Genomic DNA, 72089 nt, shown 5'->3' with positions numbered 1-72089 from the left:
GTGGCTCCCATTATTAATTCAGACAAAGGAGTCTAACAAAGGCAGGAGCATCGGAACACTCCCCTGGCTACAGTGCTTGACTCAAGATGACCAGTATCCAAATTTGGCTTAATCAGAGTGAAGTTCTGTTTGGTGGCTGGAGGAACACACTTCCTCCCTTTAAGTGAATGAGGAAGCATATGTCTCCAGGAGTCTAAGCTCCCAAAGTTTATATTATCTAAACAAAATTTTTTTAATTGATTCCAGATCTAAAAATCATGACCATATACTTCAACAACATGCATGCTTCTACCATTTATTAAGTGACACTGAGTAAACTCCTTAAACTTTCTAAGCCTTTTACCTTGCCTGTAAAATATGACTAAGACTCCTACCTTCATAGGAATATTATTACTATTGTCACACAGAAATCACTGTGCTAGATGGTATGGAAAAGAAATAAATAAAGTGTGGTTCCCAATCTTTAGAAACAGAAAATTTAGTGTGGCAGCAGCAGTAGGTCTTGTTCTTGCCCATGTGCCTTCAGATCTGGCCCGGACTCTTCTGGGGGGTCTAGGAGCAATTTAATAAGCAGATTTTCTACTTAAAAATATGTATAACAGGGAGACAGACAAGTAGGTATACACGTAAGCAAGAGGAGTGATGGTCCCAGGAAGCGGGCTAAAAACAGGGAAGTAACCAATTGAAATGCTTTTGCCATGGGGTGGAGGGGCAGTTTTTAATTCTAGCAGCAACATTAATAGAGATCACTTCCCGGATCTGGAGGCGAGGAAACAGTTGAATGGAGATAAACTGACATAAAAACCTGCTCACTTGACTGAGAGGAGATCCTACCCTAATCTAGGGACAGGAAAACATGCTGAATTGAGATATTTTCACTTAATTTCCCTGATTCTTACTTTCATTCATATTAACCAACAATACAGTTTCCAAAGTTTTGTTAGAACCTTCCTCACTTCTATTGGAGATGACTCCGCATGACAAAGTAGAACAGGAAGGGATGAAATAAGTCTATGCCAAGGGAGGGAATAAAATTTCACTGAGAGCAAAGGAAAATAACATTTTATGGATTTTTGGGGGTTATTTTTGTTTCTTGTTTTTTAAAGAAAATTTTTCAATGTGTGATACATTCAATGTCAGATATCCCCAAACATCTATCAACACAAAGCTCCAAATCACAAGTCACACAAGTTACATACAAGTGATGATGAGTGATGTCAAGTTTTGTAGTCAGGTACTTGGCAGAAGGACATGTTAAGGAATAGATAACACATTTTCAAATTACTTCATGTCTAAAGCTATCAAAAGAAAAAATAAAACCCTTTAAAAAGCAATGTGAGAACATAATTTCTCACTCACAAAGAGGAGTGTTAAGGGCCCATTTCTAACATAAAAACACAACACAAAACAATAGAGAAAAATCCATTTAGTTCATTTCACTAGCAGTTGCCTTAAGGCCTTAGAAGCAATGACCCTGGTGTTTCTAATTCTCTGCCAGTGGCTCAATTACATAGAGGAGGTTCTCAGAAAATAAGGCAATCACATTTTTCGATCTAATCTGACTCACAGCTGAGTACAGATCCAGCTTTATATTGTAGCACACTTAAGATTAAAAACCCAATAATGAGAAAGTCACAAGAGACAATGGGTCTTCTACATTTCTATTTCAATAGGAAGTCAGCTATTCCAATCAAGCAAGGGATTCTCAATCAGGAGAGCCAGGTTCTAAGCCCGAGTCTGTCACAACTTTTACCAGGTAGTCTTTACAAGACATGTTCCTATATGACCAGACAGCTTGTATCACTGGCTGTACAAGAAAATTAACTTGCCATCCCTATATCCAAAATTTCCCAAAAAGAATTAACAGATTATCTCAAACGTACTTGTTAAATACTACACAGTGTTGTATATATCGTTTCTAGTTTATTAAATAAATGCAAATAAAAAAACTATGGAGCTCAATAACATATAATATTTATTAACTGTAAAACACACATACACACAACAAGCCCATTTTCCCCACCAGTACATATACATATTTCCTTTTAGTATGTGACTTAATCATATCCTTGTAAGGAAAGACAAAGTAACCTTAAACTGCAAAAAAGAGGATTATTTTAGTTCAGTGTCTATAACCCCAATTTGCAAAATCTCTTTTTCCAGGTAGTTCTGCCAAGGTTCTAACCAGATATGAGTCTCAAGACTCAACTTGGACTTATAGTAAATAATTTTTAGTTCCTTAATTCTAAAGTGCACAAATGTTTTAATAGATAAAAGATGCCAGAAGCAAACACAGAATGAAAAGGTAACTGACCCCTGACCCTCAGACATTGAGGTGACCCTCAGACAAAGGTCATTTGCACACTGACCTTTAAATAGAACAAACACTGAAATAAGCTGGACAGCCGTTTGGCTTTTAAGTAGTGTCTGTTTTTTATGCTGTGGTGGCTGTTGACAACATTCTTCAAAGTAGAAGTAATGTTTTAATGTGAGGCCTATTAATGCCTATACACTAATTTTGTTCAGCATGTTAGCCATACCTGGTCTAGTCAAACACCTGGTCAGAGGTTAAAGATAAAGCTTCGAAATCAAGAGCAAACTTTAATTGAGCCACTTAAGGCTTTTAAATTGCAGCCCCTTATTTTGCCTCCTGAATGTCCTACTCTTTTGAGGCTCAAGTAGCTATGGTTAGAATTTTGATAGTAAGCTCCACAGCATAGGTAATAGAGAAAAGTGCTAGTTAAATTGTTGGGCTAAGTTCTAGTTGATGTCTTTTGGGAAAAAAACAACACATTATTAATTGGTTAAGGCAAAAAAACCCCACAAAAATTCTGGTCCCCTTAACAACCATTCTCTAAAATGATAAATGCAGAGCATGACTGGAAACCCAGAAACCAAAAACCTAGGGCCAAACTGGTTTAACTCTTCCACCTAAAAGTTGTGGACCAGTGCATTAGAAAAGATGTGTGTGCTGTAGGTTAATAATTTTGCACCTTGGTTAAAAGCTTTTGGGAAGGCCTAAGTGTTTGAGGAGACAGGAATATCTCTAGGATTTTAGACAGATATTCTGTCTAATATCACCTTCAAACTATCAGTGGATAGGAGTGAAGTCCGGAACAATGGACATTCCCTGCCCAAAGCTGTTGGACTTCAGTAGCAATAGGCCCAGAGAAGAGTAACCAGTCCTAGCCAATTGGTAACCTGCTTGCCATCTCCTAATTCTGTATATATACCTCTTTTGTCACTGAAAAGTTTCAACTCCAAGGTACACCCACAAAATTCTCCTTTCACACTCTTGTTCCAATCACGTTCCTGCTCACAGAAACATTAGCACAAGAATCATACAGCACAGAGGACTATCCAGGACCAGCCGTACCAAACCATTAGAAGTGAAAGGTTTCTTTGCGAAATTTGCATTTAGTGTGGCTCTTAGAAGATCAGCAGAGGCAGATTCCCATGATACACTGATCAAACATCACCTATAATCACAGAAACCAAAGAAATACGTCTATCCATAGAGAGCAGTTACATATCTTCTTAAAGCCTAAACACAAGTAAGATTCTTAAATGTGTTTTTATAGTTAAGTTAGAACAAAGGAAACATTTTCTTTGATCCTAGTTTTTTCATTTTCTTCAACTGATTCTAGTTTTAAGCACCCACATCCACCAAACACACTCCTAAATAAATATACACATTAATGCAGGTAATACACAAAGTTCGATGCATAAGTAACATGAACTTTTATAATGTCTCTTTCTCCCTTTTTTTACTTACTTTTAATCTTGGGTAACTTTAAATACACAACCTACCAACAGTAAATATACACTCATGTGACAAGAACCGTGTCACTAGTCTTTCATTGGGTGTATCTTGAAATAGCATCAGTGGATTTGAAAGGCGATGGGATAACAGTTGGAGAGGGAAACTTGTTCAGTCTTCCTTTGAAACACCTGGAAGTCTTTCTCTTTCCTTCTGCAAGACCTTTCTCAGAAAATGCAGGCAGTTCAAAACCACGTGTATCTCCTCCTAGGATATCAGCACTTTTGTTCCAAGAGGATGTCATCTCAAGTGCAAAGCAGCACCTAAAAGCACAGGGGGAATACATGCCACCAAACAGTTTACATAAAATCTTTCTAGGTGTCTATCTCACTTGTTTCCTCACACTGTATATGCAAACACACAAAGTATTTCCCATGAAAGGCTATAGACCTACCCAGTTCAGAACTGAACTGGCATTCAGTGCTGGTGTTCCACCCGAGGTAAATCAGCCTCCGAGTCCTCTGACAAGGGAGATCCTGGTACCTGGAAGTCAATAATCCAGCATTACAGATACTCAGTCACTGTAAAAGGCCCACTCCCTGAAAGCCCCAATTCTTGTTGTTCCAATACCAGATGTTTAAAATTAACTATCCATAGTTCAAGTTGCTTGCACAGAAGAAGACGAAGTAAGCAGACATGCTTTGGCCTCTTTGTTGATGCATACTTTTGATGTGCCAGGGCAGTGCAAACACACTACAACCCCTCTCCTACTTATTATCAAACAAACGAACAAAACCCTTTGGGGGGAAAAACACAAAACACCTGAGGATTAAGGAGAGGAGTCAAAACTTGAAGATGTGCCCCTTCACGTGGGGGTGGTTTTCCAATTTTGTTTTTTATTCCTGTGGCTTTGCCCTAGTCCCAGAGTAGTGAGGAAGTGAAGCAGGATAAAAGTCTGAAGGAAACCCCATCTTTATAGAGAAACCCGGAAAAGGGGTCCCTGTGGGCCAAAAGGGACAGTGGAATTCTGAAGGGAAGAGAGCTAGAGAAAGGGGCCCTCTAATTCTATATATAAACCCACAGAAGTCTCAGTCCACCTCCTGAGATGTGCACATGGATAGCTTCAGACCAGCACAGCAAAGGCTTGGAGAACTAAGCAGAGATTTGACTCACCTATGCAAGCATCCTGAACCACACAAGTATAGGACAGGTGCAAACTAGGACCAGGACTTAACTGAGACTTGCATGGCCTCTCACAGAAGCTAAGGCAGAATTTACAATGTCAAACTTGGGTGACTTCCTGCTAAATAAAAAAGTCAACATTTTCCAGAGTATTTTAACAGGACCCAAAGGCTACACAACATAATTTCCACAATGTCTTAGATAAAATTCAAAATTACTGGACATAAAAATATCCAGAAAGTGTGATCAATTTAATCAACAAATATCAATACTGAAGTAGCCCAGATGTTGGAACTTACATATATACTTTAAAGTACCCATTATAACTATGGTACCTGAGATGAAAGAAAATATACTTGAAATGAAGGGACAGGAATTCTTAGCAGAAAACTGGGAGCTCTAAAAAATAACTAAGTGGATACACTGTTTAGGACTAAAAAATCACAGTACTGAAATCTTAAAACCTCACAGGATGGGCTTAATAGCAGAATGCAAACAACAAAGTAGAGAGTCAAAGAACCTGAAGATAACTTTCAACAATAAAAATAAGTTAAAACCAAAAAAAGAGAGAGAACTTAAAGATAAATCATAGAAATGACCCAAGTCTTAAAAATAGAGAGAAAAAAGATTGAAGAGCATGAACAGAGTTTCAGGAACCTGTGAGGAAATACCAAAAGGTCTAACATGTATGGCACTGGAATCTCAGAAGCAGAAAAGAGACTGTGGCAGAAAGAAAATTTTGAAGAAATAATGACTAAAAACTTCCCCGATTTGCTGTAAGTTTACAGATTCCCCAAACAGGATACAATAAAAACAAAACAAAAACTATGCCTAGACACATCATATTCAAACTAATGAACACGAGAAATAAAGATTAAATCCTGAAGGCAGAGAGAAAATGAAATATTACATACAGGAGAATAACACTTCAAATGCCTGAGAATTTCCCCCCAGAAATCACAGAGACCAGAAAACAGAGAAACAACGTCTTTATAGTCCTGAGAGAAAAAAGGTTTAAGACAACCTACCAACTCATATTTTACATACAGTAAAATTCATTTCAGGAATGAGAGCAAAATAAAGTCATTCTCAAATGAAGGAAAACTAAAAGAGTTTATCACCATCAGAACTACTCTGCAAGAAACGCAAGAAGGAAGTTTTTCAGGTGGAAGGAAAATACCAGAAAATAAAACTGTACTCTTTAAGAAAAAAGGAAGATGGAACAGACGGATGTATTTCTGAGGGAAGGGGGGTGGGAGGGCTGGAAAAAAATTTACCAAAGAGCTTGCATGCACAACCCATGGACACAGACAACAGTGTGGTGAAGGCCTGGGGAGGGGGCAGGGGCACAGAGGAGGGGGTCCACGGGGGGAGGAAGGGGCATCTGTAATACCTTCAACGGTAAAGATAAATTTTTTTTAAAAGAAAGAACAAAATTGGTAAGTAGCCAGATAAATATAGACTACTTTTTCTCATAAATTAAGATATTTATGACTGTTTAAAGCAAAAAGTATGACATATTGTGGTGGAGTTTTCAATGTATGTAACAAAGTTCAGGTTGGTGGGAAGGGAAATATGTTTGTAAGGTTTCTACATTTTATAGGGGCCTAATATTTACTCTAAGTAGGCTGTGACAGATTAGTTATACACACACACATATATATGTCACAATATAGAGCAATGGATAAAAATATAATACAAAGAGATATCCACCAAAAACTAACACTAAAAATATTCAACTACTAAAGGAGACTGGAAAGGGAAAACAGAGGAACAAATAATAAGAAACGAATAATGAAAATAATAAAACAGAGCTAGACCCAAACATATGATAATCACCTTAAATGTTAATGGCCTAAATATTCAGTGCTAGTCAGAATTCTAAAGATATCCCCCTAAGATGCCTATCCCTGCTTGGTCAATTAAACTAATTTAGTTTCTGTGTGAAGGGACTTTGCACATGAAATTAATGTCACTAATCACCTGACCCTACGATGGAGAGATTTTCCAGGTGGCCCAATGTAATCACATCGCCCTTAAAAGCAGAAGAGTGAGCGAGAGAGACAAGGCAGAAGAGGAGGTAAGAGGTAAGAAAGAGTCAAAGAAGGAAAACGATCCAGCCACTGCTGCTGTCTTTGAAGACGGTAGAACTAAGCCATGAGCCAAAGAATGTGGGTGCCCTCTAGAAGCTGAGAACAATCCCCCAGGGTCAGTCAGCAAGGAAACAGGGATCTCAGTCTCACAACCACATGGAACTAAATTCTGCCAACAACCTGAATGAGCCTGGAAACGGATTCTCCCCTAGAGCCTCCAGAAAGAAATGCAGCCCTGCTGACATCTTGATTTCGGCCTGTGAGACTCTTAAGGAGAGAAGCAGCTTGGCCCAGGCTTCTGACCCATGGAAACTGTGAAATAATAAATGGATATTGGTTTAAGTTGGTAGTAATTTGTTAGCGGCAATAGAAAACTGATACACATTCCAATGAAAAGAATTGGAATTGATAGAATGAATACAAAGACAAGACCCTACTTATATGCTGTTGGCAAAAGGAACACTTTAAATATAAAAACCAGATAGGTTGAAAGTAAATGAAAAATAAAAAATACACCATGGAAACATAAGTATAAGTAGGCTGGAGTGTTTATTTTAATCTCAGATAAAATAGACTTCAAGGCCCAGAGCACTGTGAGAGAGAGAGAGAGAGAGACATCTCATAATGATAAAAGGGACATGTATCAGGAAGACAAAACAATTTAAGTGTGTATGTAACTAAAAATAGAGATTTAAATATGTGAAGCAAAAATAAACAGATGTAAGAGAAAAAAAGAAAATTCCACAGTCATCGTAAAAGATTCTGACAGCACTGTTTCAGTAACTGATAAAACTGTAAACAACAAAAAAAATCATTAAGGACATAGAAGACCTGAAGAGCACCACCAATCACCTTAATCTAATTTCACATTTATAGAACATTATATCCAACAACTAAAGAATATACATAATTTTCAAGGGAACAAGTTTAATTTACCAATATAGATGGGCTATAAAACACATCTCGATGAACCTAAAAGAATCAAAATCATACAGAGTATATTCTCTGACGACATGGAATTAAATTAGAAATCAATAATAATAAAATATCTAGGGAAACTTGCAAATATCTAACCATTGAACAAACATTTCTAAGTAACTCATGGGTTAAAGAAGAAATTACAAGGGAAATAAAAAAAATGTTTGGACTGAACAATAATGAAACTACAACATATCAGAATTTGTGGGGAAAAGCTAAAACAGCGCTTACAGGAAAACATGCAGCTATGTATGTAAGTACATAATGTGTGTAGGTGTGTAGGGGGTGGGGGCGTGAAGACATTCCATGGATTATGCAACACTTTACCTAAAATCGACCTTACAGATTTTTCCAGAAGGTACGTAATAGATTTTTATAAATGTGAAAATTTTTGTTATGTACAGAAATGAAACAGTTCAATGTATTATGAATACATAAAGTAAGAGTGCAAGGCAAGTCACAGTGCCTGTCAGGTCTTTTGCTTTCAGTCTCCTGGTGTTTCTCTTTCCATTCAGATTTTCCATGCATAAGCTCATGTTATTTTGGTGTTAATTTGTGTCTTTTGATAAACCTACTTTCTCCTTTATTGTAGTTTAAATACAACTGGAAATTAAACAAGTAAATTGAGAGTAAAAGTGCAGAACCAGTTTATATGTATAAAAGGATTAGTTCAAAACAACAAATAAAAATACTGAAGAAGTGTGAAGACAGCCAAAGCCTTTTCTTCCATTGACTGGGACTAGATTTGGTTATATCACAGCTGAAAAGTGGTTTTGAACAGTAGTGCATTCTCAAAGAGCAAGTGAAAAATTCTGCACCTTTAAAATCCACATTAAATTTAAGTTTAGAAGTATACAAGGAATTTGTTGAGACTCTGTAGATCCTAAATGTAAAATTTGTGACAGTGGTTAATCTTCAAACACAGGAATTTGTTTAGTTTTTATTACGTTGCTACAGGAATTGTCGGCAAGAGATAAGCCAAAGCAACAGCAGTCAATAAACCTTTTTCTCAGTATCATGGGTAAATGCCTCTTAATCCATCCTCAGCAATATTATTCCCCTTGTTTAGAGAGCTCTACAAAATTATTTTAGGAGTAACAATAGAAAAGAGCATCCCCACAGATAAAGAGGCAACACACAGTCACTCTCTATGAAATGGAAATGCTTAAGTAATGAGGATGGGGAATTTAATTCCAAAAGTTTCCAGCCATCAAGCAAAGGTAAGAAATCTGAAAAAGTAAAGGGAAAGTACAATGATACATATCCAAAGTTTGTAGTGAGTTATGGTTGGCTCAGGAGATTTAAAAATTTGCTGGTTTTCATAATGTAAAAATGAGTGATATTATTGTTGTTGACATAGAAGTAGCAGAAGCATAAATATTCTTAAGAGTTAAGAGAAAAAAAAAGAAAAAAAAAAAGAGTTAAGAGAAAGAGAAATTATAGAAAAAGATGACTATAGAGAATAGCAAATCTTTAACATGGATGAAGTGGATCATCTTGGGGCCAAGTATCGAACAGACAATACATTTTAAAAGAATAAAAACAATTTCAGAGTTTTACTCTTTGAAAGGTAGATTATAACTCTGAGGCTAATGCAGTGAAATACTATAAGCTACTACAAAACCTGTAGTTATATGAAAGCCATAGCTAGGCGCCACACACACACACACACACACACACACACACAGACACACACAAACACACAGACACACACACACACACACACACACACACACACGCACGCAAGTGTGCACAAACATTTTTAATTATAAAAAATCGATTACTACCAAGCTGTGAAATGTTAATATAAATATATATGTCATAAAGGTACCAAGTTCAATGAACCATAATACAAAATTTAACAAGCAAAATTTTACAGGTCCCACCTAAGGTGCTTGAACAGGAAGTGTAAGAGTCCCAAGTTCCATGTGACCTAGAGTATTTCTGTACCTGATGCAGCGCAACACTGGCGGCATGCGAGTCAATAGCAGCCAGAGAAGGAATTCGAGATTCTGAAAGATTTTTGTTCTCTTTCCTCACTAGCCTGGAATTCCGAGCTGCATAAAAACAACCATAAGCACAGTGGGAAATTAGACATTTTTGTTAGTGCTTCACGTTCTACATCTGTCCCCTGTGTGTACCTACTGAACATTAAGTCTGTACATATTTACATCCTTAAATATGTAAAGTTACTATGAATTTTTAATATTCTGTTCATTCAATGTACATTTTAAATAATGTAAACAAAAGGGCTGCAAAAATAAAAGCATCGTACACATACCTGTGCCTTCCAAGGCTCTCAGTTCAGGGAGATGGTTATAGTTTAATTCAGGCAAATGGACATCTGTCTTCGAGTACTCTCTTCTTTTCTTATTTGCCTGAAGGAGGCTCTTCTCACTAGTGACCTAATAGCATCAGAATGGTTGACACAAATGAATTAGCTCCCAGGTAAGCTGGGCTTGCCCCTTTTCTAACTACTATATTCATATCCTAAAATTTACCGAATTGAAGGTCCAGAATAACACAAAATTTGAAGGACAGCAATAACACAAAACAGTTTATCTAATTATTTCAAACTTCCTCCTCAGTAAATTTATTTAAGTTGCTGACAAGTGGATTACTAGCTGATATGAGTTTCTCCTTCTCTGTCTCCATCTCCCAACCTTCAGTTAGGTCCTGGCAGTCAGCAAAAGGTTAGCAGATGGGCATCGGGCCAGCAAGGTCAGGCCTTCTGACAAACACTTGTGAGCTTTTCAGCATATAGCTGCTTAATTTTGAACAGTTCGTCTTGCCATGTAGGTCACATGTCCGAGCTTGTTTTTGGCTTTCCCAATGTAATCTTCTTACTCATTTAAAAAATATTTGTCCTTGTTGTGCTCCTCAGAGTTAGCACATGATACTGTCTCCTAGGAACAGTTTATTAAGAATTACAACTTCAATTATTTTCCTAATCTTAGTATTATTACTTCTTAGTTGATAAAGTCTGAAAAGATAATAAAGTGAAGAATAGGAGGGGCACTTCAACTCTGCTCCTTTATGAATTTGACATGTTTCCAATCTGTTTCACTTGAGAAACAGAGTCTATTATCTTTTCCACATTTTCAAAACAGATGATATATAGAGTGTGTGATTTGCTTAAAACAAACAAAAAAACCCTATATATAATAAAATCATACATGTATGTGTATATACATATGTATGTATGTACAATGAAATACACACACAAACACATGTAATGACAGTGTTAAGCCACTGAGGTTCCTTGATGTCTTAGTAACATCCTGTGAATTATGCCACTCTGCCTCCCACAAAGTCCTCAGAAGTCCTGAAGTTAGCTTTTGAGTTTTTTTCTTTTGGATGTTTCTGTTTGTTTTTTTAATAGAATAAGCGCTAAGGTTCTTGGTTCAAATCGGCTACAAAATAAAATAATTAGTTCAAAAAACCCTATCAGCAAATGCAAATAAAACAAAAATAAAATAAAATAAAAAATGAGTCCAAACTACTAGATTTACAAATTCAAAGAGTGGCAATTAAAATGCATAAGAGATGTTTATAATAATATTTATTCACATCTCAGAATTAGGGGATGAAGCAAGGGAAAGGGGTATTGATCTTCAACCTGGAAGCTGAAGAAAGTTTAGGCTCAGCTGTGTCTCCCTTAATTTCCCAGTTGGGTTTTCCCCCACTCATCTTTACCTCCTGTTTTGATCGCCTCTCCCAAAGAAGGGTAAACAGAAACAAGATCTAAAATTACTAGCTAGTGATGATTACGCAGAGCCTGAAAGAAGGCTGATATTAATTCCAGAAAAATGGTATTGAGCCGGCTATTTGGAAAAGCCTCACTGAGCAAAATAATCTTCGAAAGCAGACCAGGAATGGAAAACACAAAATATCCACAAAGAAATCAAAAAGTAGGGTATGTCAAAAGGAAAGTACTATGGGAACAGACAGTGTAGGCTAAGAAAAATTAAAAGACAAGCAAATACAATGTCCAAATCCTGAGAGATGAAAAGAAAAGCTATATTTTTCAGCCCCGAGGATAATGAAAAAAGTAGAGAGAAAAATTGTGAGAAAAATATTCTATTGGGAATACGTCCATACCTCTTTCCCTGGCAGAATTCATCAGCATTTCTTAAGCAGTTTCAAAGGGCTAGACACTGATGTCGGTGTGGGGGAGAGCAGTGAGGGAACAAAGCACAAACCCCTGCCTTGGAAGCTTACATTTTAGCTGGGGGAACAGGCAATGTATAAATAAGAGAATACAGAGGATGTCAAGTATATATGCTGGAAAAAAATTAAGCAAGGTGAGAGGAGAGAAAGTAATAGGAGACAAAAGGAGTAATAATATTAGGGAAGACCTCATAATAAGGTTTCATGTAACCCAAGGAAGAGAAAAAGCAACATTTTTTTGATTATCTGGAGGATGTTTTCTAAAGCAGAGAAAACAAGTACAAAAACCTAAATGTGGGAGCATGTCTGGCCATGTTCCAGGAATAACAAGGAAATCAGTGTGGTTGGAACAGATTGATCAAGAACGAGAGGAGCTACGAATGGGATACATGGATGGGGAGTGTCATTGGGGGACCTAACGACTCTACAAGGACTTGGGTCTTTACCCAGAGATGGAGGCTTTTGAGTGGAAGAGTGATGATGATTTAACTTAACTTTCAAAAGAAGCTATCTTGAGCATGCATAATAACGCTCCTTGGAAGCTTCAGAAGACATATGAACCTTGTACATGCTTCTATTACAATCTGACACTACGATTTAATCAGATGATCCTCTACTAGACCATGAGCTCCTTGAAGAGAAAGATTGACTCATTAATCTCCAGTGTCTTATACATAATAGATAATCAATAAATATTTATTGAATGAATAAATATACTTTCACCAAAAATCCAGTGTGGGTAAGATAAGACAATTTACCTTCCCCCTACTCTAAAAAAGAACTGATCGCCGACCATTAGGTTAAGAAAAGTTACTGTTGCCTAAAGAATTAAAACAGATGTCATTTTAATGATATCTTATATTTTAACTTCCAGATTTATAATACTTTATAAAACTTACTTAAACTTTAAGAGTTTCACGTTTATGATTATGGCAGGCTGGGAAGATATATGCATAATTAAGATTCCATTTTATGATCTGTCCCCAAAAAAATTCTCAGTTCTTCAGTATTATATTTAATATTAATGAAAGTCTAGAAATGGCTTTGCTTGCTCTGCTACCACTGAGAACCGTTCACTTACTGGTGTGGTCACATTAATATTACAGATGCCTGACGGAGCATGTTTATTTGGTTTAACAAATGGAATACAATACTTCTTGGTTTTCTCATCCACTCTGTAACAACGACAAAAAATTTAAGTTAGAACCAGCAGTAATTATTTTTCAAGCACAAAACAAATTACATAGCACCAAGTGACATGCAGTTTAATCAGCATTTAATGCCTGTTCTTAAATATACTAAGCACACAGGTCTGGTAAAGACATTCTGTCCTTTACTGTTATACTCATGCCTCCCACCAGTTCCCAACTCCAACCAAATAAATTACCTTCCTTTCAGCAAAATTCCCAAAAGGAGCTTCTTTGTACCACTAAGTGCCCATAGCCATAACATGCAGCAACAGACCTTCAAAACCAACTATCTCTTTTATTATGACAACCTCCTTTCATGTCATTAGACTAAACAGCTGTAGATTCTCTTCACCTTAAACAATGCAACCCTACTTTCTTAGGACTCGGGTTAATTTTTTGACCAAATGCTAATAATTTTCATTACATAGGCCAAAAAGTCTTTTGAAACAGCAGCCTGACAAGAATGAAGAGTACCCAGAAGCCTGAGAGCAATACAACAGTGACGACCACTTACAATTTGCAAATATATCCTTAACAACCTTTTGTTCTTATTTTCTTAATTCATACCTGTAACTCTGAACTCCTGGGATAGTCCCCATTCCAGAATTACTACTGGGAGCTACGGCAGAAAGACTGTGCGTCAGTGGGGGAATGGCCGTGCCTGGATTCCTTGTGTGGTCCACACTGCCATTGCTGCAATCTCTGAGGCTTGTTGAAGGCACTGTTTTGATGTGGCTAGTCCCGTTGTCATGGAGACAGCTAGCATTTGAAGCTCGACTGATTTTTTCAACTTTTTCTCCATCAATTTTTGACCCTTTTATTTTAAATACTCTAGCATCCTTAATTTTGGGATCAGCGTTGGAATCCTGACCAATAATAAAAATGTTAATAACATTAATGATCTGAGGAGAATGAAAAAATCACCTCTGCCTGATAAAGTACTTGTCAACTAAACTAGAATTCCATAGATATCACCCTTCTGTGCCCGTTTTCTTTATTCTCCCTATGGAATTAAAATTAAACCCAAGATTCTGGGTTTAATCAGACATTTATTTATTTTGAATGGAAATGTAATTCACACTAGCTCTGATGTGCACAGGGTGGGGCAAAAGTAGTTTTACAGTTGTTTGTATGGAAAATAATACAGTAATTAATAAATAATAAAACAAGAATAAACTCTGAGTTTCACGTACTCATACCTATAAGCCTACTATTGCCCCACCCTGTGCACATCAGATTTATACTATGTATATAATTTATATTTCAGTGGGAAAAACCTGGAAGAGGTATCAAGCATGCCCACTTTTGTTCTTACATATTTAGTCAGGAAACACAAAACCAACAAGTTTCTTCTTTTGGTTCACTTGAGAAAACGGGAGTGGGTTGGTTGTGGATTTGAATTACCTTACCAAGAACTAATTCATACCAGGAAAAGTAAACTTCAAATAAATTCAATATCCAAATCTCAATTTTAAAATGTTCTACTTAATATATAAAATTCTAAAAATGACATTTTCTTTCCGATCGTTTAAGGGGAAAAAATGGTGTGCATGTGTGTTTGTGTCCACGTATTTGTATGTGGGTACACACATAAGGTTCTATCAGGGATGAGGAACCCTTTTTCTGCCACGGGCGATTTGGATATTTATAACATCATTTGTGGGCCATACAAAATTATTAATTTTGTATAAACTTAAAAATTAGCTAACTTAAAAATTAGGTATGAAAAAAGCTCCTAGATTTGTTGAATTTCGAGTCCCACCTGCGGTTGCCTTGGCAGGGCCAGACCAAATGATTTCATGGGCTGAATAGGGCCCACAGGCTGGACATTCCCCATCCCTGGCAACGTTCTTGGACAAGCCCTATTGCAAAGTCTGGTACACAGCAGGCACTCACTCCATGATACATTAAGATTTTTTAAACATAGAATGTCTACAGAGAAGATACATTTTTAAAAAAGCTAAAAATTCATTTGTACCCCACTCAGAAATTTTTTTATTCTTCATTTTTTTCCCCCTCCAAAAACTGAAGGGCATATTAAATTTAAAATTTAATACACATAAGCCTTGGCCAGTGTTGCTCAGTGGTTAGAGTGTCAGGGTATGGGTTCAATTCCCCGTCAAGGGCAGGTACCTGGGTTGCAGGCTCAACCCCCAACCCTGGTCTGGGTGTGTTTGGGAGGTAACCAATCAATGTGTCTTTCTTACACGGATGTTTCTCTCTCTCCCCTTTCCCTTCCACTCTCTAAAAATCAATGGAAAAAATATCCTTGGGTGAGAATTAACAACAACAAAAACTTAATACACATGAAAACATGGACATTTACCTGCACCACAAGTGTGTTTCTCTCCTCGCCTAAGAAGTCATCTTTTTCTTTTTCCTTCTTTCTGTTTTGGGATTTTTTAGTTAAAGAAATATTTCTAGCATCTTTCTGTATTTTTAACTGTAGTTCCTGAGAAAACCTGCATAAAAATACATTTGCCAATAAAATAAGATTGTGTGAGAAAGATAAATCAAGGTAAAAATTGGTTTGCAAGATACTGATTGTTAAAGATGGAGTATTAAACTAGGCTGTGTTGTTTAAAATGAGAAAAATTATGCCCTAGATTAGCAGTTCTCAAGAGGTAGTGCGTATACCCCTGGGAATCACTAAGAACCTTTCAGGAGGTTCAAAAGGTGAAAGCTGTTCTTATCTCAATGCGAAGATGGCTTCCTTTCCATCCCGTTAACATCTGTGCGGATGGTCTAAAAGCAACGGTGGGTAAAACCGCTGGCGCCTCAACAAGAGCGAAGCAGTGGTGCTGAGCTGCACCAGCAGTCACTGTATCCTTCATAGCCACACATTCTCAGTTAAAAAAAACCAAAAAGGCAGTTTGTTAAAGGATGTCCCTGATAAAGTATTAATTTTATTAAATCTAAATCCTTGAACACATGTCTTTTTTCATAGTCTGTGTGACAACATGGGAATATGCAAAAAGCACTTCTGCTGCAAACTGAAGGGCAATGGTTGTCTTAAGAAAAGCGCTGCCCTAGCCTGGCCGGCATGGCTCAGCAGTTGAGCATCGACCTAGGATCCAGTAGAGATCGGGGTTGATTCCCGGTCAGGGCATATGCCCGGGTTGCGGGCTCGACGCCCCCACCTCCCCGGCCCCCCGGTTGGGGGCGTGTAGGAGGCAGATGATCAATGATTCTCTCATCATTGATGTTTCTATCTCTCTCTCCCCCTCCCTTCCTTTCTCTGAAATCAATAAAAATTTTTTTTTTTTTTTTTAAAAAGAAGAGCTGCCCTAACCAGTTTGGCTCAGTGGTTAGAGTGTCAGCCTGAAAACTAACGGGCCCCGGATTTGATTCCAGCCAAGAGCACATAACTCCTGTGCAGGCTCGATGGGCCATGCAGGAGGCAACCAATCAATGTGTCTCTCTCACATTGATGTTTCCCTCTCCCTCTCTCCCTTCCACTCTCTCTGAAAAGCAATGGAAAAAAATATCCTTGGGTGAGGATTAAAATAAAAAAGAAGAAAAGCACTGTGTGATTGCCTGAGACACAAAGTACACTAGCCACTTTTTTCATAGAACATTTTTAGTTGAAAGAAAGACTGACAGAAAAACTATTGTTATTCAGATGGTGTATTTGGCAGACGGTTTCTTTTAACAAATGAACAAAAGAGACTGTCACTTCAAGGAAAACAATTGTTAATATTTGTGTCAATAAAATTCAAATTTTTATGCAAAATCAGAATTCTGGTAAACTTGTATCCACTACTGTGAGCTTAGCAGATTCCCAATACTTAAAGACTTTCCTGATGAGATAGAATGTGACTTTTTTGTATTATATAATGAAATATGTCAACATTTTAAAGATCTGCGTAACAGCAAAGCAGTATTTTCCAAATGACTAATGTATGACGTTACAAAAGTATATGTGGGTAAAAGATCTATTCGAAGCTCAAGATGGATTTTCACGTAACAGGGTAAAAAAAGCTAATTGATGTAGTTTCAGATTCCACAACCAACATTTAAGAAACTACCACTGTCGAGTTTTGGTATAGCATCAAAGTTTTTGGTATAGAATCAAAGAAGAATGCCCACAATTATCTAAAAAACTATTAAAATACTCTTCCATTTTCCAACAACATAGTTGTATGAGATCAGAGTTGTTTCATATATTTCAAACAACACAACAAATCACAACTAATTGAATGTAGAAACAAATGGGAGAACCCAGGTATCTTTTACTAAGCTACATATCAATTAGACTTGTAAAAGTATAAAGCAATGTCATTACCACTCATCTCACTTTTTTTTTTTTTTTGCTTTCTCAGCTACAATGATGCCAGGAGCTCAAACAGCACGAGAGAACATGCCAACAGCTCTGGCACACCAAGGTCTCCAGCACATCAGCAGTGTCAGCAGGGTCATACGACTGAGTGTGGGATGAGTTTGGCAGGAACAGGAGATGGCACTTTTGCAAATGCATCAGCACTCAAGATGATGGCATCACACAGCTGGTAGCAACATAGAAATCAGTGGCCTGAGTGGGACATGTCACCACAGGAAGACAGAAAGAAAAGCAGGAAGTGACTGCTTTGTGAAAACCTAGAGCCCTAAGTTAGTGAGTACAGAGCCACTCCTACAAATTCCATGGCTGCTAAAGGTGAATGGAGGTAGGGTGGTAAATATTTGAGATCCTATAAAAGTAGGTGGGTAGAGAAATACTGTCTGTTACTGTTACGGAGACCTTACTTCAACTCTAGGTTGGGGTGACCTCAAAAACTTGAGTCAGTACTATACCTCTCAGCAAATCCATCCATATTAAAGAAATCATGGTGCAGGAGCTCAGCACAGAAGGGCCTTTTGTCTGGATCAATATGTAAGCATTTCTGGAAAACAAAAAAATACAGCTCATATTAAAAAAAAAACTGCCTACAGTTAAATTTCTAAATATAGGAAATACATCTTTATAGTCCATAAACTTTAAACATCTATAATAAATGAAAAAGAATAAAGCACACATCTAGACAATGACCACCAACAGTTGCTAATATCACAAAAAGAAAGACCACCGGATATTGTAATCAAGCTCTAGCTCTACTTTAAATTTATAAGAAATACAGGACACAGAGGAACAAGTTATAAGGAATAAACCACCTAGTTTCTTCAACAAATAAATGGCAAGGTTTAAACAAACAAAAAGAAGAGATGAAGATGAGCTCATAAATTAAGAATCTCAATAACTAATTGCTCAATATGTAGACTTTATGTGAACCCTAATTTAAACTATAAGAAGGAATTATGAGAAAATCAATGAAACTTTGAGCATTAGATGTTTTATGATATTAAGAAATTATGGTGAAATTTTAAAATGTAAAGCCCTTGCAGAGTGGAAGGGAAGGACCTGCTCTGTGCTGATTATTGCACTAGATACTCTGCACAGATGATTTTATTATGATGCAGGTCTTGTTTTGATTAACTGAAACCACTCAGTGCCAGTAAAAATAAAAGGGACTCAAGTGCCAGTAAAAATAAAAGGGACTCAAGAAGTAGCTTTAAGTGAACAAGAAAAGTTCTACATATAATTAAGGTATCTATAAGTGAGAAATATAATATCTGGGATTTGCTTCAAATGCTCCAGAAAAGGGTAAGGAGGATATAGACAGATGACAAAAGACTGTCGAGAGGTTGCTAATTGTTGAAGCCAGATGACAGGTATATGAGGGTTCACTGTATTGCTATTCTTTCTACTTTCTTTTCTGTTTGAAAATTTCTATAATAAAATGTTTTAGAAGTTATATGATTCTGCTATAAGGGACATAAGCTAAACAATAATTTTATTTTTATTTCCTATAAATCACTTTATAGATAGATCATAAAGCGGGTCTCAATGAAAAATATTTGCATGTGTAGAGAATCATGTAGAGAAGTAGAAATGTATTACTCTGAGAGCTTATTAAAATTAGTTATAAGTTCACTAAACTTTTTTAATGAGCTATATAGAAAACTTAAAAAGCAAAAAAAGATCCTGGATAAATATTATGTGATCCTGGTGTGTTAGAGGTACTTATTTTATCAATACTGTAGGACAATTCTAACTAATAAGAATTCTTTGAGCTAATAATTCCAAAATGTCCACTTTTAGAGACAATTTGATCCACTGAGACTCCTCCTAATATCTTCCTCAATCAAACACAAGGCAAAGGTAATGATAATATGTAAATTAGCTTCAGCAAATCCAGTGGCTAAGCAAAAGCCCCTCTAACTATACACCACAGATCGCTTCTTGGCCTTCTGGCTAACATCAAGTGTAATAATACACCTTAGGACATAATCCTATGCCCTATACTTTAATTTTCCTGCTACTCTACCTTCTTTTTATTTTCTTATCCTACTTTTCTCCTCTTTTCCACTTAAACAGGCTTGGATTTTAAATGTTAAATATTTTAAAAATCATTATGAGGATGTCATCACACTTAAAACATGCTAGATAGCACTAAATGATTTCTTACGTGAAATTTTCAAGTCTTTATCTCTGAAGTCCACCCCCACCCCTCAACACACACATACAGATACATGAAATTGTTAACCTGAAGGATCAACTAAACAAGAACAAAAAGAATAGAAAGCCAAGTCTCAATAATATAAATTCCCTGTCAGAAAGTGAAAGAAAAAGTATGGTTACCTTTGCTAAATCGATCACAACTTCGGAGAGCTTGGGGTAGCGTCTTTCAAGTGGTTCCATTTCCTTAATTTCAGGCAATCTTACTCCAGCAAACACGGGGTTTTTATAAAACAGCTCCTGATGCCTTGGAATGAGATTACCTGGAGGGGAGAACAGCACCCATCTCTGTCATTATGCATTGTGAGAGAAATGGCAGAGAGACAGGTGATGTGGATTAGAGAAAAGCAGAACACAGCTTGTGGAACTGGGGCTCTCTGCAAAATCAACCAAAGACAGCGCTCTTAACGTGGTGGCACCAGCAGTCTTTATAGCAGTTTTGACCTAAGTCAACCCAAGGAAATGAACATTCTTATTTCAACATACCCATTTAGAAAAGTTCACATGGTAGTAAACATAGAACTAAAGACATGAGGAGCATAGGAAAAGGAGAAGTAAAGCATTTTATAATTTTTTAAATATAACTACCAGCACTTCATCTCTAACACCAAAGCATAAAAGTGCTGACTAAAGCAACGAAAATATTAAGAGTCATATGGTTAGAATCTAATCTAGATATATCAATCTTACCGTTTAGGAATTTAATTTTTGGTCAACTGAATTTGTAACTATGTCTAAGGTCTGATTTGAACACTTTTATCTTTTTTCTCAACTTCATACCTATTCAAGCATAAAATACATATGAAACCATTATATTGTTTGTTGAATTTCTAACCTACAGACTTAAAATCCAATAATTAAATAGGCCCCAAGTATTTTACCATTGTTTCGATTTTCCAAGCTCTGTCTCCCAACATGAAGTTGATTTCAACAAATGTAAGAATGCTGTGACAGTCTAGCTTTGACATTTCATCCAAAGCACTAACAACAAAAGTCATGTCTGCAGCAAGATTAAGCTACCTTGGAAGTCTCTGTGTCTATCAATTTGAAGGTGAGGATGAGGGTATAGTCATATTACACCCAATGCTTGGTGACCCACAGGTAATAAGTGATCATTTGCATCCTGTCTGTGGGTGACTTATTGAATGCAAAAGTGCAGAGAAATATGTATAACTTTTGTTCTTTAGTTCAGGGGGAAGTGGGGCTCTCTCTGCAAAATCAACCAAAGACAGTGTTCTTAACGTGGTGGTACCCCGCAGTCTTTACAGGTGGGTGAAAGTATGATTAAGGCCATATATCACACAGACCAAGGCCAGACTGAAAATGAAGTTTTCCTATTTGCTTCCTACCTTGCTAAATCAATGCAAACAAGCAAAAAACATAGGAGGAAACCTCTAAAATTTAAAATGCAGGCGTATAATCTTACCTAAACACATCATAATATGATATAGCTGATCAATATCAGAATCTCCAGGAAAGAGGGGTTCCCCCATGAGCATTTCAGTTACCAGACAGCCGATGGCCCACACATCGACAGCCCTGGAAGAAAAGCAATATGGGTAAAATCTGGGGTCCTAATGTGTTTACTGTGACTGAATCTGCTCTGCATATTACTACCGAGTATTCTAGGTATTGAGAAGAGTAGTAGCAAGCTTTATCTTACCTATAAAAACACATTTCTCTATAAAATTAAAAGTACTAATTCCCCATTTTATGTAAGTCAGGTTTCCAGAAACTTCAATCATGTGACAAAGGAAAAGGGCTTCTAAAAAATCAAAACATGTGTACTTTATTCTGAAAATAAGCCTTCTGAGTTTCCATTTAGAGCCTACTCATTCTTTGTTTACACATAATTCTAACAGGTTAATCAGTTTATCCTACCCTACACTGAAAACTACCAGGAGGAGTCATTAGGGACACATACAGTAATAAGAAGGAGAACTGAAAGCTAATAGGGAAAAAGAATAGAAAAACTGTCTTTAAAATCAGTTTAGAATAAACTGTCTTTAAAATCAGCATAAGAATATGCTGGCATTGTTAGCATAGGGACAACTATCTTGAAATTGCTCAAGGTCATAGCTGTATTATAAAATGATATAAGCCCAGCCGGGGTGTGGCTCAGCAGTTGAGCATCAGCCTAGGATCCACGAGATCTCGGTTCAGTTCCAGTTAGGGCACACGCTTGGGTTTCGGGCTTGATCCCCAGCAGGGGAAGTGCAGGAGGCAGCCAATCAATGACTCTCTCATCATTGATGTTTCTATCTCTCTCTCCCCCTCTCCCTTCCTCTCTCTGAAATCAATAAAGATATATAAATAAAAAAATAAAATGATATAAAAGTTACAGTATGGCAGTAAAATGAGAACTTGAAGTAACCAAAAAAATATTAAATGATATATACTCTGAAAACAGAAATTATAAAAAATATTTTTTAAAGATTTCTGTAAAAGCAGTAAAAGTTACAACCCCCTCTTCTTTGAAGAATTTACTTATGGAAATAATTTATGTTTTAAAAACATTTCTCAATTATTTCTACCCTGACCATTGCCCACTCCACCTCACCTCATTCCAACAATGTCAGGCTTATCCAATCAATGATACCTCTCTTTACAAGTGAAAAATAGTATACCTATTTCCGAACCACTATAAAAAAAAGACCACTTGCTCACCTTGATTTCCCTACCTTTAAAAAAAGTATACTTACCCCAAGTTGTTTCACAAGAATATTTAAAGGGGAAGCACCAAAAATTACAAATCAATTTATAAAGTTCCCTAAATTCAAAACTCCCTTTCAGTGTTAGAGGAATTTTTATTATATTAGAAACATATTAACCCCACCACCACCACCACCATGTCTTACTTGCCATACTTGACATCACCAACCAATAGTTCTGGAGCTCTGTACCATCGGGTTGCCACATAATCAGTATAAACCTCCCCAGGAGCTGCCAAAGTCCGTGCAAATCCAAAATCACATAACTTAACAACGCCAGACTGGGACACTAATATATTCTCTGGCTTGATATCTCTGTGTATGATCTAATACAAAAACAAAATAAAAAACAGAGAATAACATATTAGCACATCAAGTTAAACAAATTTATTATTTTTTGAGCACCTGCCATGTGTAAGGCAGTGTTTTTGTCCCTATAATGAAAAGAAATAAAAGCATATGAAATTCTTCCTGGCTTTAAAGAACCGGAAATCTAGTTGGGCAAGCAATAACATTTATGCTTAAAACTGTATATAAATAATCAAAGATACTAGATGATATATATATATGTAATTATAAAACCAATTGTTCTGTTCATCACTGCTCTCAAGACTAAGAGAGTAAAGCTGTAATTGAAGATTGGGTGGTCAGGAAAAATTGTATGAAAGGGGTGGGCTCTGAGGTCTTTAATACTAAGTATGACCTGGATAAATGTAGAAATGAAAGGGCAATCCAAGTGAAGGCAACAAAGAGAGCAAAAGAATGAAGACTGAGATAGACCAGGAGGCTCTAGAGAAATGTTACTTCTAGAGTAGGGGTTATGTACTAAGGAGGAAGGATGTCTCAACTGCCAGCCTGAGAAGTCTGAGCATCTGCCAAGGCCATGGAAACCCATGGAAGAGAAAGGACCAATATGGTGTTTAAAGATGTTGGACATAAACAAGCTAAATCAGAGAGCGGGAGTAGAGTCAAGGAACAGAGCAGTGGGACAACTATGAGGTAATAAGGGCCTAAACTAGGCTAGTGCTCAGAGGAATGGAAAGGAGGAGCCATAGTTCAGAAATATTTTAAATTAGGCATCAGTAGAGCTCAGATATTTATTTAAACCTGGGAATCTAAAAGAATGGTGGTTTCATCACCAAAACTGAGAAGTCTAGAAAAAGTTAGTTTTGATGGAATAACCAGTAGTTTAGTTTTAGCCATAGGGGCTTTTTGTAGATTGCTGAGCACCCAAGTGGAGGCATTATTCAGACAATTAGAAATGTAAAGAGGGTCAACAAGTTAAGATTTGTAAAGGAGAAAATATGAACACTGGGAGGCAATACTAAAATTCTACAACTAGGCAAAACAATATTAGAACTAATTTTCTGATACAAGTAAACAGTATTTTGAAAAAAAATTAGATATATATATATTTTTTAAACTCTTTCAGGGGATCAGTATCCTAAACGGCAATCTGCCATTGCTGAACATTTTGTATAGGCTAGAAGTTCTATTACATCCTAGACATCCATGGTGAGCTCATAGGGCCAGCCCCACATCTACCGTCAGCATCTATCACTTTTATAATCACACAAAAAATGTCATTTAAAACATTTTGTAAAACCAGAGGAATAAATGTGTTGTTCTCCATTCTGTACTTTGTGTCATTTTACTTAGAGGTGCTTTTTTTTAATCCCCACCCAAGGATATGTTCACTGATTTTGGAAAGGAAGGGAGAGGGAGAGAGACACGTCGATCAGTTGCCTTTCGTACACACCCCGACTAGGGATCAAACCAGCAGCCAAAGTATGTGTCCTGACCAGGAATTGAACCCAAAACCTTTTGCTGTATAGGACGATGCTCCAACCAACTGAGCCACCCGGCCAGAGCTAGAGGTGCTTTTATATGATATGCAAAGGATATAAAATTACTGTGACAGACTATAGGGTAAGAGTAGGGATTTTTATACTTCACAACTCAGCAAGAGAATCTGAAGTAATATACATGGATCCTTGGGTATATGTATTTGTCAAAACCCACCACTTAAAATTTGTGCATTTCACTCAGTAAATGTTACCTCAAAAAAAAGCAAACAAATGTTAAACTCTAGTTAATATGCATAACTGAAGTATTCAGAGTTGAAGTGTCCTGACATCTATAATTTACTTATGAATGCATAAGACATTAATAAAGATAAGTATATGAATAGATAAGTAAATATATCATAAAGAAAATACAGCAAAAATATTAACAAGTACAGAATCCAGGTGGTAGGTATATGGGTGCTCATGGCACACTCTTTGAACTTTTCAGTATGGCCTAAACTCTTCATAATAAAATGTTGGAGAAAAGAATACATGTATTGTGACACATGGAAAGCGGCAATATCAAAGTAACAGTTCATTTCTATGACTTTACTGGTCCAAACTTTAAATAAGTATCTCATTAAATTAAGTGACTGCTCTCTGGAGATTCAATCATTGGCAAAATAATTATTTAAATACTTACATTGTGACTATGACAAAATCCAATTCCATTAATAATCTGAAACAAATACTTTTGAACTAGTTGGTAGTCTAGTCCATTTGGAAAGAGTTCCAAGTCATCAAGAATGGTATGGTCAACAAACTCAAAGACTAGGTACCATCGTTTTTTTTTCTTACACACCTCCAACAGATTCACCAGATTTTCATGCCTCAGTTGCTGTTACAAAAAAATACAAAATAGTTTTTACAAGATCAAATGACTAGCAATTAGGGACAATCTAAAATAGATCTTAGCATAAGAAGGACATATAAATAAAATGTATGAACAATATAAATTGTAATTGTATATTCCAGTTTTTAAATTATAGTTAAAGGACCACATTGCTCTGTTGTCCTCCCAGAGAGCACAATAAAACCAATGCAAAAAAGAAATGTAGCTCCATCTTTGATGAAACTAAGTAGGATCTATGACCCCTACCCACAACAAATGAGGTGAAACTGCCAAATGTAGTCAAGGTCAAACAGGAGTGTAGGAAGATACCAAGAGATCATCTGTGGCCCCAAAGCTGGCAGAGCAGAGTTCTCCAAAGTTCATGACATACCCTGAAAAGGAAAAACAAAAAACAAAACAAAACAACCCAAACCTTCTTTGATATAATGAGAACAAGGTTCCAGAAAACAAAACTAACTTATGCTGATTGTAATCAGGATAGTCATGACCTGAGTGGAAGAGAAAGGCATTAGCGACTGGGGGGGGGGCGGGGGGGGGCGCGCTCTGGGGTTATTTTAGTGTTCTCTTTCTTGATTTAGATGGTGGCTACCATCTAAATGGGGTTGTTCAGGTTTTTTTTTATTCCATAGAGATATATTCTTATGATATGTACACTTTTCTATATGTATATGCCAATAAAAAGTTGACAGAAAAAAAAAATCCAGACATAAAAGAATAAACTTACAAAAGAGCAGCAATTGGACAGCTGACTTCTCAAGAGCCATAATGAAAGCCAGAGGACAAAACAATGTTATTTTCATTTTGTTGAAAGAAAATAATTGCCAACCTAAAATTCTATACACAGTGAAAATATACTTCATGGATAATAACTAAATAAAAGAAATTTTCATGCAAACTAAAATTGAAATGTTTTATCTACAGTAGGTCCTCACAAAAGGAAATCCTAAACAATAAGAAGGGAAGAGATCACAGATAAACAATCTTAGATGCAGAAAGAAAGAACAAAGAAAAGTGATAAAAATAAACTTAAATGAACACTTAAAAATAACGATGTCTTGTGGTATTTAAATATATAAACAGGTTGATATATGGCAATGTTAGTGTGAAAGATAAAAGGGAATAACCAGAGATAAGTACCACAAGGTTTGCAAGAAGGATAAAAGTGCTGGATACTGTTTGACTTTAACAAATGTCGAGGGTAACCACCAAAAGAGAGAAACTATCTAATTTTCTAATTATTTGAGAAAAATAAAGGAATGATAAATGTAATCAATCCAAAGACAGAAAGAATAAAAAGGAATACAGAACCAGTGAGCCAAATAGCATATATTAAGGTAGTAGATTTAGACCCAAATATATCAGAAACAATATTACATGTAGATGGACTAACTTGCAATTAAAATGCAAAGATTCTCAAACAGGACAAAAAGCAAAATGTAACTATATGTTCACAAGAGGCACATTTACACAAGGACTGAGAAAAAATGAAAGTAAAAAGATGGAAAAAAGTATACTATGCAAACACTAACCAAAATTAAACTAGTGTAGCCTTATTAGTTTCAGACAAAACAGACCATAAGAAAAAACTTTACTGTAATAAAAAGTTATTTCAAGATGATAAAAAATTTGATTCAGCATGAGGATATAATAATTCTAACTATAAAATACTAATAATATGGCCTTTCTGTTTATAAAGTTAAACCTTAACTGAATTACAATGAAAAAAGGAAAAATCAATAATTATAGAGGAAGATTTTAACATATTTCTTCTCAGTACTGGATAGAACAAACATATACGCACACAAAAAAAAAAATTAGTGAGAATTTAGAAGATTTAATCAATGCAAATAACAAAGCTAACTTAATGGAATACTTTTCAACTTCATGAGGAATTTTTGTTTGTTTGTTTACTGTATTCCAAACCAAAAAGCATGTATTAAGAAATCTCAAAGGAATAAAATCTTACATAGTATATACTCACATCACACAGGGCAACTGTGTCATAATTAAAGAGGAAAATCAAGAAAATGTCCGCTTATTTGGAAATTAAGGGAAATAAGATAATATTTTGAACTGCTAATCAAAATTTCTATGATACATATCAAACTATTGTGAGAAGGGAATTTATAGCCTTAAATGCATAAATGAGGGGGAAAAGGCTAGAAATGAAAGAAATAAACATCTATGTCAACAGCTTAGAAAAAAACTATAAAATAAACTCACCCAAAATAAGGAGGAATGAAATACTAAAAAATAAAAATTAATGAAATAGAAGAGAAATACATAATAGAGATGATCAACAAAGCTAAACACTGGCTCTTTCTAAAGATAATTAAATTGATAAACTTCTCATGAGACTGATTAAAGAGGGAGATAACATAACAGACCTGAGCCTGCTATCTTTAGATAGGTCTGCCTGCAAGGTGAGCCCTTGGCCGGCACCTGGGAACTTGGATTTCAGGACGAGTCCCTTCAAATCCAGATTGATAAAAATGGTTCACTGCTGAATACCTGAATTCCTTCTGGGAGTCTGGAATTTTGGTAAGAGCCAGGCAGAGGTGCCTACATGACCAGCCACTAATAAAAACCCTGCGTACTGAGTCTTTAATCAATTTCCTTGGTAGACAATATTTCACATGTGTTATCACAACTCATTGCTGGAGGAAATAAGTGTGTCCTATGTGACTCCACTAGATTAGGATTCTTGGAAGCTTGTAACAGGTTTCCCTTTGCTGATTTTGCTTTATATCCTTTCACTATAATAAATCACAGCCATGAGTACAACTATTGCTGACTGCTGTGAGTCCTAGTGAATCACTGAACCTTGAGGTGGTCTTTGGGAACCCCAATACAGATGATAGCTAGCTAACTCTAGCTAGCTAGGTAGGTAGACAGATAGGCAGATCGATATAGACAGAAGCAAAAATACTTTAAAAATTATGTTTACATTCATGATATATATAAATATGCATATATAATCATTTTGTTTATGGCCAAAAAGAAGAAATTTATACTTTAAACCCTGTTATAAATAAAACAAATATAAAAACAGTAATTTTCCCCCCCAAAATGTAATCTTGATCAAAAAGCAACTTATTTTTTATACAAACCATACTTATTTACTCACCTTTAGTAACTTGATTTCCCGCATAGCAATTTTTTTAACCATTTTGTCATCATCACTTTCTAAGAACTTCTTGATAGCTACAATTCTTCCACTATCTTTATTCCTGCACTTCATCACCATTCCATAGCTCCCTTCTCCAACCAATCCTAGGTTCTCATATTTTTCCATTTTAATTCAAAACCAGGAGGATTTTTTCTTGCTGTAGAAACCAAAACATAATTAATAATGTTGGTTACATTAATTTTTTTCCACCCCTCCCAGCAAAATTAATTCTTCCCCACTTGTTTTCCATATTAGAGCAGTCACTGTGTTGATGGTTACACTTTGCTGACTCACAATTTCTTATTGTTTCCAATTCTAAGCTATGTTTTCAAAATATTCATATACATTTCATAATAGACAACACAAGCGTAATTGAAGCCATTAACTTTAAATTTAAATTACTAAATGTCATGTTGATGAAATTCAACATATTTTTCATTCAGATAAAGGAACACTTGAACTATCGTACAAAACAAATTGTACAAAACAATTACAGCCCACTTTAGAAAAATATGATTCCTTTTCATGCAAAGGTGAAAAAGGCACAAGTGAATTTGGTTTTAGTGAAGATCATGTTTATTTTTTTTAATCAGGATTAAAAGATTAAAGTTGAAAATCTTTACATACTCTCTACTCAACGGGGGAAAATATTTGTTCACAAAATGAGCACTTACCAAGTAAACACTAAGAACCTTCGATAAACTATTTTTCTTTACTTTTCTTACCAAAGTAATTAAATTCTTATGTTGAACTTACAAAATAACAGCAATGACATCACAGTATAAAGGGAGATTTTTAGAAATTAAATATTGCCTGGCCAGCATGACTCAGTGGTTGAGCCTCAACCCATGAACCAGGAGGTCAGGGTTCGATTCCCAGTCAGAGCAATTCTCATTAGGGGACGTGCAGGAGGCAGCCGATCAATGACTCTCATCATTGACATTTCTATCTCTCTCTCCCTCTCCCTTCCTCTCTCTGTAAAAAAGAAAAAAAAAGAGAGAGAATGATAATTTGAATTTTGTGTTCAGAATTCTTTTATATTCCTATTACATGTCATTTTCTGGATAAAGGCAATCCTAATAAACTCTTTCCTACTTTACTGATTGATGAAGGTCCAACAATCATTCAACTACGTATTTTGGTACAGAAAAAAACTTTTCAGTCCAAATACAGATAGATTTTAATTCATAAGATTTTATTGCCTATTTCAAAGTTAAATTTATGTTTTAAATCTGGTGTTGAAATTAAATTCTAGAACCAAAAAATAAAAAAATATTAATCTTAATCCCAATATGGTTCTAAAAGTTTGAGAAAAAAGTATCTTTAGCCCAGCTGGTGTGGCTCAGTTGGTTGCGCATCACCCCATGCACCAGGAGGTCACTGGTTCAACTCCTGGTCAGGGCACATGCCCAGGTTGTGGGCTCTATCCCCATTAGGGGGTATGAAAGCCGCAGCCAACAGATGTTTCTCATTGTTTTTATCTCTCTTTCTCCCTTCCTTTCTCTGAAATCAATGAAAAAACATATTTTAAAAATATCTTTAGGTAACTATGTATTCAAATGATTCATAGTTAAAATTTTTCAATCTGACAATATAGAAATACTCATTCATAAAACTTGGGGGGGAAATATTCTCACCTATTACATTGTTTATTTATGGCAACCTAAAACTAATTTACCCAGATTGTGAATTGTGATGTCTTTACCTGCTTCCCTATCAGTACACTGACGACAAAGACAATACAAATATCCTCTTTGTTCTAGCAAACTATGATAATCCACTGAATACATTTTTAGCATTTTACATATGATAATTTAGGGTTCTATTATATAGATATACATAGAAAACCAGAAGATTGATCTGAGGGAGTGAGGGGTGAATGACAATAAATCCCAGTCAACACCAACTCAAAGTATTTCATTACTTTACTACCAGCTTTGATAATAGGTTCTACTATAAACTGTTTACACAGCAGTGTCCCATACATTTCCATACATTTGACATTTTAACTTCCACTTAATGCCTATCAACTATTTTCAAATAAAAACTGTTTGAAAAAAATTCTCAATTTAATTTTCCCTCTCCTTTCCTTAATTATTTTTCCTTCCACCAAGGACTAGACTTCAGGTTTATCATGTCAAGGACAAAAACAGATGGACTCCGTAACCTGCATCGTTTACAAACATTTTGCACTTGATGTCCCAGATATTTGAAAATGCCAAGTAAACAAAATTAAAATTACTGTAAGCATATCTACGATGTTCTGAAGCATATCTAAGCTAACACTGTGTAAGCCGACTGCTCCAAACTTACTCTTGCAGCCAACTGCACATTTGGTCCCAGCACGCTGAACACACCTATTTTCCAGGTGGCACTGCCCACAGTTACCTTAGAAGTACCATGGTTGAAAAGGCCTCCTGCTCCCTGACGCAGACACTCGTAACTGGAACTTTTCACGCCTCCTACAAACGAAGCCTGGCCAGCTGGCAGCGCGGTCTTTCTGGGCGTGTGCCCTGTCAGCGGCCAGTTCTAATGCCAACCATTTAGATTCAAATAATGCTGATGTATTTTGTCAAAGAAACCGGAATCTCTCCTACAGAAGAGAGTGAGATAATAGAAGCCTTTGAAGGGATTATACTTACTGCTTCTTTAATATCCTTTCACGTGGAAAGACCCAACGATTTTCAACTTGGAAACAAATTTGCGGTGCAATTCATCCCTCTCCGGTGTGAAAAATGCTGACTAGCAAACGAGCAACGTCAGGGCTGTTGGGGCTCCCGGTGCGGCCGCGGGCAGGGTCCCAGGCGACGCCGGCGGGGAGGCGACCGGCCTCCGACGGCCCCCAGCTCCCGCCCCGGCCCCCCCGGGCTGCATGCTGCCGTCGTCACGGCAACGCCCTCACTCCGTCCCCAGCCATAGGCACCGAGTCTCGAGAGGAAGAGACGGCGCAGGTCAGAACGCGTCCCCGGCGGGTACCGACGCCCGCTGGGGCCGAGGCTGCGGGCACATCAGCCGGGGCGGGCGCGCCCCTGGCTCCGCTCCGCTCCGACGGCGCCCGCGCCCGGGCTCCGGGACCCGCTGCGCGCCGCGGCCCTGAGCGAAGGCGTCGGCCACGCCGCCGCAGCGGGGCGGGCCCGCCCCTGCGCCAAGCACCCCGAGTCCTGATTGGCCGGCCCCTGTCGTCGTGAGCGGGGATTGGCTCAGCGCCGGGCACCCTGCGCTTCACCTGGGCTCCGCCCGGCTCCGCTCCCCGGCGCTCGCGGGCGCGGGCCGCGGGCCGCACCTGCCTCTGGAGTCGGAGGCTCCTTCTGCCGTCGCTGGGAAACCCCTCCGCGCCCGCGAGGGCAGGAGGCGGCTCACGTGCCCACGGGGAGGGCGGGGAGGGAGGTTTGCAGGGTTTGTTGAAAATGGAAGGGGGAGACCACGCCTGGAGCTGGAGGAAGCGCTGCCCGCAGCCTCCCCGCTGGGCCTCCCGCGGGAGGCTCGGGCCGGGCCAGCCGGGCAGGTGGGGCGCGAGGACGGCGGGGGGGATGCTGCCCAGGTGGGCCAAGTGTGCCCAGCCCGGCGGTCTGCTCGGCCAGTCATGCACACGCCGGTCACACAGAAGCAGGGCTTGCTTCATTTGCAAGGAATTTGGGGTTTGGGCCACACCCCTACAGTAAGGAGGCCTTCAGCGCCGTTATTTTCACGTTCAAATCATGAAAACGAAACGTTTGATAATCATATTGGTCTCTAACTTGACCCAGTTACGAGTGTCCTGGATAGCAGGTGTTTGTACCCACAGTCAATATTACGGTATTGGTTCCTTTTTGTGTACTAAGAAATAAACATGCTGGTTTACAAATTATCTTCTGTGAGTTTGGTTAGTATGAATTAACCTTCCAGTATTTGATCACCTTGGTCAGACTTAGTTTCTGAACCTGTAACATTGAGGACAAGACCTGGGACCTTGGTATGAACATAATATAATTCTTTGGTCAATCCAAGGTATGTCTTAATATAGCGAGTAGCTTTATCTTTTGCTGTGACCAAGTTTGAGGAAACCATGCCCAATTTTGTTACCTCAGGCTATAACAGAATCTGATGAACTTCTTTTATGTGAGGGGCAGAGCCCCTTGAATAAAATGCCAAATCCAGGTTTGGGGGGGCCTGAAGCTGGACAAGAATACAAAAAATATTTTGTTTACAACTTTATAAAAACATTCAACAAGATAAACGTTTATTTTCAAGGCCCCTCTAAGCAAGAGGCCCTGAAGCTTAAATCCCACAGGGAACCAAAAGGTTAAAGACTCAAAACATTGGATTTGGCGACTAGGGAACACTTGAGAAAACTTCAAAAAGATGGGAGTTTGAAAGCCAACTGTAAAGGAGACAGGGTGCTCAAGAATTACACATCCTGGGTAAAGTCACTTCCATGCCTGCTAAAGAGGAGGCAGACACATGCACATGCATGTTTCTTTTTAAACTGGGAAATCTTTGTAAGGAAAAAGAATGGAGTGTCTTTAAAAAGGTAAGAGAAAGGAATAATTAATGAAAAGCCAAGGACATAGTAAAGAGAAGGTAATCGAGTATGAAAAGGGCTCAGCCTTGAAGAGGTTTAGCGAAAAGGGGTTTAAAGAAAAACAGGGAAAAGTGTTGGTCAAACACATGAGCTGGCCTAGATCTTCTCAGTTAAAGAACTTGATTTTTGCAAAATAGCTCATGGTGAAATTAAGTCTTAAGGATTTGAAAGCAGAAACTCCTTGAAATAGGTAGTTATGAGAGAAGTCATTTTGGTGTGAAAGGAATTCAAAATAGTAAACTGTGCCCACTTGAAACTGCTTTGTGGGACTTGGCATCCCCAAGGACAAGAACGGGGAAAATAGATGATATGTTAGCTACCTCTTGGAGAATTTGTAACGCAGATTAAACAAGTTAAGAGAGGGAGGAAGATGAAGGAAACACTGCTGGAATGGCTTGCCATGGGTTCCAGCTAGACAGGACAACAAATTATCACAGAAGTTAGCTAATAAATTGGAAATACGGAGGCACTGAGGGAGTGCAGGTCATCATAGGCATGAAGAAGTAGTTTATTAGGATTGAAATAGGAAAGTTACTGTCAAAGAAGTCAATTTGTGACTAAGATCTTAGAAATGGTACTATCTTCATCAACTGGATTTAGTGCTGTATCTCTGAGGATTACTCAATAAAAGTTGGAACATCAGGAAGAAAATTGGAACCTCCCCTTTGGATTTTGAAAAACAGTAGAAACATAATATTATCATGCAGTTCTGTAGTTAAGACACGTTACCTCAGTAATGTCTATGAAGCTTCTGGTAAAGGTTTCTTCGCAGGTTTCTAAACTGTACAAAAACTCCTGCCTTAGAATGGCAGCGGAGTTCTCAGTAACTGAGGTTATTATTTCCCACCGAAAGCTGTGTCAAGTCTTCCTGGTGGGTGGCTGCCCAGGTTTTGCATGAAAGCTCTAACTGACTAAATAACCAAATAACAATATGATTCTCCCCCACTCCCACCCTGCTATAGTTTCCCAATTATCATTTCTGTGTGTTTGCTTAATAAAGTTGTAGCTAGGAAGAAAAAAAATCTTAGAAATGGCACAAAATGATGACCGGTTCTGAAGGGTGGAATGTTTGGCTGTTCCCTTGGGTAACTGAAGTTTAGTGAAAAATGTCATTGGAATTAAGTTTAAAGAAACTTGAGGTCACAGAATGACAAGTCATGAGCTTTTCATGAAAAAGCGTAATATGAACTACCCAAGTGTGACAACAGAGAAAGAGGCTGAGACATAATCACTAAAGAAAGTGAAAATGTTCTAAAAATCTAAAGAATAACAGTGTGGGAGTACATGAGATTGGCAAAGAGAGAGAGCTTGCGAGATGGTAAAGAATTAAAGATTAGAAGAGACTAAGGATCACATACCCCAGCAATTCCACTCCAAGATATATACTGAAGAAAAATGAAAACTTACATTCCTACAAAAATGTGTACATGAATGAGCATTGATATTCATTAGACAAAAAGTGAAACTCAAATGCCCATCAACTGATGAACAGATCAACTTTGTTATATCCATACAATGCAATACTGTTCAGCACAAAGGAATGAAGCACAAAGGAACGAACCTTGAACACTATGCTAAGTGAAAGCAGCCAGACATAAAAAGTCACCTATTATATGAAAGTGTCCAGCACAGGCAAATCCATAGAAACAGAAAGTAGATTGATTAGTGGATACCAGGGACTGAGAGGTAGATGGGAATGAGGAGTGACTACTAATGGGTATGGGGTTTCTTTTTGGGGTGATGGAAATGTTCTGGAATTAGTGATGGTTACACAACTATTTTAGTAAATATACTAAAAGCCACTGAATTGCACTTTAAAGGGGTGAATTTAGGCTGGCCAGTGTGGCCCAGTGGCTGAATGTAGACCTATGAGCCAGGTCACAGGTTTGATTCCCAGTCAGGGCACATGCCTGGGTAGTAGGCTCAATCCCTGGTAGGGGACGTGCAGGAGGCAGCCGATTAATGACGCTCTCTCATTGATGTTTCTCTCTCTCCTCCCTTCCTCCCTCTGAAATAAAAATAAAATTCTTAAAAGGGGTTAATTTTTATGTATGTGAACTATATCTCAATAAAAAAATAGACTACAGGAGGATAAGAAATTTTCAGCCTCCCTAGAAATCTGCCTTTTTAAATAATTTATGTATTTTAGCTTAGAGTAGCCCAATTCTCTTCCTCACATTAGCAATCATCTGTTAAATGACTTTTGGCAACAATCATTTTCTACATATTTTGACATCCCCAACAACATGCTTGGGTGTTTTGTGCCAAATAATAATAATATTAAACCAAACCACCTCTCACTTAGGTCCCATGAGATACTGATTAGTCATGGGTTTTTGGCATTACTTCAGTTGAGTCACCAAGTGAATGGAAAGGGCATAAAATCTTCAGACTACAAAAAGTAAGGTTGTTGTCAGTATAGTATATAGGCCATGCAGCTATGAATGCATTCCACCACTCCATTAAGAAAATGGGCTGATTCACTTTAAAGTTCTGGTTCTTTGATGGAAGGACACTTGACATGGAAAAGAGAATTATGTTCTCAACCTAGTATTTGATTCAATGACTACATTACAACATTTTAAAGTGTCTAAGACCATTGGAATTTGGAAATCTAAAATGCAATATACCACTTATTTTGCCAAGTTCAACATATACCATGTTTTGATCTAATAGTCACCAACACATCTATACTATAGCAGTGTGAACATGGGAATCCATTTCTTAAATGTCAAAAATAGTATACATTCTGTTTGCACTGGTTACATGCCTCTTATGAAAACTCTTCCTTAACATTCCCTCTCTCTCTAGCCTCTACAATTCCTCTGTTCATCTTCATAGCAAAACTACAGAAAAAAAGTGTGTTCATTTACCTCCAGTTCTCCTGGGCTTTCCTCCTTATTACTTCACTAAAATAGTCTTCCCAAGTTCTTATGACCTACCTCCTCCAAGAGCCATCTGTGGCAGAGATTACTAGCTACAACAAGCTGTTTTGTTTTTTTTCCTGTGTGGCTTGTTTCTTTTGGGAGATCTCCAATGAAGTTAGGGGTGGTCATGTAACCAAATTCAAGCCATATGGGCACCACTTCCAGTCCTGGTCCATAAATATCTCCAAGATCCACAATGTTCCTTTTCCCTTTCAGCTAGCTACAATGACGACTAGTCTCGGGAGGACCAGACCACTGGCCTCTTCATTATCACTCTTCTATTTTTTTATATTAGGTGTAAAAAACTATTGTGTCTGAGCCATTAGACATCTTGGGGTCTATCTATTATAGCAGTTAGCCACCCTAATTAATCCACTACCTTATTTGACCTCTTAACAGCATTTGACTCAAAAGCCTATTTTCTTTTGAGATAAACTCTTGAAACTTAGCTGTCCAAGACACCAATTTTGTCCTATTTTGTCTTCCTCAGTTTTCTTTGCATGGTTCTCCTGTACTAGAACCCTAAACGTTGGGCGTATCGGAGGGTTCAATCCTCAGCCTCTTCTCCTCTGTACACCCTCTTCCTAGATCTCATCTAATCCAATAGCTGCGAAGACCTACACGGACGACTCATAGTACTGAGCTCTCTTCAGAATTCCAAAATCATACTATGTGACTTTCATTCTTGGACATCCATTTGGCATATGCAACTTAACATGGCTTAAAAAAACCTGTTGATTTTCCCAACACAATCCACTCCTGCTCCTCTCTCCTGCATCAAAATCCCAGGAATTCCTTGAGTATTATCTTTCCCTCACATTCAAAACCCAATCCAGAAGTCTTGTAGGTTCTATCTACAAAATAAGTCTTATTAGCTAACCATTTATCACCATCTTTGCTACAACTCTAATCCAAGCGATCACCATTAGCTGACATTTTGACAGGCCCCTAATTCAGATGACATAACTTTCCTGTTCAGATCCCTACAATCCCAGTAAGAGTAAAATCCAAACTACAAGGCCACCCTCAAATTAGCTCTTACCTACCTCCTGGTATCATCTGCTTACTCTTATGACCACACTGGCCTTCCTGCCCTTAAATACAACTAGCTTTCCAAAGGTACTCTGCATTTGTCCTTCCTTCTTTCTGGACTGTTCCTCCTCCAGATCTCAAGACTGCCTTCTCTCCCCTTCAGACCTCAATTGTTCCTCTTCGTAGAGGCCTTTCATTGCCACCCCTGATGATTAAGGAACAGCCCTATTTCCATCACTACTACATTCTCTGCCTTAACTAGTTCTACCCATTAGCCATGTGATCTTGGAAAAGTAGCTATCCCCACTGTGCTGGAGTTAACCCTTCTGCAAAATTAGTACTCCTCCTCGAAGGACTGCTTTTAAGTACCAAGTTGTGTTGTACCCAGGGCTAATCAAGACTGATAGTACGCACTTACATATTTTTTGCCTCCTTCCCTCAAAAAGAAATACGTTTCTTGAGAGTAGGCTGTACCTGTTGTATTGCCAGCCATCATCCAGGAAGGTTTCTGGTTCATACTAGATGCTAATATTCATTGCACGCTATACAAGTCTTTGCCACGTAACAAATATTTGTTATTTAAGTGCCTGCACTGAAACATCAGAGTCATTTCTGATGTCACCATTCACTGAAATCTCTCACGTTTTCTATGCCAAAGTCACTACCATATCCCCATATGCCAGGCAGTCATGGTTTTTACCTCTCCAAGCTTTAGTTCACCTCTTAAAAATTAACTTGAGTTAGCAGATTAAACGATATAACACATGTAAAATGACAGGTCCTCAAAAAATTTTTTTCTTTCAGCTTGCAGGCAGCTTAGGTGCAACTTTCTTCTGTCATCTCAAATCTGGGTTCATATGACACTAGCTGACCCCATGCCGCCGACCCCAATGAGATCAAAGTCGGATACCTGAGGTGCACCCGTGGGGAAGTCGGTGCCAGTGTCACATCTGCCCTGGCTTCCAAAAATCAGCCCCCAGGGCCTGTCTCCAAAAAGGTTGGTGATGACATCACCAAAGCAAACCATAACTGGAAAAGTCTAAGGATTACAGTGAAACTGAGCATTCAGAATAGACAGGCCCAGAGTGAGGTAGTGCCTTCTGCCTCTGCCCTGATCATCAAAGCCCTCAAAGAATCACCGAGAGACAGAAAGAAGCAAAAAATCATTACACACAGTGGAAATACCACTTTTGATAAGATTGTCAACACTGCCCAACAGATGCAGCACCAATCTTTAGCAAGAGAACTCTCTGAAATCATTAAAAAGATCCAGGGGACAGCCCAATCTGTGGACTGCAACGTTGATGGCCGCCACCCTCATGACTTCACAGATGACATCAACAGTGGTGCAGTGGAATGCCCCACAGCTAATTAAGAACTACAAAGGAAAATGTTTCAATTAAAGGTCATTTGAGAACCAAAAAATGTGTATTTTTTTTAATGTGTATGTATATATGCTCAATCCAGAGATTCACAATATTTGACAGCTATTTGATTTCTGTTCCAAGTCTCTACTCTTATTACTTAACACTGTCTCATTACTTAACGCTGTGCTTCCTGAATAACTGTAGTTCCTGATTAAGGGATCCCTAATTTTAGGCCCACTCATGCTGGAGGCTATAATTTTACAATTTTCTAAAATAAAGCCAGAATAAAAATGAATTGCATTTAAAGTTTAAATTTCTGGTGTTTAAATCCCTTTTCTAAAATTACTCATCCTTTAAAGCAGATCAACACTTTGGCTAATCCAGTATTCCAAGTCATTTATCCTTTCTGAGCCTCAGTCTCTTTGGCGGTAAACTAGGTAACTATACTTAGCTTGCTAAAACTTTAAATCAGATGTAAAGCTACCAGCAATGACTCATAATATATCCTCAAATATTGCAGAAAACTCATTTTAGAGATAAAAACAAGTGTAAAGATAACTTTTATTGGTTACACTATTTTCAAGTACAAGTGTCTGCTTTTCATTGATTTCTATCTATATGCTAACTATCCAGAACTTGAGTCATTCTCAATTCCGTTAAAGATACCTCCTAAATTCAACTACCAAAAAATAAGCTAAACCTATTTCCCTCCCTCATGTAGGTCTTGAACAACTGCAACAGTTTATCAATTTCCCTGCTTCTATATTTATCCCATCTATCCTCTACAAAGATATCACTGCCATGCTTAATTCCCTTTAATAGTTTCCTATTGCAATTAGAAGAAAATTCAAATTAACTCCTTACCCTGGCCGACTACATGATGTAGTTCCTATCTCTCCTACTCCACCTCTTACCATTTTGCCACCCTTTTGACCCAACTCCACCTATTCCTGCCTCTTATCATTACCTCCCAAGAATTTCCTATTTTACAGTTTGTTTTACATTAGCTGGTCCTTCTGGCTAGTGTTCCCAAGCTCCACGTCAACTTTAGAATGGGTGATTGAGGAACACCTTATCACTTCACTGAAATAGTTCCCAAAAGCCATTATGACCTACATTCTGCCACTCAGTTGCTTTGTATTATACTAATATTCCTCATAGCATTTACAACTACTTATCTTCATTATCAAATAAGCAAGCTCAGGGAGACCAATGGACTTCTGATTCATTCATATATGCTCAACATCAAAAACTATGCCTGGCACACACAGGCACTCAATACAATAAACAGTTATATAGTTTGTCTTCATTAAGACAATAATTAACAGTATAATGGAAGAAATACGCACACACCCCCCCCCCCCAAAGTATTTATAGGGACCATCAATGGGTTAGATTGTGGGAGTTTGGTCTTGATTACCTGTGTTTTCCTTAGATTTTCACATTTTCACTACCACCACTTAAGCTACTACCGTGACTCCAGTATCATAGTTATTGACTGAAACACTGCAGCATCCTTTTACCTGATTTACTCAATTCATTACTGAACTTGAATTTTACTCTATAGTCAGACATTTGCAAATAAAAGTACCTTACCTCTCTCCCTCCCCCTTTTGCTCAGGGAATAAAGACCAACCTGCCTAAGGCCAGCAAGGCCCTTAATGTCTTGCCACCTAGCTACTTTCTTAAATATGCATTTATTCACTCTTTCCATAGTTACTCTTTTAGTCTGATAGCAGGGAACCTTTTTTATCATTTACCAATAGTAAGTACAGCAGTGCCTGGCACTTAGCAACTCAACAGTTAAATGAGTTGAATGAACCAGTGGGAGTTAATCACAATAGCATGAACAAGTTTTCTTGCAGGCTGAAAACTGGAGAGGAGGGGAGACAAAAACACTGAGAACAGAAGAGATTTCAAACATTTCTAGGTTAAATTGGTCAGAAAAATAGAATTGTTCATCAGAGAGCCAGATATGCATTAAGTTACTTAGAAAGAGTAAACATTGTTTTGGACTTCCAAATTTTACATGATCTAGACTTCAAAAGGGGATGTAGTAAAAAGAATTTTTTAAAAAGATGTTTATGAAACACAGGATAGGTAGACAGTAGAAATGCAACTGAATTTAAAATATTAACTACTTACACTTGCTAAAGGCCGACTACATTGTTTTAGGTGCTTCATATATCAATGCACTAAAATCCCCGCAATCACCCTACCTCATTTTACAAATGAGGAAAACAGAAGCAAAGAAAAAGGGTAACCACTGAATGGTGGAGTTGTCATTCAAGCCCAGGCTATCTCCAAAGCCCTCCTCTTAACCACTATATTGTTTAGCATCTACTGAATGGACAATATATTGAATCGAGACAGTGCCTGGCCTAAATGAAACCACCCAGAGAAAGTTCGTGGGGAAAGAGACTGAGCACAGACGGGACTGGGGAGCAGAGGTCGTTATGGAATAAAAGAAGTACAGAAAACAGGAGTAGTTAAAATATTATGTCACAAAAGTGAAAGCATTCCAAGTAGGCAGCCAGCTTTGTCAAAACTCAGGAAATCAAAGACAAAGAGATCAGTTAATTTGGTAATTAATAGAAGGGTAGTAATGTTTCTGTGAATGTTTAATTCTAAACCAGCATTTGTATTTTGCCCAGTATTTAGTAATGCTAAAAATTGACTATTTCCTATTAATTCTGAAACATGTTAAACATAAGGTGTATATACACTACATAAGCAGAGTAAGTCTCTACTTATCCAAAATACCCACTTTATTATTTAGGAATTAACTCAATGGTGCAAATGATTTTAAACGATTACTCTCAATATGACCAACTGAAATCTATTACAAAGGGAAATTTCTTTCATGATTTAATAGATGATTCACTTATCTCGTAACTTTAAATTTAGAACTCTGGCATCAAATTGATCAAAACAGTCTACTACTAAATAATTAGAAAAATACTTATGAACACAGAATGAAAAGAAGGGTCTTTATTCATCTGTAGTTAAAATATAAATTATGATGAGGAGGTTTTCCTAATTTAAAGGAAAAGTATCAACATCTAGCCACTAAATCTTCATTCACTTGCTACAAACACTATATTATACATAATAATTGAGATGAAGCATCTTAAGTGGTTAAAATAGTCAAGTATTTTGTTTCATATAAATTTCCTGGACCAACAATTTGCTCCTTCAAATATGGTTTTTTTCAGTAGTAGGGAATATACATTTTATCCCTTCTAAAAAAAATGTTTTTCTGCAGCCATGAAGTTAGGTAAGTCACTACATTATAATTAACATGGAAAGTAAGTTTAATATACATTTATAAAAATCTTAAGTCTTACTTCCTCCTCAAGAGTATTTTAAATAATGGTTATTCTGGCTTCTCTCCAAGTAAAGTCTGCTTTAAGGAATCTTCATTGAATATATCAGGAAGAATTCGATTATACTACCATCCCCTTTAACGAAGAAAAAGTGTCAAATTCCAAAATTATGTATGCTTTAGGACTCATAAATATGATTAAATGATTATTTCTCCTTTAATATTCTTTTAGAACTTGACAAATTTGTTTCAATTTCTGAATTGGGTCATGTCATTACTTTAAATAGTCTCAATATTCCCATCCTTTTGCTCCTGTCCTTCTGAGATGTGAGGTAGTAATCCTTTGGAAAACCCAAGATTAAAAAAAAAAAAAATGTTTAGTAGTCCTGCTTTAACTCACTCTCACCTTCCTTACTAATTATTATTCTAACATTCTTTAACTTGTAAACCAGCTATCCAACTGAACTGAGATAAATCTTTTAACAATGTTCAAGTCTTATTTAAATGTTTTACTTTTTACACATCAAATTTCACAAATAATAAGCATTTGGTTTTAAAACAATTCCTTATTTTTACTTAGGATGTGTGAAACGCAATTGGGAGAAAACATTTTGGAACACAAACCTATAGATTAAATTAGGGACATAGATAAATGCTGCAGACATCAGTAGTTTATTGTTTGTTTAGTCCAAACACATTCAAAATGGAAACTGAAAGAATACTTTCCACCTGAAACAAACTAGATTCTACTAGCATATAATGCTTAACACATTACAGCAATAAAGATGGTAATCCATTGTCTTCTATACCTACTAAAGCCAAGATGATAAAGCCAATTTGGTTGCAATAGTGTCATAAGGACAGAATATTACCATCAAAAAAAAAAAAAAAAAAAAATCAGCAATTAACAGTAATGGTAGATGAGTATTTTTACTCTGGTTCACTGAAAAGGGGACAAAATGTTAAAAGTCCACAGTACTGCAGGTGAACAATCACCATGTAAACTTCTCCATGTGATGTTTTAATGATTTATTCATGGTATGTAAAGACTGAAGCTGAATGGCTCTTTGCTCTAATTTTCTATTACACTTAACATTTGTCATTACTTTTGGTGCCAGAAGTTTTCATGAATGGCAGGGCAATATCTTGGATTAGAAATTGTATATATATAAAATGGGAAGAAATAAATGAGTAAAGGAAAAATATGCTATAAAAAAACACTGACATAAACCACTCATTTAAACGTAGCTTGAATAAAGGTTTCAAAACTCAAAATTAATTTTCTGGTAAGAACTTCAAGTACTATACATCAGAAAGTGTAAAAAGTGTTTTAAACAGGAAAAAGAAAAATCCTTAAAAGGCCCCCCAAAAAGGAAACTATTAGATTATCTGTGTCCCCAAAATATATGCAATAGTGCAAGATTTTTCCTCAAACATGGAAGACCTCATTCAAAGGAAAAAAGGGATTTAATTTTACTTATATTGCCCAGTACATGAAAAACAAAATATGTGCATCATTTGCTAATTTACTAAATAGCAAACAGTTTTCATAATTCAAAACCAGTTTCCTACTATGTCAAGTGCATTTTTGTTTTACCAAGATAGAATGGAGAAGTCTTCCATGCTAACAAGCAGCTTTAAGTGGTCACACTTATTTACCCCACTCCTAGCTTGAAACATCAGACACTAATATGTATCAAATGCTTCAAAGCACAAAATTGAATATCCTTTGCCAAACTTGTGGTTTACTGGAACTTTCTATAAAGACAGACAATTATCCAGCAGCTACAAACTTTGCTCACAGAATTGTTTAGAGATTCATGTAAAAATAAAAGATGTCGTCCCAGACTTAAATTCAGAGCCACTTGGGTGCTGACATCAGTTCAAGAATTGTGCAAAATGAATGACAGTTCCCTGCCCCCCAAATAGAAAATGCAAACACTTAAGAGCTGCTGTTCTTTTCTCTGAAAATTGCAGTATCCTCACTTCAGGTTTACTTGCCATTTATGGAATCTGACTGCTTTTAAAATGTCACTAAAAATGTACATCAAGTTGATTGACTTTTCGAAGCACCTCTCCAGTGATCCGCTTCAACGTTCACATTCATGCTAAGAGAAAAGTCAACAAGAGACTTACTCAAATAACCAACTTCCTCCTTCCCTCTTCCTCCCAAACACACACGACTCCCTCCCACAGAGAACACAAAGTTGTTAACTAAAGAACAAGGTAAATAATTGCTAGTCAATTTTACTAATTTTAAAGATACTGCAATTTTTATACACTTCAATGATTTTTCAACATTTTGCAGCTGTTTGGCTTTGCAGCACAGCAATTCATACACTATACTGTACAAAATTACCAGCAAGACTGGAATGATGTATTAATAGAAGGCACCATCATGCTTATTACATTACCAGAGAACAAAAATACAGTAAAGACAATTTTCACTGTACACAGCTTAAAGAAAGGAAAAAGGGGAGGAGTGTGTTGAGCAGCCAGCCATCCCTGTACTGAAGAGGGGCAGGTAAAAAAATCTTAGATATGGAGCTACTAAATCTGGTCTAATACTCAAGACCACAGCATCTGAAGTTCTGATTTTTGTTATTTAGTTCAAACTAAATGATTTTCTTCCAGAATATACCTGTAGTCTTGTTAAGGTTTGTGTGTACGCACGCTGGTCACGGCAAGCAGATAAAATGCCCTCATCATTTCACAAACTATTCTCTACTGGAAATAAGGATGAAAGGTTCCCCCTGTTGCCTCCTGTTGCAGATTCAATGTAACTGAGTTCAGAGTGCCCACTGGTGCATTTTGATGAGTGCATAACAAGTTTCTGTTGGTTTGTATTTGGGGGGAAAGGGGGAGCAGGAAAAAAGGCAAGATTCTCCAATTGCACTATTTGTTTCCAACATTAACAGGCAGAAACAGTAACACTTAAACAAAATGTGCAGCAGAGGATTTTTTTAACTCAAAGGACCTGAATTCAGTTGGGCATGTCCTCTTAAAAGGTTCATTTTGTTGTAGATAGTTTAAGATATGGTCATTCCTCAGTCCTCAATTCTCCAAGTCTAGATTTATAAATTAACAATGTGAATCCTGTTGTGAAATTGGGGAAATAATGTCCACCTCAATTTAACTCATAACCAAAAGATGCTTTTCACATCAAAGAAATGATCAAAACGGCTGTGTCACATTCCAAAGCCAAAAAAAATTAACAAGAATGCAAACACGATGAATAATGTACCACTGCCAAGACTTTCCCAACAGTGGGGCTTCAGCGACGCTGTCCTGTGAAGCGGCCTTCCATCTGCCCGGTTCCTCTTCCAGAGCCAAGTTTCTGTGCCATGCCACCTCTTGGAGGAGGTCCTCTTCCATCCCGGTCACGCATCATTCCGCCACCCACTATTCCACGTGGACCACCAGGACCTCGATCATTGCGCCTAATATCTCTGCGATCATCACCACCACCTCTGGTTTCTCGCTCTCTTGCAGCTCTTGTTTTTTTCTCTTCCACATTTAAACGCACTTCCCCTCGAAACATAATTGGCTTTAAAAAGGGAGAAAAAGATTTACATGGGCAGGTTAGAGAGTAATAGTAAAGTACTGCCTTGTGTAAGTAAATAAAAAAATCCTAATAAACACATTTAAAATGACCCATACCTCAGACTTTAAAACTAACAAATCTTTATTCTTTGCATAAATACCATTTCATAGTGAACTATTTTCAGTTTTACCATTAAAAAAAGATTCTCTATGGTTTAAAAATGCACCAGGTTAATGTTATATACAACAGGAATAACAAAGTCTTGAATTATGCCCTTAAGTCACTTACTTTTGCAATTAAGATTCTCTGAACTGGTTCAGAGTCATCAAAAACCACAAAACCAAAATTTGGAAGCTTTCCGCCAACACCTTTGGTATTGATTCGAAGTTCCACGACATTTCCAAAACCTGTGAAAACATACATTACAGCAAGCGTTCAATATTTTAACATAATACTTTGTGGCCTCAATTGTTCAGAATAAATATACCTTAATCTCCTTGATCCACCTCAAAATAAAAGTTGCAAGTGCCAACGTCCAACAACTAAGGTACATAATTCACTGATATAGGTCTTTCATCTAAGATGCCAACAACTAGTTGGACTGTTTGTTTTGTAACCCTTCAGCACCTTCATTAGACCTTTCAAAAAGAAAGTTATCTACATGGTTTTAGAAAGACAATGGTATTTTCTATTTCTGAATTGTATTTGCCAAATTTAAGACTGATTCATCCAGCTTTCTCCTAACCTCTAGAGAACCAGGCAAGTCAACACTAAGTACAGTCACTGAGAAACATCTGATATAGCCTTCTACTCCCTTCTGATAAGTGATTGGTACTTGGAGATATACCAAGTATACAGAGAGAGAGATAAATGAAAAAATTATAATTACACTACAGAAAAATCTGTTTTTCTCCTGCTTAATTCTAAGATAAAGCAAAATAAACCACTTACTCATGAAGAACTCTTTCAGTTCATTTTCATCAATATCATGTGGCAAGTTACCAACAAAAAGTTGATGACTATCTGGGTAGCGAATTATTCTACGGTTGTCAGATTCATTCTGTTCTATATCTCCTCTGCCTGAGAAAAGGAATAGAGAAGATATTAAAGTCCACAACATCTTATAAAAACTAGTTCAAAGCAATGAATATAAAAATCACTTAATCAATATTCCTGGTTTAGTTTAATAAGATAGTGAGTTCCCTGAACAGAGGTGGAAGTGTCTATTATTAGTAGGTTAGTTAGAAAACATGTCAAAGTGTAAAGTGAAGGTATTGACTACATGGAGAAAGTTCCTTCTTCTAGATCTACTCATCTGATTATATGAAAGTCAAATGTTAGTAGTACAAGTATTCCTCCTTAATCAAACTCTTGCCATCACCCAGCCAAATAAATTTCAGATAGTAAGATATATTTGTACTAAATATTTGTTTAGTATTTTGAAATACAGAAATTGCTTAATCTTTGGTTGTATGAAATTACAGCCAAGTCAGTAAATTTACTAGCAATACTTCATGTATATAGCCATATATATATGTTAGGGCATTCATATACATTTATACACGTATATATAAATCTTACTTGATCCTCCCAGTAACACAAAAAACAAAGGCATACAAGAAAGGCATTGCACAAGAAAAATTTGTGTAATAACTGAATGGCATAAGAGAAGCAAATAATTTAAGGGGGGGGGTCTCACCTAAGATCATAAACTCAATCAGTGGCAAAGCTAGGACAAACCCTAGCTCCCATGACTTCTGGTTTAAAGCACAATGCTTATATTTTACTTTTGTGGAAAAAAATTACATATTCTAAATTTGATGTATACTATCTCCCACCTCCTCCCAAAAGCAATCTAAACATACTTATAGAATTCAAATAGAGGTGCTACATGTATTAGCTAAAAATGGAAACAAGTCAAAAATCATGGCAACTTACTTAAAACCTAAGACAATCAAAATAAGAAGAATCAGGGTGTGCTTATTGTTTATCTGTGAAGAGATAAGAGTGCTAAGTAAGAGAGTAGGTTATTGGCAGCTCGGTTTTGAATTCTTAGAACCAGTGACAATAACCAAATAATACTTATCTCGAAATTATTTTATGTCTTCAAGATACAAGTCCCTATGGCATGACAACTAATCCTCCCCTAAAAGTTAGTTGTTTTGCCCCAGACTGAATTTTAGCAAGTTACTTAAACTTTTAAGCATTTTGAAAATAAAAGAATTTGGGTATAAAAAACAGTTTTCAAGTTCAGTCTTTTCCAACTTTTCAAGAACCAAACAATAAATTCTAAAGGCTACAGAGGAGGGACTGACTCACCTGGTCTTGGTCCTCTAGGAGGGAAACCAGGTCGTTCTCTAGGTCGCTGTTCACGCACACGAGGTGGCTGAGACTGAACTTCTGGTTTAGCTTCAACTCTCGGCTAAAATACAAGGGAAAAAAACACATTATAAAATGCAAGGGAAAAAACACGTTATAAAGAAACACATTCCATAGGAGAAAAAGCAACTAAAGCAACTACCAAAAGTCACTAACAGGCATAATAGTAATTTTAAGTTTAGAATGCTTTTAACACAGTGTCCTATGTACATAAAAGATAAATTTTTATAAAGATATTCTGTACCAATCTAGGACTGTAGGGTAGGTTTTGTTTTCCCACTCAAGGCCAAAGAACTCACAATAAGCTGTTTTTTACAACTACACTTCAAAAATAAAGTTACATACAAATTGAGACAGCATAAAAGGTATTCCTACAAAAATCACAAAAATGCAGGATGAACCAGTCACTCCATGTAAACACATATACAAAAGAAAAAGCCTTATCTTTATTTCAGGAAGACAAGAATATATGACACATACCTTCTAATTATCTAGTTTGCTGCCCTTCAAATATAAGTGCTCAGGAATATCCTCTAAACCTCACCCTATGAATAAATCTTGAAAATCAATTATTTTGATAGTTCAAAATATACAACTTAGCTTACTCTAGCACCTAAAATACTACTTTTTAAGTCAAAATGCACATGAGAAAACAAGATAGAAACATGTATATAGTAAGTCAAATAGTCAAAGTCCTTTAACTTTCTATTTTTCTTCTTTAGGGGAAAGGTGTGCATTTATTTAAGGACTGATCCCAACAATTTTCCTTAACTGTTTCTTGGGGGATAACGGGAAGGGAGGATGGTAACAGGACATTTAAAATGCCTTCCAAAAGTTTCTGCTAACTGCTGAATTAAACACATTCAATTAAACTATTTTAAAAACAAAATAACACCCACATCTATTACCTTTTCTCTAATACAATGGCGTTTTCAGTAATTTCCAACATCTTCAAGTTATCTACTGCCTAAATAATTTGTGGTCCAAGGAAGAGAAAATACATACATCTTCGAAGGATGCTGAAAACACTCAGCAGGATATGAAGAACATGCCCTCAAGTCAGAAAACGAGTAATTTCAATGATGTCTTTATGGCTGCTAAGGACCTCAGTCCGGGCAGTGGCTCGAACTCTTTCATCATTTATATAACTATAGTAGTATAATTTGCAAGGACAAATTTTGATACAAAAAGTTATGCTTCCTTCACCAATGACAACTGTGACCACTGTAATTTCTACCCTAGCATTTAACAAATTTGCCTGACTCTTCCCAAATTCTATTTTCTTCCATGTAGATTCCCATTTCCTCCAAGATCAAGTTGTTTCCCATGTTCTAGAATTTTGCTAGTTAAAAATTTTTTAACTCTTCAGATTTTTTCAGTTATTTATATGTATTTATTTCTATAAGGACCATATCTTAATTTATTTCTACACCACACAAAGAATCAAAACCGTGCTTCAAGATATAGATGTTTAATAACTATTGATTCACTTAGAATTTATTCACATTTTTAGTTCTCTAACCCAAACATGAAAAAGAATGTTCCATGCTTGACAAGGGAACCTAAGTTACAGCCCTGGGACCACTGCTATCTTTAGTTGGAATTTAACACTGTAAGATAATTTGACCCATGATCTGATGCCTGAAAAAGGCAGTTATTTAGAAATTTCAACTTAAGGGGGCCTAAAAGCGCAACTTAACCTGAATATTAGACTGTAAAACAGAATTAAAGAATAGATGTACTGTAACAAAATTTTGATGAAGCTAGTGTATTTAGCAAATTCATAAAAATAGCAAATGTACGCTTTAATTTAAAAATCTCAGAAAAAACTCAGACTCATTCAATCCAAATGTTATCAAAGAACTTGAGGCACCCTAATTCAAATTGTTTTCAAAACAGATTACCAAAACAAAACCACAAGTAGAGAAACAGAAAAGTTATTTTCCTTTTAGAACTTCAAAGTAAAAATTATTTAAATAATCTTCAACATCTCACAAATAATTCATAACATTGATTTAGCAAGCAACCTTTTAGTATATATCTGATGATACTAATGCAAGAAAAATGAGACAAAAAAATCTAACAAAATCCTTTCAATAACTGATTAGTATGTTAAGTAAGCCAGCTGTGTAATTACAATTCTCAGGCTCAATTTCATGATTAAAACTACTTACTCTAACTATATAAAATGGTTAATATGCCACATATTATTTTAGGGCCTTAAAATTATTTCCATGTAACCAGAAAGTGTGCTCACATGACAAATCCCACAAATGAAAGTCAAATGAAGTATGAGATAAAAATGAAACCATCAAATCAAGTAAGTAACAGCAGGTAAAACCACAACTAACAAACACATCCTTCAATTTAACATAAGCTATTTAGATGAAATAATTTCCACACAAAACCTTTTTACCAAGAAATTAACTTACCTATTTCTAAATTAATGCCTACCAATACCCTAGAATTGGATTTGACTCTCCTTTTATTAATAACCTATGCTAGTTAAGGAAATGAATAATACACCAAAGTAACAAAATAAAAGTGAACGGTTTATCAAACCAAGTGGAAAAATCACGAATCCATTCTAAACATAGCCTAAAGAGATCAGAAACATCTTTTAAAGCTTAAATTATAAACATTTAAACATTTTGTTTTAATAAGGATGGGAAATATAATCTAGTCTCCTACAATTCAAAAACTAACAATTTTTTTTTTCCTGGGCAAGAAGCTAGGATATAATGAGATGTAATTTAAACATGCCTTACATACAGTACTCTTCTTCTTAAACGTATAGAGATACATTCCCCTCCAAAGGGCTCAAGAATCCTATATAGGTTTGAATGAGTCACACATGGACTCTGGTGTCCATGGTGTCCAACTGCATGAATTCAAAGCTTAGCCCTACTATTTATATACCTGTCTGAGGTACTACTCTAGGCCTCAATTTAATTAAGTGGGAAACAGGAATAATAGTAGTTAACCACCCTCATACAAAGTGGTTATGAGGATTAGATGAGAATATAAAGTGCTTTGACAATGCCTGGTATTGTAAGTATTAACTATTTTAACTTTTAACTAGTAGTAAGTTTTTTAAAAAGTGTAGCCAACTCCCTGAAATGAAGAAACAATTCAAAGGATTCCTAATGCAAATCTGATAAATCAAACATTTCAAAGCACATTCAGAAGTCACCTATCAGGTCTTCAGAGGAGTTGAAAAGCACAATCAATATTTTGGTAAATTAATTTTCTTTGAGAATCCTGATTTGTGATCTGAGGCAACTACTCAATACTTCCTGAATATCTAACTGGAAAAAAACCCACAGGTTATCATGAGGCCATGATGTACCTGGTTATGTATACCAACACCAGAAAGACTGTCTCATAATTACTAGCAACTTTTGAAATCTCAAAGTTTCACTATTTAGAGCATATTAAGAGGTGTATACAAACAAACAATTATATGTGCACTAACCATTTTAAATGTAAATTTTCTAGTGGAATTAAGTTTAACTCAAAATGTAGGTAAAAGAATTGGACATTCTTTTAAATTGTGCCTATAAACTTAATTTAAATTTCATTATTTCTAAAGTATACCTAATATAGTAGACGGTGTCTTATTTTCAATGTTTTGAAAGCTCTGAAATGGGTATGATGACCACAGACAAAAAGCAGAATACTGGAATGATCGGTTAAGGTGAACACTACAGTCATAAGTTGGTACAGGCTTCGATTAAATGGTATGAACCACTTACAGATAAAGAGCTTAGGCAGTATATTTTCAAAAGTATTCTATTTTTTTAAAAACAGTGATTCTTTATAATGCCACACTATTTTGTGCCTTTCCAGATTTTTTTCCTTAAAATATGTTTGCTAAATAAAATTTTAAACTTTTTAAAAAGAAAGTTTTTGGTTATTTTAAGAAGCCTTTTAAATGACAATATTATATATATATGTATATATGTAAAACCAACTTAATCTGTATTTCACACACCCAAACCCCAAATACCACCTGTGTAGATGATGAATGGAGATTTGGCATTTAAAGTGGGTGCACTGACATTTAATACAATTTTTTTGTATAGTTAATCCATAATTTCTGATTGACTCATTTAAAAAAGTATTAAAAAGATAAGCAATTGGCAATGTAACAAGGATACAATCCAATGTGTTCACAGATTGGTTACCTGTGAGACTGGTGCTTTAACATGGGGTGGAATTCCAGAGGAAGAAACAGTACCACTAGGAGGCAGGTTTTTACTGGTCACTGAAGCCCAGGAGAAAGCCTGCAGGAAATGCAACAAACCTAGACTACTAATCATGGAAAACCACCAACATTCCTATAGGGAAACTCCCAAATATATATTTTCTTTTCACTTCTGAACTATTGCTCTATATTGGAGGACTCCTAAAAGAAAGGCACACGTACACATGCCAGTCTATGTGCCAGCCTTCATAATCTCATTATGCAAGATTATTTGATGTTTATTTCTGAACTACTAAATAAATCCACAAGCAAGTTCCTATATGTCCTAAGTAGATGAGCAAGTGGCACAAAACCACTAACACAGGCTAGAAAAGTAAGAGCCTAAAAGAACCAATTTCTTTCCCCTTTTAGAGAAAAATAGGGTGTGTGATGGTGTTAAGGGAAGAGGGGAAGGATAGGAAAGAAGAAAGCACTAGCTGGAAACTTTAACAAACCTTCACAAATTGAACAAGGAATCTTCTCTCACTACCCAAATATACTTTAACCTTCTACTTTTACAGAAAGATAAAAGATGTACTGATTGGCTTAAATGATACATTATGGTGTCACTCATCTTTCCAAGATAGTTTATTAGTGTAATAAGGAAACTGTTCCCATTTAAACCAGAAATAAGAGGTATCTCTTCTTTTAATAAGCCAACTTATGTAAGTTGGGAAATTGCAAGACTCCTTGCATCCGTGTGTAGAGGACTTAATACAGATTGGAAGAGCAACTCTCAGCTTTATAGATGGACCCAAATAATTTCATGTAAGGTACTAAACATTGTATAGAGACAAAGATTAATCTTAAATTTCACTCTGAGGGGTTTGTGGTTTTTTTTTGGAGGGGGAAAATACAGTGAGATTTTCTCGGGATTACCAAAAAACCCACAGCTTCTTTCATATACACAAAAAAGTATAGTTTACTATATGAAATAATTTAACAGAACAAAGGTCATGCTTCATTAATGGTATCAAATATGAAAGTGTGATGTTACAGATTAAAGAGTTCCTTTCATCTAACCTTCGGTGGTTCTTGTGGCAGAGAAACAGGTTCAGCAGGAGGAGGAGAAGTAGACTTCTCCTCTAACTCTTCCAAGTTCTTCTCTTCCACCGGTGGCTTCAGCTCTTCAGTCTTTGTTTCAGATTCTGGCTCAGGTTCAGGTTCATGAGAGGATTCTTCCAAAGGCTCCTCTATGCCATTACTACAATAACATATTTTATTTCCTTTTCAGTATGAGTAAAATGATCAATTCAAACAAGATAAAATTCAGTATCTTTCTAATCTAATGGGCAAAAGTCCAACAAGAACTAGAAAGCAGAAGGGAGTAATACTCTTAAGCAACATTTCTTCAACCCCACTGTTCTAAAACTGGATTACTAAAAATGTTTACTTTAGTACTAACTATAAGCAAACCCTATATTTATAAAAATAAAATGCTCACTCTGTGTTGTCCCAAACACAATCAGTAAGTGATCACTGTTTCAGGCCAAACCATGATCAATTTTTTAATTAAATGAAACAATTATTTCCAAAATTTTTGCAAAGTATTCAAATACTGCCCTAATAGGTAGCTCTATCAAAACTTATTTCCAACAGTATTCTAAGAACAAAAACCACCACCTGACAACAAATTTAACTTTGTAAACACTATTCTTACGTCACAGGGTGAGCTTCATAGTATCCACTGTTAGCATTTTCTTGTACAGGTTCTGGAGATGGTTGCCTTTCTTCTTGTTCCTCTTCTACTTCATCTTCTGATTCTAACAACACATAATACATCACATCATTTTTTAAGAGGCTTGACACACAATTTGATATACATATTTTTAATGATTAAGGCAGTGATGTGATAGTAAACTGTCAAAACAATGGCATGTTTATTACAAAGGCAGGTATTTGCAACATTCCGTATTCTCCTAAACTGAAGAGCAGCAAGACGAAATTTCGTATTTACCCTATTTTTTTTTTTAATCTATTAGTAAGGAGTCAGAAATAAATGATAAAGCCATAATTCAGTTTCCTTTGTCATATCTATTCAATCGATGAAGTAATGATTTTAAAAAATCATGTATATCAACAGATCAGTTAAATTAGGGTACAGCTAAAAAATTAACAGTCAACAAAGGTATTAAGTGAAAAACAAAAAGCAAGCTTTAAGCCAAGTATAGGATCCAATAAGATTCTGTAACAGGCACTAAACTCTTAGTTATCTACAAAGGATGAGATTGAGAATTTTTTTCACTTTCTACGTCTGACTTTTTTATAATTTCATGAACACCTATATCGTTTACAATAAAGCCAAAAGGAGAAAGCGGTTTTGACTCAGTTGCCATACAGGGAAATTTCTGTAAGTCCATACGTTTCCTCAAAGAGTGGTGAAAGAACCCCTCTATATTGAAAGTAACCTCACCTTCATCAAGTTCTGGTTCAGAATCACCAAATACTTCATCCTCATAACGAAACATATCATTGTGAACATAAAACTTATTCGGAACAGATCCCTATAGGAAAACAACATCCAAGTATGTCTTAAGTACCCATAAAGGTGGTATAACATAAAAAGAACAAATTACATGGCATATGCAATTTCTATTTTAATACTATAGAAATAATGTAGACTAAATATAATTTTCCAAAGTTGAACATGCTATATGATGCTAATAAAGTAAACTACAGATAATCAATCAAAGAATACTGGAACTAAAGTAATGTCTACCCAATGTCAAAGAATCAGAACGAATTAACAAATGGAACTTTTCCATTCTGTTTAATATGTAACCTATTAAAATATAACATACTTTTTGTATTATTTCTGTAATCTCAATCATCTATTTACACATTAGTATCAATATCTGTATTTTACCTCTAGTCAGAGTGCAAACACACCCACACAAAGCTCAAGTAAATTGTATCAACAGGTCCAATACAAATTTCTCAAAAAAGCTATATGTACATATAAACTGGTAAGAAGAAACTCATTGGCTACGTCAAGCAACTAGTAAGAGCCAAATAAAATCATATAAATGAAAACTTACTTCAGGAGCCAGAACAAAGGTTTGCATAAACTTCCTCTCTGGCTGTCCACTGTTAGACAGCAAGCCCATGACCTGGACAACTACTCCATCACTCAAGGTTGCATGAGCATCCACATGACGAATTTTAGTATGACATTCACTGAAGTTCAGAGATAATACTTTGTGGTGTATATCCTTTATTAGGAGAAGGGAGGAAATACAAACTCTTGTGATACTGCATTACCTATACAATACAACAGAACTTCACTGATTTCTTCCTCACAACTTGCAGGATATTTACTTAATCCTTCTGCCTCACTTGAATTCATTCCATCATACTATGTGTACTGTCAGACTGTTATTCCTAAACCACCATTTTCAACATGTCAACTCTCTACGCACAAAATCACAATGGTTTTCTCTTATTATGCAGTAGTATGGGCTTTATACAGCTTTCTGCCAATATTCCATAGTAGGTATTTAGTCATTCACACAAAATGTGTTGACTACTCCTTGACCTCACAGCTAATTTTATTTTACTGCATGTTTACTGAGGCCATTTCTCCTACCTTCAATTTCCTCTTGTTTGATAAGGCCAAATCCTGTAATTCAGAGTCTAGCTGATATCCCACATCCCAGTCTCTACAAAATCATAAGAAGCATACATAATTCTGTGCACTCCTGTTTAAAGTAAGATTCAGCCCACATTTGTATAAAATACATCAAGGATACAAAACATCCCACCTTCTCCTTTGTATTCACCCCAATGTAATACCATGTTTTATACAAAATGGATGATTTTAAGAACTCAAAGCACAATTGACAATTATTGTAACATAAATTCTAGTTACAACTAATGATCACATTCAAGAAATTCATGGGCACAAGAAGGCTATTTTTCATATCTCTATCTTAATGTATACACACACAAGAAAAATCTAAAATGTATATGAAATTGATACTTACATTTTGGCCATAAACAGCCTCCTGGGGCTTTCCACTAGCATCTACTCCACCATGAACATAGGAAGAATTCCTGCCATAAAACCTGTAAAACCAATGATAATGGTTAATATTCAATTGTCAAGAGAAGTCTAAGAGACAGCAGAGTTCTGGTGTCAAAGAGACCTAATTTCCAGGTCCACTCCCTCAGTCATTAGTTGTGTAATTTTGAGCACATGTATGGTATTTAAGTTCACTTTCCTTGATTATAAAACAGTACAGTGACTACCCCACAGGGTTTTTGTAAGGATTAAATGAGTAACGACAAAAAATTCTTAGCATGCTTAGCACAATGAATATACCATATACTCAAATCATTAGCTATTCTCATCTAATTCTTATTACATCTATTTTTTTGTTAAGTGTAAAATGAGGTAGTCATACTACATTCTACAGACTGATGTTGCAGTAATTGACCCATTTCTTTTCCTTTAGATACAAAATCTCAGTTAGTTCATTTGTTTGGGAATTAGATGCTGTTTAACATTCTACTCTGAGTTCCAAATGATTACTAACACTTGCAAAGGCTTAGATGAAATCGGTTTAAATTTAAGTAACTGAAATAATTCAGAGACTACATAAAAAATCTACATTATTTCAACATCCAATTTCTCGCTAATATTTTTATATTGCTCTTAAGTACATGATGTCTCTCTGGCATTACCTAAAGCAATTAGAACCAATATCTTTCTAAATTAAGGTTATCAAACATGCAAAGTTGACTTTTTCATAAAGAGAACTCAAGTTCTATCATAATAAAACATGTTAAGACTTCCTCTATGCCAAGTAATGTTCTTAGTGCATTACATATATTGATTCATTTAACCCCAAAACAACCACCTCATGAAATAAGTACTATTATCTCAATGAATAAACTGAGATTCATAAGAAGTTAAATAAACTCATCTAAGATCACACGCCTTTCAAGTGGGGCAGCTAAGACATGAACACAGTCTGATTCCAGCATCCATGCTTTTAACTGCTACCCGTATTTTAAAGTTTATACTATTTCCTCTCATGTAAAACTGGCAAGCATGTAAACTGCTATTATTTTACTGGAGGACAATATGGCTCTAAGTGTGCATAAGAAAAGCCTTTGGTTTAACATTTCGACTTCTAAGAACTTATTCTAAAGGTGCACAAAAAGGCATGTGTACGGATATTCATTACAGTGTTAGCAAATGGAAAATTACAAACTGAATTTTCATTACTAGGGAAATTGGTTACATAAGTATAAAACAGAAGTTTGCACTGTTATTTGAAATGATGGTGGAAAGTCTGTTTTAAATTTTACTTTTTTGTCACTATAAAAAAAGTTCCTTGTGAAAAAACTAAAAATGTTAATAGCTACATTGTAAGATGACTAAATTTCAAATTATGAAAGGCCCTATTAATTCTATTCTCCCTCCACAAACACTATCAACAAGAATGCCTTTATTTTTATAATTAGGAAAATGTACAGGTATTTCTTTTGGGGTGGGGGGCTGTTATATAAAAATGTCTCCTGCCCGGCCAGGTGTGGCTCAGAGGTTGAGCATCAACCTAGGATCCAGGTGATCAGGGTTCGATTCCCGGTCAGGGCAAATGCCCGGGTTGTAGGCTCAATCAATGACTGTCTCATCATTGATGTTTCTATCTCTCTCCCTTTCCTTTCCTCTCTGAAATCAATAAAGATATATTTAAAAAAAAAAAAAAAAAAAAGTCTCCTGGGACAACACAGAATATTACTTGTTTAACAATGCAGGGCATATTGCAAAATCTAACTTTAGAATAACCAGCATCCTTATAAAGAGGACCTATAGATAATATACATGTTTACCTTTAACTCACTTGGCTAGCGTGTTCTAGAACAAATATTTACAAAGCCGAATACTTACAAAAGTCTCACTTATCTTCCACCTGCTAAAATATACCAGAAAGAACAAAAACTATAAATACTATTCATAATATAAATCAATTTCACTTCACTCTCTGGAAAAACTAAGCTTACAAATGCCAACTTTTACCAAAATAGTAAACAAGGCTCCTGTTGCTGTTTTAACAAGGAAAACTATTTTGCAAATCAATCAAGAAATTTTCAAATGTATAATCACTTAATGGACTCATTTCCTAACACTGCTATAGAGAACTTTAAAGAGAAGACTTAAGCCCAGGATTTCAATTTGCAGACTGCAACTCATTAGTTGCCAAGCCCAAGGTGGTTGTTTTTTAAATGAAACATAAAATACCAGAATATATAATTTTGTGCACACGCATAAGTGTGGGTAAATGTGTTATGTAAAGTGTTTTTCTTACTGTGGATTTCATTAAAAAAACAAAACCAAAACCCCCAAAAATACTGGTTTTAGCAATCAGATGGTCAAAATATTAAATATGGTTTACAAAGATACTGTCAAGACATGAAGAGACAGGAAAGACAATATGTTAAGTCATATTCAAGAAAATAAAACTAAATAAAAAAGATAAAAAATAAAAAACTAAAATAATCCATTTAAAATTTACCTGTGTAGATATTCTGGAGCTTTATTCAGCAAAGTATAATATTGCCTCACAAACTCCCGCCCTACAAGCAGCGGACTGGGCTTCTCCATAACCATTTCTTTGCTGCACAATGTCAAAATCTAAGGGGGCAAACACAGTAAGTATTAGAAAATCATCTCTGTAAACTTCCATGAAATAAATTTTCTAAGCCATACAAGTGGTAATAAAGAAAATTAATACCATTTATTAAAAAGTAGTTTACAATGGCAAAAGAATAAATTCCCAACAACTACTGGTAACCTTCAACATCTGCATCTCCTATCTCTATTTCTTCAATCTCCCTATCCCTCAAAAGGGGGACACAGCACAGTTCTTATTCCCAAGAGAGTCCAGTGCTGCCTCAGACTGCAAGGACAACATAACCAAGTATTTCCATTCATAGCACCTTTTTCCCTTTGGAGACCATTATCTCCTATGTTCATGAATTCATTTTTAAAAAGACAAAGGAGGTATAGGGGAAGACTGGGAGATTACACTTATGGGAAAAGTACTGACTTGTGTCTTCTTCATATTTTCTCTCTTTCTAGGAATTTATTTCATTGTTCTCAAAATAATGATTAGCACTAAAAATCAGCAATAATCTCAGTACTCAAAGATCATTGTTTTTTACATTTGGTGTTAGTCACTCCAATCTTTCTTTCCATTGATTAAGCATCTAACAAAAGCCATGTATACTGTTTATAGTACAATGAAATTTACTGGGGAACAGGGTAAGAGACTAGCCCTCAAGGAGTTTATAGTCCATCATGGAATTATAAACAAGCAAACAGAACAATGTCAGGTGCTATGCTAAAATTACTTTTATACTGAAAATCTCAAAGACAAGATCAAGAAACACAAATACAAAATAAAATTAGAAATACCACCTCTCATCATCTAAAATGAATAATTTATGTTTACAGCCCCAGAACAGTCAAAATTATAAATTTAAGAATTAGAGAGGGGCAAGGCTGAATATTACTTCTTAAAATAATTTATATATATGTATATATATGAAAGCAACCTTTCTTATTACACTTAAAAGTACAAAAAAAAAAATCACCATATCTGTGTATCTATTGCAAAAATCAGGATGGGACTTAAATTTCTGTCTAATAAATCTCAATGTAAGTTTTTTTTGTTTTTGTTTTTTAAATATATCTTTATTGATTTCAGAGAGAGGAAAGGAGAGGGAGAGAGAGAGAGCTAGAAACATCAATGATGAGAGGGTCATTGATCGGCTGCAGCCCGCAACCCGGGCATGTGCCCTGACCGGGAATCGAACCCTGATTGCCTGGATCCTAGGTCCACACTTAACCGCTGAGCCATGCCCGGCCGGGCTTTTTATTTTTTGTAAGTTTTTTTTAAACAAAAAATTATACAGCCTAAGAGAGCCCACCAGTCATCATTATAATTATGCTGTTTAAAAATATATATATATATCAGATATCAACCACAGTGAAGCCTACAGATAAGACTAGCTCTATATAATTCTAGTGATTCCCAATTCAACTTTTGTATAATGCTCTATTAGCTTCCCCGTTTTTCCTTTTGTAACTGTCCCCAAACTCTCAGTCTATAAAAACTCTCAAAATATTTAAAAAAATTTTTATAATGCCTCACTTGCTTTCAAAAATAGTTAATTCATTGCTTCCAGTGTGTCAGGGTATGGGGAAGGAGAAGTAGCAAGAAGCTCCTAAAGCAGCCCAAGGAGATAAGAGAAAGTAAGGCATAAAAGGACTCTCATTTGCTACATTTAAAGTAACAAAGCTAAGCAACATAGTATTTTTATTTGGAATGATGGAGAAGGGTGAAGAACAGTAGACTTATCTAATAAAATTTTATAAACTAAAATGTGGAAATTACACACTTTAATATTGTAGTAACTGCTGTTAAAAATTAATACTAAGACATAGAAAGATACTACCTTACCCTCTGAATAAAAAAATTATGTTCAAAATAAGTTTTGTTCAAATGGTTAAAGACAGAAATTATATTAGGGATTGTTTCTGGAATTAGGGAATCTCATTTTTTCCCTTCTCCTCTTCTATATTTCAAGATTTTCTACAGTGACACTTTGTCATTTATCCCAAATCTCCCATTACATTTTTAAGATACATATTCACCTACCATTTTTCTCACTTACATATAACCAAAATAAAAAAAGATACTGAATGCACCTATCAATATCAAAGAAAGGGTCAAAATACACTAAAAACTTATTGTAACAAAGTTCAAGAGGGGCTTCAAATTACCCGCCACTTAGAAAGTCACTAAAATATCATGATCAGGGTATCATCAGTTTAGAGTTAGGCAAGGAGATAAGACAGTGGAGGTAACTTTTACTTATTACTCAATAAATTATTTATTCAAAGGGGATAAACTTGAAATGGTAAATGAGAAAAGGCAATGCTAATCTGGTAAAAGCCTAACAAATAGCTATACATAAAAGGCTATGCAGAGCCTCTTTTTTAAGGCGCAGGAGGCACCCACAGGGATGATAAAATGAAATAAATAAAGGTGTCACTCAGAGGATGGTGGTGTTCAAATCAATTATACTGACAAATATAACTTAAAGATCAGTTACTTCTTTACCATAACTCTGATTTGAAGTGAATCAGAATTTAGAAGGCTAAACTATAACTGATTGATAGAAATCAAGCAGAAAGTAAAGGTATTGGTGACTAATCTCTTTTTTAATGACAGACTAATTTATGTGTTCTATATAAGCAACTGCCATCTCTTCCATCTTCCTATTTCCCCCTCTAGAGTAGGGAAATTAACAGTTCAATAAATAAGAAATGCATCAAAGAAGCATTAGGGATAAATTATAGATGAACCACCAAACAAGGTAGTTTGGGACTTGGGGAAAAAATGAGTAATATAGTTTGCGTTTATTATTCATGCACAGCCAGTGTATATAAGAAGGCCAAGAGGAAGAAAGAGCCAAATTACACATTCAGAAAAAAAAGGCATGAACTTTTTGGATCTCAATTTCCTAATTTACAAATTGAGATGTGATCTCTGGTGAAGCGTACAAGACTATGCAGGTCAATAAAGATAGCCAAGATAGTACAAAAAAGATCTTCAGAAGGTTGTTAGCCTCTAGCACCTTAGAAGAGCAATTATCATCTAATATCTTTTTAGAGAAAGTGAAATTCCCCATATTTAACTCCACTTGAGTGTGGGGATTGCTGTCAAACTGAGATGCACAACGTAAAATTTATTCTTTCCTTGTCAATTAAAAGCTATCAATCCTATTTATTCATCCAGATGCCAGCATGACTATACTCAGCTTCCTTATTTACAGAGCTGTCAGCTACTTTCAGATTTCATTCAACTGACCAACTATGTCCATCACATTTAAAATCCCTGTGTATCTTCATCAATATCCTTTTATTCATTCCTGTTTCTTAAAATGTTTCCTTCTCCATTTGCCTAGGCTAATTCCTGAAGCACGTATCTAGGGAAACCGCTCTGTATATCAAATGTCACCATTTTTTCTAATTTTTAAAAAATATATATATATTTTTTATTTCAGAGAGAGGAAGGGAGGGGGAGAGAGAAACATCAATGATGAGAATCATTGATCGGCTGCCTCCAGCACGCCCCCACTGGGGATCGAGACCACAGCCTGTGCGTATGCCCTGACTAGGAATCCAACCATGACCTCCCGGTTCAGAGGTCAACGCTCAACCACCGAGCCACGAGCCAACCAGGTGATCATTTTTTCTAAATTTCTTAATACCCATAACCCATTGTGAGGGACCCAGAGAAGAGGAAGAAAGTAACCCATATACACAAACAAGATAGTCACACTCGGCTTCATATCAGTATCTACAATATGCTCAGATTTCCTCAATTTCAAAATGAATACTTAAAAAACACACACAAAAAACTTAAAACACAAACCCTTGCCATTTGACCCAGTGATCCCACTTCTAGTAATATATCCTAAGAAGCCAGAAACACAATCAGGAAGCATATATGCACCCCTCTGTTCATAGCAGCGTTATTTACAATAGCTAAGATCTGGAAACAGCCCAAGTGCCCATCCAGTAAATGAATGGATCAAAAAAGGCTGTGGTATATTTTCACAACGGAATACTATACAGCTGTAAAAAAGAAGGATCTCTTACCCTTTGAGACACCATGGACAGACCTGGAGAGTATCATGCTAAGTGAAATAAGCCAGTCAGAGAAAGACAAGTATCACCATAATCTTATTACTATGTGGAATTTAATGAACAAAACAAACTTATGAACAAAACAGATCCAGAGACACTGAAGCATGCAACAAACTGTAGTATTGGGGGGGGGGGGGGGGAGATCAACCAAAGAGCTTATGCATAACCCAGGGACACAGACATTAGTGCAATGAAGGCCTGGGGAGGGGGCGGGAGCATGGTGGAGGAGGTTAGTGGGGGAAGAAAGGGGACACCACTAATACTTTCAACAATAAAGATAAATTTGTAAATAAATAAAAAAACCCATTATCAACCAGTTATCTCCCTCTATTGATTCCATGACTAAAACTTCAGCTTTTAGTTAAGTACTTAGGTTTTTGTTTACTTTTTAGTTAAAAGTCAGTGAATTACTAGTACATAATGGAGCTGTCCCTAAAGCAAACAACCTGAGGCTAGTATGGCTGTAATGTCAAAAAACGAGATGACAGTTCTACTTTGTACAAATACTGGTTGAACAGTAAATGGAAATTACAGAAAAGTAGATTTAGGTTCAATACCAATATAATGAAATAACCTAAAAGAGTTACTTCATGAATAGCCAGTCACTGCAGGTATTTATTCCAGAGACTAACTGAACAATTTAGCAGAAATACTGCAAAACTAGTCATATGTGTCTAACAAAGATTAGATTACTTCAATGCCAAGATTCTAGAAGTCTATTAACAAGAACTAATGCCTTTGACTCCTTCTCCAATACTCATTCCATACCTTTCTAATGACTGAAATCCTACGCATTCACATTTAGGTCCAGCTGAAATACTGTCCCCTAAAAATCTTTCCTGTTTGCCAAACAGAATTAAAATTGTCGTTCCTCTGAATTCTCAACTTTGGGTCTTTATCATGGTACTTTATTAATTATATTCTGCCCTAAATTACTAAATGTGTATCTGTCTTAGTCTTCCTCTTCTCTACTCCCTTCACATATTATAATCTCAGCTTTCTCTTGAATGTCATTCTCTAGAAAGTCATGATTCTTCTCAAAAATCCAATGACCTCTCTCCTCAGTTCTCTACCTGTCTGCATTATCACTGTTGACCACCTCCTTCTAATGCTTCTAGATTTCTACGATGAGGTAGTAACATACAACTAAACACCCATAATAATGACTAACATAAAAATCTAAAAGTACTGTTTACAAGGATAGGGAAAATTGGTAGGAATGAAAAAATGTTATAGACACTTCTGATAACAATATGGAAGTTTCTTATATAATTAAACATACATATCCCATATTACCCAGCAATCCTACTCCTCCTACATATTTACCCAAGAGAAATGAAGCATATGTGAAAGACATGTATGTTGTTTATGACAGCTATATTAATAATCACTCAAAAACTGGAAACAAAATGACAGTTAGCCAGGTGAATGAATAAAGAAATTGCGGTGTAAGTCCATGCAATTTAATACTGCTAAGCAATAAAAAGAACTTACTGACTTATGCAACAACATGGATGAGTTTCAAAAACATTATTCCAAGCTAAAGAAATTAATCCTACATAATTCCATTGATAGGATATTCTGTAAAATGTAAAAATTATACAGCTAAATCAGATCGGGGGCTGGAGGCAGAAAGGAAACAACTATAAAGGAACATGAGGAAACCTCAGGTGATGGAAATAGCTTGTATCTTGATTGTGGTGATTACATGACTGTGTGTGTCTGTCCAAAGTCATATAACTGCAAATGAAAAGAGTAGTTTTTACTGTTTGTAAATTATTCCTCAATTACTAACATTTAGCAATGCAATTATGCTTCATTACGTCAATCATTTCACAACCATTTATGGAGAATCTCCCACATACCAAGCACTTGTAAGAGAAACATGGTACCCTGAAATGAACATTATTCAATGGTTCAAAAAAGGCAATTTATTCAAAGTTGCCATCTTTCACTAGGATTAACAAAAATTAAAATGACTGACAATATCCAGTACTGTTAAGAGTGTGGGAAAACAGGCTCTTTCACAAACAATATTGGTGGAAACAGAAACTGTTAAAACCTTTTGGAGATTTAATTTCAGTTTTAATCAAAGTAATAAAAATGAACACATACACAGTAATCGCACTTCAAGACATATCACAAAGAAATACATGCACAAAGATATGTATTCAAGGTTTTTCATTGCCACAAAAGAAAAAAGTCTAAATACCCATTTAGAGGGAAATGGTTTACTAAATTATGGTACAGCTATAAAATACAAAATTATACACTTAATAAAAATAGGGAAAAATAGGAAACTTATACTCACTACATTGTCAAAGTATTTAAAAGAACATATATTGACTTTGTAGTTTTAAAAATCACATTTTAAATTTTTCACTGAGTTTCTGATAACAATCTAACAGATATGAGTTACTGGTTAGGAAACATGGCTCTAGAATAAAAGTTGAAAGTGTGAAAATTCATTTAGCACTACTAGTTAATCAAAAAAGTACTGACAGTATGCCTACATTAGTGACCAATAATGGTTAAAGTCTAAGGGTCAGGCTGAGATGGGAGAAACAGACCAGTAAACACACCATGCTAGAATTAAAAATAAGAGCTACACAGAGAAAGAGTGTAATGAAAAATCTACAGCCTAGATTGTAAGGCACACTCTGCAACTTCAAGGTTTCCAAGAGGTAATTTGAAAAACACTTGTGCTTACCTGATATAGTACTATTTTTTCAGATAACCTCGTATTAGTGGTCTTAGGAACAAAAAAATGTAATAAACTGAACCCCAACTGTGAAACATCAGTTCATGTGTAGTCCCTATGTCCGCTTTCACCACAACTATTCAACATAGTACTGGAAGTCCTAGCCACAGCAATCACGCAAGAAGAAAAAATAAAAGGCATCCAAATTGGAAAGGAGGAGGTAAAAATGTCATTATTGTAAACCCTAAAGACTCCACCAAAAAACTGCTAGATTTAATAAGTGAATTTGGCAAAGTAGCAGGATACAAAATTAACATCCAGAAGTTGATGGCATTTTTATACATTAAGAGAAACTAAAAAAACACACAGCAAAACCCTATTTACCACTGCAACAAAATAATAAGATATCTAGGAATAAACTTAACCAAGAAAGTAAAAGACTTGTACTCAAAAAACTATATAGAGGAAAAATAAAGAGGAAGATACAAACAAGTGGAAGCATAAATTGGAAGAATTAACAGCATTAAAATGTCCATACTACACAAAACAATTCACAAATTCAACGCAATCCACAGATTCAACGCAATCTTAATTAAAATATCAACAGCATATTTCACAGATCTATATTCCAAATATTCCAAAAATTTATATAGAAACAAAAAAGACCCCAAACAGCCTCAGTAATCTTGAGAAAGAACAACAAAATTGGAGGGATCACAATACTGGATATCAAACTTTACTACAATGCTATTGTAATCAAAACAGCCTGGTACTAGCACAATTACAGGCATATAAACCAGCGGAACAGGACAGACACCCCAGAAATCAACCCACGCCATTATGGCCAATTAGTATTTGACAAAGGAGACAAAAGCATACAACAGAGTAACAGTAATCTCTTCAATAAATGGCACTGGGAAAATCGGACAGGTACATGCAAAAAAAAAATGAAACCGCCAACTTACAACACATACAAGAATAAACTCAAAATGGATAAAAGACTTAAATGTAACTCACAAAACCATAAAAATCCTAGAAAACATAGTAAAATCTCAGACATCTCACACAGCAGTATTTTTACCAATACATCTCCTAAGGCAAGAGAAACAAAGAAAAAAATAAGCAACTGGGACTACATCAAACTGAAAAGCTTCTGCACAACAAAGAAATCATCAACAAAATGAAAAGAGACATACAAAAAAATGCTCAAGGTCACTAATCATCAAATCAAATTAAAACTACAACGAAGTATCACTTCACACCTGGTAGAATGACTACCACCAATAAATCAACAAACAAGTGCTGGCAAGGATGTGGAGAAAAGGGAACCCTGGTACACTGCTGGTGGGAATGTAGACTGGTGCAGCCACTGTGGAAAACAGTATGGAGTTTCCTCAAAAAATTAAAAATGGACCTGCTATTTGACCCAGCGATCCCACTTCTGGGAATATTTCCTAAGAATCTGGAAATATCAATCCAAAAAAATGTATGCACCTGTCTATAGCAGCATTACTTACAATAGCTAAGATCTGGAAACTGCCCAAGTGATATTTATACACAGTGGAATATTACACAGCTGTGAAAAAGGATTTCTTATCCTTTGCAACACCATGGATGGACCTGGAGATTACTATGTAAGAAAAATAAGCCAGTCAGTCAGAGTAAGACATATGCCATATCTCATTTGTGGAATCTAATGAACAAAATAAACTGACGAACAAAATAGATCCAGAGGCAAGGATGCATGGAACAGACTGACCTCAGAGGGGAGGGGATAGGGGAGAAGAAAAAAGAATAACCAAAGAACATATATGCATAGCCCATGGACACAGACAATAGTATGGTAAAGGCCTGGGGAGGGAATAGGGGATATCTGTAATACTGTCAACAATTTAAAAAAAAAAAGAAAAAACTTTAAACTAAAAAATAATAAAAATTGTCAAAGACTATAAAACCATGGGGGGGGGGAACACACTGAAAAACAGAGCATAAAATTTGTAACAAAGGTCTGATTTCAATAATGTACAACAAGGTATGCACTTCAGCAAGACAATGAATTTTTTAGATCTACTACTATAGCAAAATAATTTCAAAGCAGATTTCAATTAAAAAAAGTAATTTTGTATTCCATCAATTCTTTTTAATCTTAGGTATCTCAAATGACATCTCCATTTAAAAAAAAATATGTCTTTATTGATTTCAGAGAGAGGAAGGGAGAGGGGGACAGGAGGAGCCAGGGAGGGGAGAGAGAGACAAGTCAATGATGAGAGTCACTGATCAGCTGCCTCCTGCATGCCCACCACTGGGGATCAAGCTCGAAACCCGCGCATGTACCCTGACCTGAATAGAACCACAATCTCCTGGAGCAGAGATTGATGCTCAACCACTGAGCCCCACCAGTGAGGCAACATCTCCATTTTTATTAAAGAAACCGTCTATTATTCATATAGTGACAAAATAGCTGGATCTACATATAATCATAAAATCTAATTTCAAACACCTCACTGCAACCACCACCACCATATATATACAAGTATCAAAATGCACAATCAAAAAATTCACTCCCTGAGGAGTCTGGAGTGTCCTGACCACCATCTATTAAGAATGATAAGAAATTTGGCATTTTTGCTCAAATAGTTCTGAGAAGGAAAAAACAAATTCACTCATTGCAAATTACTGACATAAAAATTCATGTCACACATTGGTGGCTATTTCAATGCTTAGAGAAAATGGCCAAAATGAAAACTGCTAAGAAGTTGAGACACCATGTCATCTTATTTAAAAAATGAAACAAAATAAAAAGACCCCAAAGAAATAAAAAAAAAATCTACAAAAACTTTTTTTTCAGCACTTTAAAGTTATATGTAGTATATCCTGCTTATGAAAATAAGATTTCTACCAATACAACGCAGCTCTTTTTACCAGAAAAAAAACTATATTACCAAAGGCTATGTCTGTGCTAGCTTCTCTCTATTGGATACTTACTCCCTTTCTCCTCTAGAGCTCCTCACTCTGGGTCCATACAAGTCAGACCCAGGCCCTTTCTCACTGAACCATTCTCAAAAGCTAATCCCAAATTAAAACTAGAACCTTCGGAAATTCCAGATGGGTCTTTGTTTAAAATTACTTTACCAATCAAACAGCAATGTATCTCTGTATCTCTCGCTCGAACAAAAACCTTTCATTTGTTGTGGCAAACCAGAGAATGAAAGCATCACAATCAAGTCCAAGTACCAGTGGTGGAAATAAATAATAGCAGGTAAGGATGCAAGTTTTGAGGCTCAGAAAATATTATAAGTGACCAAAGTATTAAGAGAAGAAATGCTGACCAACAAAAATAAAAGTATGTATTTATATAGTTTAACAAGTAACCTATATGTTCCTTTATCTCCTTAAAATAGATAGGATATTAGCTTCACTTACAGAAAAGGAAACTGATGTTTAGAGAGCCTAAGAAAAGGAAGGAGTTCAAAGTCCCTGGTTATAGTTATGAGAGAGACAATCTGAAAGCCGGTCTCCTGCCTCTGGTGATGTTTTTATCACACCTGTTAAAAACAACCACTTTGGAAGAACAGCCAAGTACACAAGGAAATACAAAATTTTTCAAGTCCAACTGTTCATTTGATATTGCTGGTAAAGCTAAAAAGCAGGGGACAATAACATGATAGGAAATCTGAAAGAGGCATCCCAACATACTACAAAAGTATATCAAAATAGGGTAAAATATATAGAAATTAAACAATAATAAGCTGAGACACAGCAGTCAAGAAACTGATATACTATTGCTTCTGAGCCAGTCCAGAGTTCTGGGAGAAGAACCAATTTGCCTTATCAGCTCTTAAACAAGTGTCCACCAGTGGAGAGTAACTAAGTCATGATTATCAATTAAATTCTACTGAATTTAAAAGTTCAGAAACAACCCTTAAGTTTGTAGCTATCAAAATCAGACTTGAAAAGTAGTCATTCTCCACCTCCATACTCCCCCAGCATAAATTATGTGGGAAAAGTCTTACTTAAAGCAACCTAGGAAAAAATTTTCAATCCTGATAATGGGTAATCAACAGCAATAATTCTGCAGGATAAGGAAGCTGTTAAAAATCTAAAGACACTATTAGCAGTATTTATAGATTTTCAATAACTGCTGAAGAAATTTTCATTTTTGATTTCTCATAAATGAAATATAGATAATGAATGTTTCCTGCTACCAACTGTGCTAATATTATTCAAACTCGAGTTGCCTGCTGGCAAATTCAAGTGCTCAGCTACTTGCAAAATGAACACTCAATTGGATTACCAAATTATTAAAGACTTATTTTTTTCTCTGCTGTTTTACTTTTGATCCCCATCTACCCCACAAGTATTCTGCTTCTCTCCACTCTTAATACTTGTACACAACAGACTAATATTTCAACCTCGAATATTCGCAATAGGAACAGGTCTTAGTAAGCAATCCACTTGCGGTCCTTTTCCTACCTACAATCCCTGATAATTTTTCAGAATTAAACAGCATTTAGAGATTAAATCATATAACTTCTAAAAATTTAAGAAAACAGAAAGGTAATCAATATCAAAGAACGTATCATTCAGTTCTAAAAAATTCAAACTAATCATCCCGTCTATTTTTTAAGACCAGGAATTTTGGCCATAGAAAGCACCACTGGATATTAACAAAGCCAAATGTTTACTTAGAAACTTTGCTCACATGCCTAAAGCTATATTAACTGCCAAATATGGAGCTGGACAAGGAATTCCCATCTTCTTACCCTCTAGCACACGAGGCTCCCTTAGGGCAGTAAGTGGTTTATGGAACCAGGTACATGCAATGCTAACATTTGGGAGACTAAAACGAGGTGTGGAGTCTTGAACCAAAACCAAGTATTTTAAGCCAAGTTAATATCACAGCTATCATGTGAGGGGGGGGCGGCGGTTAGAGGGGACTACTTTGCTGTTATTGCACCTTCAGCACACGTGTTTTGTTTTGCTTAAGAGAGCAAAAGCACCTTTCTTCCAAAAAAAAAAAAAAATTGCTAAAAAATTAAGTAGACCTTGAAGGGGTAAAAAAATACTGATCAATGCGGAAAATTATAGAGGCGAATCTATATTCACCCCAAAGCGGCACATGTGCGGGCCATCTTACGAATAATGCTTTTAGAGACGCAGGTAAAATTCGACCAGATTCGACTAACAAAATCAACACTCCAGGAAAGCGTAGGTTCTTCCCCTTGACTATCCTTCCCGCACCCCTCCCCCCAAAAAGTGGGGTTAGAGGAAGAAATCCATTCCCCAAAGCGCTCAAACATCTTTTCCGTTCCTGGGTCAATAAAGGATCGTTTACATAAAAGAGGCACGGAGAAGCGTACGTCACAGACAGCTCCAGTTTCTGAACACGTTGGGGATAAACCCGAGGGGGGTCAAAGACCGCGGAACACTAGGGACCGGGGAAGCCAGCGGCGGCCGCCTCCAACCCCGGAGTCGGTTTCCGCGCACAGAAATGGTGCCCGCAGGCCTCCACTTTCGCATCTGCGTCGCTTCTGCCTCCGCCGCCGCCGCTCCTCCCCTCCCCCACGGGCGGGGCGGCGACCGCCTCCCGCTCGCGTGGACCGGGGAACGGGAGCCGCAAAGGAGTCGGCGATAAGGCCGGGAGCTCCCCACCCGAAACGTCCCCTCGGGAAAGCCCACCCCCTCGCCGCCCGGCGCGCCCCGGGAGACGCCGCGTCCCCCCAACGCGCCGCCGCACCCCCACACACCGCGGCGCCACCTGTGCCCTGCGCGCCCTCCCGCCGCTCGACGCCGGGCAGTCCGCCTCCCCGCCCACGCGGCCTCCCCTCCCTCACCTGAGAGGAAACGCTCGGCTTCTCGCACGCGTCCGCGGCGGCGGCGGCCGGCACGAGCAAAGCGCCCCGCCGCCAACCCTCCCGCTCCGGGTCCGCGCGCCGGAGGGTCGCCTCGAGCCGCCCGCGCGAGGGGAGAGCCCCCTCCGACCGCCGCACCGACCTCCCTTCCCGGCGCCCTCACACACCTCCAACCAACAGCGGCGGCGGGTGCGTCGCGCGGAGGTCGGCAGGAGAGGCGCGGAGCACCGGCTGCAGCGGACGCTTCTCCTCGCCGTCCCCGCCCTCCGGCGCACGTCAAGCCTCGGAAGTCGGAGCGCCCCGAGCTCGCGCCCTCAGCCCGCTCGTCCCCAGCGCCGGGCGCTGCGGAGAGCTCCCAGGAACACGGACGGCCCGCCCCCTTTGCCGCCGCCCCCTCTTATTGTTTTACCCCTGCCGACAGGGCTGGGGAACCCCCCGGCACGGCCGCAGCCAATCGCGCATCTCCTTCGCGAGCCGGCCCCAACCTTCTCGCGTCCCTCTGCGGAGCACGCGCAGAACGCAGCCGCGCTCACGTCCTCTCGCGCCCGGAAAGCCGGGGAACCGGAACCGGCCTCGAGCCGGGGCGAGAGTCCGCTGATTTGACGTCACAAGGCGGCTGCCTCTCTCCAGCCGGCGAGCGCCGGCCTGGCCGCCCCGCGAGACCGCGCCGGGCCGGAAGCGGGGCGGGCGCCGGGCGGGAGCCGGGCCGGGAGCGGGGCGGGCGCCGGGCCGGGAGCCGGGCCGGGAGCCGGGGCGGGAGCCGGGCGGGCGACGGGGCAGGAGCAGGGGCGGGCACCGCAGCGGGAGCCGGGGCGCCGGCCGCGCCGTCGCTGCTGCGCGGTTCAGGAGGCCGAGGTTTCTGCTCGCTTTATTACGAACGTTAAAAGGCAGGGAATGGAGTCATTTCTTTGCGAACTAAGCGC

General features: G+C 36.9%; 2 protein-coding genes and 1 pseudogene across 3 annotated transcripts; 1 reads left to right on the top strand and 2 right to left on the bottom strand.

The window, feature by feature from the left end:
• Positions 1-1958: 1958 nt before the first annotated feature.
• On the bottom strand, positions 1959-31287 carry CDKL2 (cyclin dependent kinase like 2). Its single transcript, XM_016207554.2, has 15 exons — positions 31149-31287; positions 28465-28663; positions 25128-25322; positions 22785-22963; positions 21353-21465; positions 20050-20189; positions 18165-18253; positions 15700-15835; positions 13941-14239; positions 13265-13358; positions 10295-10418; positions 9964-10070; positions 7216-7347; positions 4215-4303; positions 1959-4083 (listed from the first exon to the last, which is right to left on the bottom strand). Exons 2-14 carry the CDS (start codon positions 28630-28632, stop codon positions 4238-4240), a joined length of 1842 nt encoding a protein of 613 aa, XP_016063040.2. The 5' UTR covers positions 28633-28663; positions 31149-31287; the 3' UTR covers positions 1959-4083; positions 4215-4237.
• A 6581-nt stretch (positions 31288-37868) lies between these two features.
• Positions 37869-38401, top strand: LOC107532969 (large ribosomal subunit protein uL11 pseudogene; annotated as a pseudogene).
• Positions 38402-42371: 3970 nt separating this feature from the next.
• G3BP2 (G3BP stress granule assembly factor 2) lies at positions 42372-71440 on the bottom strand. 2 transcript variants are annotated; one of them, XM_087826985.1, is made up of 12 exons: positions 71334-71440; positions 58409-58527; positions 55871-55952; positions 54926-55099; positions 54301-54391; positions 53548-53650; positions 52911-53091; positions 51829-51927; positions 47582-47684; positions 46214-46342; positions 45551-45669; positions 42372-45265 (listed from the first exon to the last, which is right to left on the bottom strand). In XM_087826985.1, exons 2-12 carry the CDS (start codon positions 58501-58503, stop codon positions 44993-44995), a joined length of 1449 nt encoding a protein of 482 aa, XP_087683111.1. In that variant the 5' UTR covers positions 58504-58527; positions 71334-71440; the 3' UTR covers positions 42372-44992. The 2 variants fall into 2 exon arrangements, with proteins under 2 accessions (XP_087683111.1, XP_087683118.1); XM_087826992.1 differs by lacking the exon at positions 51829-51927 and having other exon boundaries at positions 71334-71439.
• Positions 71441-72089: the final 649 nt, after the last annotated feature.

This window comes from Miniopterus natalensis, chromosome 1, assembly GCF_054644295.1.
Source record: "Miniopterus natalensis isolate mMinNat1 chromosome 1, mMinNat1.hap1, whole genome shotgun sequence".
Taxonomy (NCBI): Eukaryota; Metazoa; Chordata; class Mammalia; order Chiroptera; family Miniopteridae; genus Miniopterus; species Miniopterus natalensis.
Note: the sequence above shows the minus strand (reverse complement) of the source record. Positions and strands in the feature narration are given on the sequence as shown.

What these genes read in the sequence shown, in the direction of transcription:
- CDKL2 (XM_016207554.2), bottom strand. Translation starts at nt 28,632, where the DNA reads ATGGAAAAATATGAGAACCTAGGATTGGTTGGAGAAGGGAGCTATGGA. An exon ending in GGGAAATCAAGTTACTAAAG is followed by an intron (nt 25,323 to 28,464) that starts GTGAGTAAATAA and finishes TTTTTGTAACAG; the next exon opens with CAACTGAGGCATGAAAATCT. An exon ending in ATATTAATGTGACCACACCA is followed by an intron (nt 10,419 to 13,264) that starts GTAAGTGAACGG and finishes TGATGCTATTAG; the next exon opens with GTCACTAGTGAGAAGAGCCT.
- G3BP2 (XM_087826985.1), bottom strand. Translation starts at nt 58,503, where the DNA reads ATGGTTATGGAGAAGCCCAGTCCGCTGCTTGTAGGGCGGGAGTTTGTG. An exon ending in TGAACCAGAACTTGATGAAG is followed by an intron (nt 53,651 to 54,300) that starts GTGAGGTTACTT and finishes ATGTGTTGTTAG; the next exon opens with AATCAGAAGATGAAGTAGAA. An exon ending in TATGAAGCTCACCCTGTGAC is followed by an intron (nt 53,092 to 53,547) that starts GTAAGAATAGTG and finishes ATGTTATTGTAG; the next exon opens with TAATGGCATAGAGGAGCCTT.